General features: G+C 43.8%; 1 protein-coding gene across 4 annotated transcripts; it reads right to left on the reverse strand.

The window, feature by feature from the left end:
- Positions 1-641: 641 nt before the first annotated feature.
- On the reverse strand, positions 642-33,761 carry LOC122152379 (tripartite motif-containing protein 67-like). Of its 4 annotated transcripts, none has more exons than XM_042796131.1 (10): positions 32,643-33,761; positions 26,454-26,549; positions 22,358-22,480; positions 20,965-21,075; positions 19,273-19,426; positions 12,822-12,967; positions 9,762-9,900; positions 8,311-8,614; positions 2,372-2,534; positions 642-1,531 (listed from the first exon to the last, which is right to left on the reverse strand). In XM_042796131.1, exons 1-10 carry the CDS (start codon positions 33,573-33,575, stop codon positions 1,466-1,468), a joined length of 2,235 nt encoding a protein of 744 aa, XP_042652065.1. In that variant the 5' UTR covers positions 33,576-33,761; the 3' UTR covers positions 642-1,465. The 4 variants fall into 4 exon arrangements, with proteins under 4 accessions (XP_042652065.1, XP_042652063.1, XP_042652064.1 ...); XM_042796129.1 differs by having other exon boundaries at positions 12,822-12,979; XM_042796130.1 differs by having other exon boundaries at positions 19,267-19,426.
- Positions 33,762-57,744: the final 23,983 nt, after the last annotated feature.

Here is a 57,744-nt window from a genome sequence, read left to right on the forward strand (position 1 = left end):
GGAAAAAGTACATTAATGGGATTTAGGAGTTCATGCTTTTCTTGTTCGATAACACCACGCTTACGTAGGATTAGAGTGACAGAGTCTGAGATGTCATGGGCTCACAGAGTCTGCTGCATCTTGTCCTTACACATTGCTGCTACCTACACACACACTTGCATACATTAACTGGGTTCAGAGAAAAAGAAGCACACACACAAATCAATGTGTTTTCCCACAGCTACGGCACTGTCACCTGCGTGCTGTTGTTGGAAAAGTCCCCTGCCAGTCAGATTCCAGTTGTCATGGGCAACACCTGAAACGGCTGCTTGTTTTCATGGGAGATGCTAAACACAGGTAAGTCTTGCAAAAGATTTATGTCCCAATCCAGAAAAATTCTTAGGGACGGATTTCACATTAAAACACTATGAGTCACTCTCGCTCAAGTTCTTCATTAGGATCAAGACAATAATTAGCTCACACTAATCTAATAGAAAATTAAGGCTTCTGATCTCAAAGCTACATTGGAACTACAGCTGCCCAGGGCTTATCCAAACCAAAGCTGGAAAGCAGCATTTCTCTACATGGGATACTTTGTATGTGCCATATTTAAATAAGTCTTCTCTTCTCAGTTCAATTCAGAGGGATCTCCCCTGTGCCGTTTTTCAAGAGTTGTGCTGATAATCACAGTCAGATCTTCTGTATGTGATAGTCTCCACAATGACAACTAAGTAACAAACACTAAAATGTATCAAGGATATTTTTCTCTCTACTTCTGGTATCTGAATTCTGTGTGTATCATGGTGTTAGCTAAAATGAGCACAACTATTACATGGCAGTGTCTGGAAACCAATCTTATTCTCGTTGAAGATAATGAGATAAATTCTGCCACTGAATTCTAGGGGAACATCTTACTGCAGTCTAAAGCCAGAAGGAATAATTAATGGTCACTTGAGCCCCTGAATGTAATGGACAATCAGGAATTCTTGAGCACACAGCCTCCACTTCAGCTGTCAAAACATATGCTTTCTTGATTTAAGGACTTCAGGTGGCAAGGGAATCTAGTTCACCCACTGGTAAATTGCTCCAAAAGCCGTTGTCCCCCAGTCTTAGTCTTACCCATTTTTTCCATCATCCATAATATCTTTTAAGCAAAATTCTAGCCATGAGAGAGAAAATACACTCATTTTACCTTTTGCTTTACAAATGTACATGTATGTGTGCACATGTGTGTACATATGTATGAAGTGTATATATGTTCAGGTACCCATATGCAATTGACCGTCAGTTCAGTGGGTATGCTCACTATGGCTGTTAAATTAAAAATGGAGTGGGCTAGCTGTAACCAGCAGATTATTCAGTGAGCAACATACTGTACAATGGTTTAAGTCAGGGAAGAGACTGCTTTTTCACTGACTTACTGAAAAGTGCCAAATCACACTGAGAAAGCTTACAGAATCCAGCACAGGGTCAGGCAGAGGCTTCATCAGTTGTTGGGCAACTTGGGCTGTTTTACACACTGTGGCACCTCCAGTCCTGTGTGCAGGGTCACCTGCACAAAGAAGAAATAACATGTAGATTCAAAACTGGGACACCCTCAGCAGAAAGAATTCAGAAGGCCAGGAACAAGTAAATGGCAGGGGAAGGACTGTGCAACTAAGGTCCTGGTTTAAGTCATTAAGAATATCAATGGAATATTAATGGAGATGATACTGAGCCCCTGAAATAAACAAGTCTCCTTCCCCGTTACCCTTCCCAAACACCTTGGAGTCTGGATGCCAGGTGTCTGTATCTCTTCCCAAATCCAGCTGCCAGTTGTAGGTGTCCAGCAGTGCTGCTTGCTAGACACAAGGTGGATGGTGTCATTGTGTGGGGGACCCCGAGTACTTCAGGACAGGGATCACACAGTGGAGCCCATGTTTGAAATATAAGCAAATCCTTTTATCTTTGCTGTCCTGGCACAACAGAGCACAGGACATTTGAGTGCTCCTTCTATAACCTGACATTTCTATAAGGTTGGGGCTCCCTCACAGATGAACGAGAGCACCACTCAACAGCAAACATAAGCTTAGGCTCAGCTTAGTCAAACTGGCAGAGGAAGCCTTAGCACCTTTGCAAGGGGAGCACTGTAACAAAGTAAGTGTAGGAATTAGTGTGTAGAGGTACTTCTACTTGTTCTTACAGCTTTACTCTTCATATCTGTGAGGCAAGGCAGGTCAAATGCAGTTTTCCAAAAAGCGTTAGTAGCCTAGGTGTCAGTCTGAGAAGGAAAGAGCCCCTATCCATAGTGACTACCTACAGATGATGTTAGCAGCCCCAGCAGCAGTGGCTGGTAGCATACATTCTCCTTTAGCTGAGAAGTGTCAGTGCACTTGAAGTGCAGGAGACTTACCTGGACGTTTCGATTGAGGCTCAATGCAGGCATGAAGACACCCTCGACATTTTCAAACGCTGGAGGCCCTTGCTGCTGCCCATTTATGTAAAAGGTCAGGTTGTGCTTGTTCAGATCCAGGAGAACACCGACAGTGGCACCTTTAGAAACTCCTCCTTCGGTCCTAAGGTACAAAGGGACCACACTTGGCGAAGGCAGAGTGCTACACTGCCACTGCTCTCGCTAGGACAAGGCAGTCTTACTAAGCAAAGGGAGAGTGGAGCAGCACGGTGGAATGATTATCCCCACGGCATTCAGCAATGACTGATCCACACCTTTATTGGAAGCATCTGTATTGCATTCACGGGAGCTTAATGCGGGGAACCTAAAGAGAAATTAGGTCCATCTCCACTACAACTGCAGTCTAAGAGCTGAAAATGGGGTCCAGAGCTAACAGGTCCCCTCCGCTGATGAGAGACGGGGGGTGAGCAGGTCAGGTCAGTACTGAGCGTGTGGGACAGGAGAGACAGCTCTGCAGAGCATCCCTGCTATAGTGAAGTGATGCATAACAGAGAATGAAAAAGCAGAAAGCTGGTTTTCCTGGCGTTCATTTATAATTGTTATGCCTGCTAACAGCCTGAAACTCAGACTTCCAGTTTGAGCACTCACCTTGGCAACCCCTGAGGGGACCCAGCTTTCCAGAGATCAGGGTACCTGCACATGTACAACAGATAGTGGTTTGGGGGAGGAAGAGAAGGCGGGGCTGGTTAGGGATAAGCATAGCTCCCTGTCTGACAAGGTGCTCAGCTATAAGACTGCGAGTTGTTTCAAGTGTGCAGGCGCAGTTATTGATACCAGTGATAATTGGTTGTGTCAGGAGCAGCTGCTGAGAGCTACCGTGGTATCAGAGCTTGGCAGGACAGACTCAGCCAGCCATTACACGCTCGAGTGATTTGACATTAATGCACTTTGATTTGAGGGTTAGTCAAACCCTGTATTACTTTAAAGAGCACTGAGCAAAAAACCCTACTAGATATGCAGATTGGCCACAGGCACTGCTACTGTGCTAATATCATGGGGACTCCGCAATGGATTTACAGCCTGACACAATTTGCTCAGGGTAAATCAGATTTCAAATAATTTGCAGTAGGAAAGGAAGCAGCTGTCTTTTGTCCCATGCACTCCCCTCAGGCACACAACATTCACAAGATTAATGCAATTTTAACATAAAATTTACGACAATGGGTAGGCAAAACATCAAAAAGGCGGGGAGGAAGCATCAAAGCATGATTGGGAAGAATATAGTTCAGGGTAAGAAATTTTTATCTTGTCCACTAGGTGTCATAAATTGTTTTCCTTTAGACTACATGTGGCACATGGCGTTTCCTCTGAAGGAAAAGGGAGTTTTATCTGTGGCATAATAGTATAAAATACTACTGTGACTTCTCCATTTCAAGCTCTTCAAACAATAATAGTATAGCTGAGAATCATGAATTGGCTCTGAGATGTGTTAGATTTCAAACTTTACCGTTCTCACGTTCCTTTTATTCGCTTTCTGGTCCTGCAAGCATTAACAGGTTTCTCTTTGAGCTATTCTCCAAAACAATAAAGCAAACAGTTTTCCAAAAAAAGTTAACATGCTTACCTATCCTCAGTATCTCCGTATCTAGACTGCTTTTATTAAAAGCACTCAATCATAAAACTCATGATGAGATTGTGGGAAGCAACAGTACTATGATCTAGAACTATTTACAAATAGATTACATTATTTTTTTTCCTCTGTTTAGAAACAGCTTTGATTGTGGAGCATCATGATTTATATCCTGCAGTGTTTTAAAACAGATTTTATGACATCCTTTTAAATTACACTGATCCTCTCAGGGAAACAGAAACAGCAACTTTGCCTTTTTGAGATTATTATGCGCCTTCCTATGTGATAAGTTAATTTGCTTCTTGTGGGCTAATTAGCTGTGTGCTGCACAGTGACATTGAGTGACTTTTCTGCAGCCCCCAGGGACAGCCCCGCTGAAGAGGAGAGGGGTGCTGCCTGCAGAGCCCACCCGAGGCCCCTCCGGAGCCGCAGGGGCAGAGCAGAGGGATGGGGTCCCTCTCCCTCCCTGCCTGCCCCAAGTCGTGCAGGACTTCAGCAGGTAGATCGCCTCATTCCTTGGCCGCCACCTCCCCACAGTGAGCAACCAGCCCTGGCAGGACGAGGCCGGGGCAAAGGCAAGCAGGGGCAGGCTGGACTTTTCCTGAGGCTGAACAACTGCTCTTCCCGAGCATCCCATGATTTCCTTGGGAACAGCACTTTCAGGACTCTGGTGCTTTTTCTACTACTGTCATGGTCACTTCCTTCAGGAGAAAAGGTGGGAGAGTCAGAGTTTCATGAGCAAACTTATGCAAGACATTTCCTCACTCTTCTGTACATCACTTAGTATTACAAGATAGTTTTTCTAATATATGACTCAGTTGCAATAACAGAAGCCAGCTAGCTCAACAGACTCAAACTGATGTTGCTCTCTCCTGGTACGCTTCTGTGGTAGCATGTAAAAAAGCTGCTGCTTTACTATCATGTATTTTCAAAACTACTTAACGACACTTATACCATAGGCCCTTAGTAATCTGCAGGCCATGTAAAAGGAAAATATAAGTATTTGTTACAATGGTTCTTCAATAAATACTTAGCTGATAATCCAGTTTTGAAGATATGTACCACTCCTTCTTTATGTCAATTAAATCACACTTCACACACTTATTTTCTCACAGTCCTGCACCTTTTAATTTCTGTGTACAGCAGTAAGTCCTGAGTGTGGAATTGCTGTGAGGAAGCCTGGAAAGTCAGAGCACAGACAGGGGAATTTGGCTACCATGAAAAATGCCACTGCCTGTGGCAGTAAAGGCTGTTATTCTAAGATGCTTTCAGCAGCATCTTGGACAATGTGCAGAAAAGGACTATATGGATTGGCTTGAGGAATTAAGAACAATAATAAGTTTCACTATTATTGAAAATTAAAGCTCAAGATTTTATGAACACTTTAATAAACTGAAAGATGATTTTAACTCTCCATTAACAGTATTTTAGTCACGAGCTTTACAGTAATTTAACAACTTTACCATGTCTATTGTCAAGGACAGTATTTTTCAGTCAACTGTAACATTTTTGTATGATGAAAACCTGCTCTTAAGATCTCTGAAGTCAGTGAAGAGACACCCTTGATGGCAGGGAGCTATAAGACTACACTCCAAATTCTCTAGATTTTGACTTCCCACTGTCCTTCAGTATAAAACACTTCAGTGTGATTTCAGTCTCTTTTTTTATGTAACCACGTAGTGGCTAGAGTATCGCCTGCAGCACCAGGTACTCCTGCTCTTGGGAACTTTGCCAAGAAACAGATCTATTGCAACAAATGCCAATGCCTCTTAGCAACGGGCATACAGCATCTCTCGTATGAACTGATTATTTCTAGGAACAACGAGGCTGAAAGGTACCTCACAAAGCTATATCCCTGCTCTATAGTATTTTCTTAACCCATTTGCTCAACCTGTTCTCAAAGGTTCCCTCTGGTTTTCATAGCATTAGAGTCTTCTGTTCATGTCTCTTTTTCTAGCTTTACAGAAGTCATGATAGTTTTTAAGGATGTAGACAGGACCAATTTTGTATGCTATGAGTGAAAGGAACAGGAAAGTACTCTAAACATAAGAGGTCCCATGAATAGGTTTTTCAAGCTCCACCTCAGCTTATCCTTGAAGCCAGTCATGTATTTATTGCCCTAATTTATTCTCATGAAGATTATGAAGCATGAAATGATTACTAAGATGTAACGTCCATCACAATAACATCTGAGAGGCTAAAAGCTAACAATAAATTTCCTTTGGACTGTGATACTGTACTGTCATGCACTTGTTTCCAGTGGGGAAAAACAACTAGGCAGCAATAACTGTTTCCACAAGACTATTAAAGCTAATGAGTTAAAAAACTGACCCACTTGACTGTTATGGTTAAAAATATAATGCCTAGACCTAATTTCATTGAAGCGCATATGATTCCATAACTACATGCCCTTTACAAGTGTATTTCACTTGAACAGATACTCCATGAGTCTATCCATGCCTTGGATGTATCTGAAAGCCGTTGTGTTTTATCTAGTAAAACCTGGGAAACTATCACCAACAGAATGCACTTTGTTCTCCTGTTTAGGCAAAGTGTTTCCATTGTTTGTGCTTCCCAGAAAAAGAGCTTTTGCTTAGCTCATGTGTTGCTTGCCATAAAATAGGTTTCTGGGACAGTAGTACGCAGAATGGTTGCCAACTTTTTTCCAGAAAACATAAGCCGTTTCACAGAGCATTAAAATTAATACAGCTTACCACTACTTCCGTCCTAAATTGAATCAAGACGTTAAAGGGACAGAGAATGGATATATTTATTATAGTGATGTTATTTCACTCTACATGTCTTAGGACGTGATCTAAGGTCCATGGAAAATATTCCAGTTGACTTCAGATAGCTTTTGATCTAGCTACAAGGTTCTTCCACCTGTCTGTAATGAACTTCAAAATCAAACCATGCTTCAAACAAAAATTCCCAGCAATTGCAGTGTACTTACTTAAAATACAAGTATACTTTATAAATGATTATTCAGCAGGAGACATTACAGCCAGCTTTAGGATACAGTGCATGTTGGCATAAACTTATATCTTTAAGGATACCTGCATTTGAGCATTTTAAAAATCACTGCAAGCCTTTCTTTTAATTATTTGATATAACTGAAACAATATCGGAGCTAGTGAGTGTGGAAGACCCACTGGGACAGTCAGTAGAAAACTAAATGAAAATTGATTCCCGCTCTGCCACAGACCTGCTACGTATCCTTTGTCAGTCACTTTATTTTCACATCAGTCTCCCATCATGACAGAGTAGGTATGCAAATACACCATTTTCCAAAATAAGCAAGGAACTTAGGATCCTGAATCACACTCTTCAGAGGAGACCTTCTTCTGTAGTACCCAGCTGACCTTCAGCTAGGGCTGACCCTCTCACGGGACACAGAGAGAGAGCAGTGCAGCTCTGCTCTGGCCATACCCCAGGGAGCTTCAGGAGAAGCTGGCCACGTCTCCCCTACACAGTCCAGCATAATGCCAAGGAAATGCAGCCAGCACTAGAGAGAGGTAACTACCACGAGCGCTGAAAGCCATTCAACCGTGTCAGCACAACACTGGACCTATGCTGATAGACGTTGTCTCTGTGTGATCCATCTCTGGAGGTAGCTTCAGTTAGAACATGTCTCCTCACCTCTCTGTTGCACAGAGCACACAGAGCCTCCAAGTGGTGGGAGAAAGAGGGGTTTGGTAACAACGGGCCAGGGGCATTCTGAAATCCTCTTTTGTAAGTTGGTTGTACTAGCTGAGACACTTTTCAAAGCTCTTCAGTACAATGCCTCAGCTGGACAGAAGCTGTCACTTAGCCCTCACTGCCAAACAGCCCCTTGTGTCCAGATCACCTGAGGTGTGACCTACAGCATTACCTTTAATCAGCTTTCAGGACTGGCAGGCAATCACCAGTGCTTTGCCTAATTATTGTACAACCCTGTAGCCAAGATTCCTCCTAAGAAAGAGAATCAACCACCTTTCTCCTTGCCCTCCTCCAGCAATGAGAGAGTAATCCTGCATCCCAGTGCACTGTGCTCCTCTCTGATGATGCTGTGGGTGGGATGTGCATTAACAGGCTTAAATCACAGCAGGGGACATTTAGGCTAGATCTCAGGGAAAAGTTGCTAACAGTGAGGATAACAAACACCAACACAGATTGCTAAGGTACAGTTGCTGCCACTAGTTATTTTTAAGAAGGAATAAAATAACTACGTTTAGCAAGGACATGATTAGTGTCTTGCTGAAACACCTTGCTCTGATGCAAAGCAGAAAAAAACAATCAGTAATGAGAAAAGCATGCAAGAGGCACTTACCGATTGGTGTGAGAATTGCAGTGCATGAACCAGCTGCGGTTGTTGTCAACGTACATGGCCCATGCCTTGTCGTCCTTGCCGAGCATCATGTCCTTGACAACGTTAATCCTGGCAATGCCAAAGGCTGGATCTGGATGGTTGTCATACCGGTCCACATGCAGTTCCCAGTAATGCACGCCCTTGGAGAAGGCTGCTGTGCCAAGAACAACCCGGTCATCGTAGCTGTTGCAGGTGACAGTCTGGTTGTCATTTGACAGCACTATGTCTCTGTGAGCTGAGGAGGGGTCGAAGGTGAACCAGGCCACTGTGGAAGGGAAAAAGGAAAGCAGGATTACGGCAGAACAGGCTGTGTTCAAGTGTCATCTGCTTTACTTCAATTAGGAGAATGACATTCTGCCTTCCTAAAGACACTACTGCACTTTCAGGTAATAAAGACAATCTTTCCTCGTTACTGTAGGCAGCTACACGAAATAGCTTTGAGCCAGCACCCTGCTGCTTTTCAGCTCAGAAGTGCCTTATGTCATCTGTGCTTGTTCCTCTGAACCTAAGCTGCTAAGGGCAGTGACTTTCTGTTCCCACACAGTAACAACAAAGTCATTGATGAGACAAAGGCTACTCCGTGATACGGAAACTGCTCACATAGCTGAATTGGTTCAGAATCACCTTTAATGGAAATGGAGTTCCACTGCACCCATGCTGGTTAGGGCTGACTTCACTACTTTATCAGAGGGGAAAAAAAGAAATGGAAAAAAAACCCAAAAAAAACCAAAAAACAAAACCCAAACCAAAACAATAAACAAAAAAAAGACAAAACAAAAAAACAAACAAACAAAAAAACACCAAAAACACACAAAACCCAGAAAAAGCTCTTAAAGTATAAATATTGTATACTAGCCTATTTTGGCAACACAGCATAAAAGTGGAAGTGATAATAGCATGCACTTCTCGATTCATTACAGTATCATTAACAAAGACGAACTTCTTTTAATGCCTGTATGGATGTCAAGTATTATTACAGAGGAACAAGCATCAATTCCCATGTCTGTATTATCAAACCTTTCTGTGAAATTTAAACAGTAGTGAAGAAAAAGGCAAATGCCAAAGATACAGGGAGAAGTGGCGACAGAGTGGCACAAAAATATCCCATGTGTAGCATAACTGCTTATGTATGCTAGAGCAAGTAAGAATCTTCGTTAGATTCCAGACTTCTACAGGCAAATAAAATTGCATGATTTGTAACCTGAAGTGCTACTGATAATGGAAAATCCCCCAAAGTGCTAAGAAGAGAGCTCTGTCCCTGCGCACACTCAGTTCCTGGCCTCTGCACTCAGATGGTCCAAAATCTCCATGCCAGCAAGTGCCAAAGATACCACTGGGTATAAAGGGATGCAAGTGCCCTGCCACTGAGACCTGCAGCTTTTCACTTAGAAACCAGCAAAAACCCAACTCACCATCTGACGTCTGTAAAATAACTGTCTTGCTGTAAGGACCAACTCCCGATGCGTTGAAAGCTTTGACCCTTGCATTATAGGTACTGTTGAAATGAAGGCCATCGATGGTGCAGAGAGTCTCCTTGCCAACATATACTTCCTAAACATTCCACCCCCAAAAAATAAAGGAGAGAGAGAAAAAGGGACATAGTTTAAGTGTTTCTTTGTGCCTTGTGATCACGTTAAGACTTCTAAATGTAAGCTACAAGTTAACAGATTCTCGTTGCTTCCCAGGATGTAGAAATTATGCTGTTATAGCACGGACAGCCACAGCAGTGGAGACACCAAGGATGGTTAGCAGTGGAGACTTTACAGTGAAGATGAAGCTGGAAGGGTACAGCATAAAGAGCAACACAGAAAGATCTTAATTTTTATCCTCTTTTCTTAAACACCTACTCCAAAACACTATTTTGGATAGTAGTCCCAGTGTCTGACCCACTGTGGCCATCCTGATGGCCATTTATGTAGGACCAAAAAAGGGGGGCGTGGAAGAATAAAAAAAACCAAGTAAGCACAGTTTTATTCTGTTGGAAAGGTTGTCTCATGCCTGCGTTAAAATATAATTTTGAAACCTGCAAATATAGAGCCAGAAGAAACTAATCTCCTAAAGATTAGAATCACGTGCATCACATGATGAAACAGTAATTAGACAACAGAGACATCATAGAAGTCTGCAAAGATTTATTAAACAGCAAGCACTTGTGTAATGTGAAATATTTCAGGAGGATGAACATCTAGGCAGTCTAATGAAGAGGATCAGTCAGATTATACAGTATGATGAACTGAAAGAAGCCTAGAAACCTCGTGTTTGTTGGAAAACTGAATAGAAAATGACAGAAAAGATAAAAATCCTGACTTGGCAGCAGGTTGAAAACCAACATTCCTTTCCACCTCTGATTTCTCCAATTTTGTGAAATCCATAGTTTTACGGTAGCAAAGGCCCTAAAGAGCTTAAGGCTGTGACTAGGCAGACCACTCAGGCCCCAGTTCAGTTAAGACACATAAGTATATGCCTAAAGAGTAGTCTTGTTGATTAAATCTCTTTGATATGAACCTGAAATTAATTAAATATGTGATGAATAAGAAAGGGATTGCTTAAGTTTACAGCAGGTCCTGTGTTTGTCCACTTTTCTACCATGGAAGCTGCTACAATAACAAAATCTCTTCAGTCCTAAGTTAGCTGATCTTTCATGGAGAGAAAGAAGAGTTTTAATAGAATATTTTAATTTATCTCCATGTTATAACATATGCTGTCTGTGCAAAAAAATTGTATTTGTAGGACAACTCTCACATTTTCTAACCAATTTCATAATTTTACCACTGTTCACTGCTTGTGTTTATTCAGCTTGATGCTCTCTGCTATGATGGGAGACAAAAAACATTCTTTAAATCCACCCAATGGATACTGATAAAGTGCAGTGAGTGTCACTGCTTTCAGATACATAATCCTTCATGAAAAGGGTCAGCAAACTCTTACTGAAATGGCATTCCTGAGAAGACTGCAGTTTATCTTTCAATTAATAAAACTGAGGGTGTTTCTACCACAGCAAAGTGTTCCCTTGAGAAGTTGTCACCCTAGATTTTTAAGGATTGAGATGGTTTTGTACCTTTCTCAATCCAAAATCTTGATATGGCAGTGCTGGCAGTCCTAAAACCTTTGCCAGTTACAACTCCCCTCACACAAATGGGCTTGGACACATACCAGCCTGAAATTTTGTTTATTCACAAGTACTTATTTAGATGTGCACATTCTTTATGAAAGCACCTTGTTCCTAACTCTTCATTCATCACACACTTACAACACTCTTACCTACTAATATTAAATATATTGGCAGCTCCCAGAAGCTGTTCACAAAGGTACCTTTTCACACTTTCAATAGTGGAGACCAGCCTCTTCAAACCCATGCAAAATGATACCTGGACCCAGTAACTGAGGAGACCTTCCAGAAACACAGTGCCCTCTTCAAAATGCCCTGCCAATATTGCTGTCTCTTCTAATGAGGGGTACCCAAATCAGGTGCCTTTGCCAGCTATGGGTATAGCGGTTTGGCTCAAGGACACAGTTCCTCCAGGAAATGCCAGGCCACTTCCAGCTTGAGAAACCTTCAGGTTTCCGGTAAGAAGTCAGTTTGCAGCTCCTGAAGAAATGCCATCACTTGTTTTTGGCAACAATTCCCATTTGTGAAGACAGCAGCTGTACTCCACAGTGATCTCCAGACGCTTTCAAGGCACTAGACCCTAGGGAATGCACTGGGCCAGCTTGGTCCTGAAATAACAGGAGCATGAAACCTGCCCAAGGAGGAAGGGCCACAGCTTCCAGCAGGACATGGCTGGCAGAAAGCTGACTGACTTATTTCTACAGTTTGTTTATTGGGACGTGGCAAGGAGGGATGGGAGCTTGTAAGTACCCTGCACCTGCAGCCAGGAGCAATCAGTTGTGGCATCACCCTGCGGGTTTAGAAGGACAGCACTGGGGATGCCCTCCCATACTTACCAACCCCATCGCAGCGTGTCTGTGGAAAACTTCCATCAGCCTGGTCTCATCCACTCCCAGAGAAAAGATTTAGAAATCCCATATTTTTATGCAGAATCCCATTTTTACTCATAAAAACTGGAAAAATTGAGTTGCATTTCCGGACAAAGAATCTCAGCTGTTGAAACTGGGTGCTATGAACAGATGAGAGCAGGAGCTTCAAAGAAATCTCTGTTTTGTGGAATGAACCACCTTCAGCTCCTGTGGGCTAATATGGGATTTTCTGCTCTGGTATACTCCAGGAGGACCTCCAGGCCCTCTTTGCCAGAGTCCCAAGAATAACCTCAACCAAACTTCCTACCCAAGCTGGAGGTCCTTCTAAGAAGCAGCATCTGTACTACTTTCTACATCCACACGATGGAAGCAGGATGTTTTGACAACCTGTATCTTCCCTATGCTCTCTCCCCACCCTCAGACAGACACAAATCCGTATCTTGAGGAAACTCACATACAAAGAAACACAAATAAATGCTGAATGAAATTCTCACTCGGAATTGGCCACCATCTCCATCATCAAGTTCCAAGATATAACCCTCCACCAGGTTGTGGCTCAAAGGTGGCATCCTCCAGGCCAATGTCACACTGTTGTTTCTGGTGCAACACTTCTCCAGCTGCAGTAATGGGACGGGTGGCACTGTAACAGGAACTGGGTACAGATTAGTGTAACTCTGCCCTACCCCATTAGTCTGTGAGGTGAGCAGTGTGGGGACCACTCACTTCCCTCCCCTCACAGGAGAGTCAATATTCGTTAGGAAGAGGGTCCGTTCCCTTCCTTGAAACAAAAGGCAGTAAAAATGATATTACAAAATGTCATTACTCTGTTAGACAAATCATTTGGCTGAAATATGTAAACAGAAACCTATCTGGACATGCTTCTGGTGCCTCATAAGAGCTACAGTCTTGGTACCTCACGTTTGGTTTCTTTCTCAGGGGTCGCTGGCTGGAAGAGTTTTTTTCTCACACTGGAGCACTTTGCCCTCCCCAAAATGAGAGAGGGAACAGTGGTGGCAGGCGGTGTCTGGGGCTATGGAGCAGCATGGGAGACGCAGTGCTGCCAGGAAGCCCAGCTCATTGATGAAGAATTGGATTATTAACCTACAGAGTAGCCACTCCTCCCAGCACGGCGGCAAAATAGAGCCTGAACTCCACGGACAGCAGGAAAACAATTCTTCACAATAGGGTGCAGGTTTTTTTAAATCTAATGTAACACACCACCCCCCCTTTTTCATCAAAACCACCCTGGTTATGTTATATTTATGGCAGTCATACTTAAAAGAAACTGTTGAAGAAAACTGTTCCATCTGCAAATTTTATCTAAATCCCTTGGTTCGGGTAGCAAAAGGAACTCCTGCACTACAGCAGACTGCTTGTGGCTCTCTCCTCCCAGAAATCACAGGTGCAAAGTTATCTATCAACATGCCTTTTTAGTGATTCGCTCAGGAGAAACACCAAGAGACTGTTGACCAGACCAGCATCTTAAAAGTAAAAATAAACAGAGTAAAACATTCAGCCATGCCTCTGTGGGAGAGGCTTCCACCACACCTTCTCTATTAAACACAACTAAACTCTCACCATTTGCTCTTTGCTGGCAATTATAAAGTGAAAATTCAGTCTTCTGGAGAGATCTGTCATGTATCTTACACACTGTTGAAATCATACAGGTTAAGTAGGATGTAAGTGATGAATAAACCCTGTGTGGTCTTATGCCCAAGGCTGAATTTCACCATTCAGGATCATTTCTGCAGAGCTTGACTGTGTCTTACAAGGAGCTGAGTGCTCCGGTTATTCACTGACTTAGCTCTTAACGATGTCAGCTTGCTCTTCTTTTATCTACTCTGCTTTGAGCCTTTAGTTTATTTTACTCCCTCTGTCTGCGTGAGAGCTAAGCCCTTGAGCTGTTCCTTTCGTCCTGTTTTACCTCTCCGGATAAAAGAGGACTGTTCGAGTTTTGTGTACCAAGCAGTCTGTGGGAAAATGGATGCTACTGTGTGACGGGGCTAGGGCTTCACCCCCACTTTGGAAGCGACACGGAAGTCAACATCACACTTGTGATAAACAGTGCAGAAGGTACCATGGCTTTCCGCTGACATTATCCATCACTGCAGTGAACACAGATGGTTGGTAGCCCAGAAGAATGACTGTGGTCTAAAACAAAAGAGCTTTATAAATTAGCTCTTGAAGGTTTTTCTGTGAAAAGAGAAGAAGAAGCCTTGTTCCTATTCCTTGATATTTAAGGATGATTCAGAGGGTATTATAAATAAAAACTTGGTTGTTTATTCACATGGAAAGTTCAGACTTTTCTCTAGGAGACATTGTGTCTGGAGAAGTAACAGAAATGTGACAAGAGTCAAAAACCTCAAAACGAGGAATTCAGAGATATGGGATTTTTAAAGTGGTTTTGTGTGTTTGTTAGGCTGTGTATTTCTAGTGATTGATGAGCCCGGGAGAAGACAGGGCTGTATCAGCCATCCACACTCCTGCCACTTTAGCTAACCAGTTAACCCTCTCAGGAGGCATTTGCTGGGTCCTCCCCGCTTCTGAGACTCCCCCTTGAAAAACTGGATGAAAACCTAACTCCTGAAGTTTATAAAGTGGAAAATAGACAACATCCCCTCACCTCTGAATAAGCCACTAACCTCTCCAACCTCCTGCAAAAATCTCCCGGGAACACTGATGGGAGGCTTTCAGGGACTGTTCACATAATGCACAATGCTGAAAAAAAAGAGCAGAATTCTGGGGGGAGGGTAAGTACATTATAAGTCCCTTTTAATTATGTAGACAAGAATGTTGTCTGGGATTAGAATATGTTTTCATACGTTAAAGGGCTGTTGTTCCAACTTCCCAGGAGCAGTGTGAATCGTGGCGCTACGTGTGAGACTCACACATGCTATGAGGAAGTGCCTGGGCTTCTTTACCGTGTCACTGGACATTTAAGTTTTTGTGAGTAATCCTTATCATCCTCCTACTCCCTTTGGGCCAGCCTGTGGCCTGAACCACACAACCTACGGTAGCTGAAGGAGAAGTAAGAGGCTCCCAACAAGCAGCTGTGCAGCTTTGCTGGGTGACGCTCGTTGCGCCTGCCCTCCTGCCTCCTGCCCTGGATGCGGATGGGCAGACATCTGCCTTGATCTCAGATTCCCCCTGGGAGGAGAAAAGGTGAACACTTGTAAAAGTCATAGGAAAGTGCAAAGTGAATTGAACAATTGGGTCACTGGGATTACTTCATAGCAAAGAGCAATGTGACAGGACTAAGAAAAGAAAAATATAGACAAAGTGTCAGGAAAAAAAAGAAGACTCAGATGTTAAATTGAAGTGCTGTTCCAGTTCTTGTTCAACTTAAAGTCCTCTAGAGAGTTTTTAAAGGAAAAGATTAAAAATATAAAGGGAGAAATTATACTGCATTAGCACAGCAAGACCAACTAATGAGTCTGAATGATGTTCCGCTATTTTAAAAGTGCTTCATGCAGGTCACACTTAGCTGAAAAATGTGATACTGATGTCTCATGTCAACTCAGCAGTTTCAAAAACACCTTGCTCAATGCACCTCACAGCTGATCTCCTCTCAGGGTACACTAGGGCTGCTCTAAGATGCTGTCTCTTATTTGTCCTCTTGACAAACAAGTTATTCAATGATGCCCTCCACCTTCCCAGATTAATTTTTAAAGGACTAAATGCACTGAAAGAAGGGGACCCTCAGAAACATAAAAACTTTGACCTCCTCCAAAACTGCAGTATGGCCCTGTAACAGCCCAAGTCACTGCTGTAGCAAGTGCCCTACAGTCTTATCAAGAGAGAATGAAAGGCCACAAGCAAAGACCTGGGTCTGTGACACAGAGCAAACAGAACCAGGGATAAAGCCTTTAATGAAACAGTTACTCTTCCATTATCAGGGCTATGCAGCTCATGGCTGGAAAAGCAGAGAATTGTGGCAGAAGATGTGTCTGAGGAATCTTCATGGACTGGTTTGCAGAAGAGGGAAGGAGTCACTCCTGACAAGGAGAAGGGGCATATGAGTGAGTATTCAGAGGTGGTACAGAAAAGTAGAGAGTAGCTATAGTTTTTCCTATTTCGTACCTAGTCTCCATTTTATAACAAATCAAGATTGCATGACAGTTCCAGCTGTTTGTACAAAACAAACCTGGAACACATATTTGCCTGTGCCCATAGCCTGAACTGAGGAAATGTGATGTATGCATTGAGCTAGTCATCAAAGAGGACAGGAATTTTGTGCCGAGGGACTTAGAAAAAGCAATAGAGAGAAGAAAACATGGACAGAGGAAAGGGATCTGGAAAAGCTCAAAACACCAGCAATTACTAGAGCAGCGTGTGTGTCTCAGCAGTTCAGCTAGCCTAGGGAGCGTGGGACTCTTGCCAAAGGGCTATCAGCGAGACCCTTTGGTCAACATGACTGCTTAAGCATTACTTCTGCACCTATCACATTTCTGCACATTTAATTTTTTACCAAATTGCTTCTTCTTTCAGTAAAAAGAAAAAACACCCCCTGATCTTTATTTATTGAGATCAGCTTTAGATATGGGCTTATAGAGAGTCCACCAGTAGGGTACATGAACAAGTCATCAAAGCAAATATAATGTGATTTGTTCTCATTTGCATTCTTCTTTGTCTAACACAGTGAATCAATGTTTACTTACAAGCATGCTTTCACTCTAAATGACCCATGCAAGCTCATCAAGGTTGAATGAGGCCAGAGTTTGAAAAAAAATATAGAAATCCAGTCATGCACTAAGCATCGATAACAACAGTACAGCCCTTATATAGCAAAGCTTTTGGAACAAAACAACTTGCAGTTGGAAAAGTCATGCTGGCCCTTTTCTCCTAGGTTTCCCCAAAACTCTCTTTAAAGATCGTCTCTGATGACTTTAATGCATCTATGCTTCTCAGATCAACCAGTATAGCGACTTAATAACACTCCCCTCAATACTGACATTTGGCAAAGATTGATGACTTGATGGTGCACTGGGGTAGGCAGGACTGGAGAAAGAGGAGCAGATGTGAAGAGATACATAGATTTTTCTTCGTGAATATTAGCTTGGGACCAGTTAGTGGCTTGTTCTGCATGGGCACACAGCAGCACGAGGGGGAATAATGCCACCCCTTATGCACCTTCAGGAACAGTGGCCAAGTTAACGCCATTTCCACCATTCCTCGCATGGTGTGTACATGGTCATGCCAGCTGTGCTAGCCAACCTGATGGGACATGCAACAAGCAGTCCCTGGTCAAGGCTAAGACAGCTCAAGGAAGAGCCCTTCCTGAGGGCTAACTGTTAAGGTGCCTCTGGGGAGCAAAGCCCAAGGGTGTTTGTATGCTCTGCACAGGTTTGGGCAGAAGTGGTCCTGTCCTTTTCTCTGCTCCTCAGGCTGTGGTGAGCTCTAGCTCAGTACCAGAGCTTCACCGTGATTGCATGATAGATGAGAGTGTAGCACACAGGACTATCTTTCATAAAGCTCCAGTGAATCTGTCTCAATTAAAGTCTTGTAAGTCTTCAAGCTTAAAGCCAGATGGATGTTCAAAAGCCAAACACCTAAACTGCTCTCACCTCAGGTGACCTGTGGTTAATTAGCAATCTAAGTGGATGATTTAACTAAATTTTTTATATGTTTGGGAAGGAGAGTGGTGGAAGTTTAGTATTAAATATATTTAACAATAAATATGGCCAGCATTAAATATCAACTGATATAAAAAGACAAGTACAGACAGTATTTGGGGAAGTTTTTTCAGTGATACTGTTTCTCTCTTGGTTCTGCTTTCCTGGCTGTCAACATTTCTAATAAGCAGTTCACAGGTGTTTTTTCAGTGACTTTAACACAGCCCGATTATGCCAAGATGCTAACCATTCCTAGTGAGCTGACTCTGGCCTTTAACTGTTTATCCATTGTTTCTCCACACATTTATCTGCCAAATTATCCATCCTAATTATTTCATCTTGGGTCTCTTAGATTCAGAATTAGGCTCAGAAAGAACAGATAAACTGAACAGAAATCTTTATGCTTGCTTGGAGTCCAAAAAAAAGCACATCCGACATCACGACACAATTATCCTTAACTCATTCACTGACTTCTGGCAGCCTCTACCCTGTCACCCACATGTATAATTAAGGCTTGAATCACAAGGGAGGGAAGCTAATGGCATCATTCCCAGGGACCACAATGGCCTTCAAATCTAGCCAGTCTATGGATCTATCTAATTCTGATGCAGTTCTCATCCTGCTCCATATAAACCAAGCTCATTACAAGCGCATGATGCTAATTTATTTTTTTTTGCCAATGGCAACTACTGTTCATCAGCTTCTCCTTTTAAATACTTTTTTACCCTCCTTTCCCTTTAGTGTGTCCCTCGGAATCATTCAGATACTCAGGAACAAGAAAGAGTATAGCTGTGGAGCTCCTTTCCCCTTGTGAATCTCTGCCTCATGATTTTTTTTTAAGCTAGGCACTCTTCGCAGCACAGTCCAGATATTAGTCAAAAGGTTGTGCGTTTTTTCCCTATTGAAGCATAGGTGTGTGTGGAGGAAGATTTATTTTCTACTTCAGCTGCTCTTGACAAGATAGGGGTAATTGGTATTTTGTATTAACCATGTTAAATCTAGGAATGCTATAAAGTGGCATAAAGTTTCATGCAGCTAATGCATTTTTAATCTTCAAAGCTGATAGATAGACCTACTCTGAAGAATGTATCCTTTCAAATATTTAACTGCACCTGGTATCTCTGCCTGAGTTTGTTCAGGTCACTGCATGTGAGGTGATCACACCTTTCCAGGAAACACCCAGTAATCTGAATTTGCCTGAAAAACTTTTAGAACTATTCAGCAATTTCAAGTCATCCCTCTTTCCTCCCTCCGTTCCCCTGTCCATCCCAGCGCTGTTTCAACACATGCATGAAAAAACAGAAAAAAGAAAATCATAAAAGCTCACCCCTACATTTCATCTGAATAAAATCCAGCTGGTGAATCGACTGCAGTAAAGGTTCACTATCCAGAGTCAAGTCAAATTCAGCAGACACTTTTGGCTCCAAGGCTCCTTTGACCCACTGTTCCTGAGATACCTGAACACGCTTGATTAAAGCATCCGAAATCTGAAAGAGAGTATCAGGCTTATAATGAAGTGGCAGATGCACACACTGAAAATGACAGAATGCCTGTGAGATCCAGCAAAGAAAGCAGGAATGCGACAGCACAACAGCTGAGATGGGATCTGGTCATTTTGGGGTGAGGTCCATTTATGTTGTATCCTTTCATCTTGTCTTTTCAAAACAAATCTCATCTCAGGGTAGGAAAGTAAAAATTGCAAGCCTGTTATGTTATGTATCATGCCTCTGAATGCCACATATAATTCTGCACTCTGTTCTCTGATCTGCATCAGGCTAGTTTTGCTCTCCTGTTTAAAAAAGTTGCACAAAGAGAGGCTTAAATGTTAGAGGGTCTCTCCCTTCAACAGAGATGATTCAGTGGATGCAAGGTGAAAAGAATAAAAGAAGTCAAATGGGAAGGAAGGTGTATATTTCTCACAGTGAGGGTGCTAAATTGTCAGATTTTCGAAGTATTGATGGATTTTCTATGATTACATCAAAACTGAATTTAAATTTTAAATTTTTGCTCTAGATCAGCCCACAGACAATTAGGCCAAAAATCAGACTAAAATGACCACAGTGGACTCTTCTGGAAGTGAAATTCTGGCTCTGTCAAAATCAATGAACTCAACTGTCCAAGAGTTCAGTGAAGCTGCCATTTGGATATCTGGAGTCCCTCCCGGTAAGCTTCATGTAAATCACAAGGGGCAGAATTTTCTTCTGGATGGTTCAAAGAGAGTTTTTCTTTATTGCAGGAGTTCAGGTACCTTTCCTCATTACTGTTACTGGAAGACATTCCTGCCTGAGCCCCTGCATCAACAGCTCCTAATCAGTCTGTGCAGTAAGTGGAGGAGCATCTCATAGCCTTCTTACAACCTCAGAGTCACTTACTGGGATGCTGGATCCCTCAGCTGTGTTTCAATGTCCTGGCTGCAGGAGTAGTTGCTCTAAGTAACGCAGTGCCTCAGTGTTTGCTGGTTGCCTTGAAAGCACCATGAGATAAACCAGGAAAAGGTAAAAACAGAAGTATGTTTTTATAAAAGGTGACTGCAAGGAATGAAGCCACAAAGGTTACAGGAAAAGTAAACTGAAATGAAAACAAAGCATGTATCTAGCTAGCATGGAGATAAGACCTAAAGGTTTTATTTGTCATGCAGTATCCAACCAACAGCCTGCTAAAATCTGTGTAGTCTTGAGATTAACGTACGCCACATATTCCCCACTCTTGCTTGAGACCAGACGTGACAGTAGCAATCAATCTGAAGTGCTAATAGGTTTAAGTTCGCTAATTCTCATCCTGTATTTTAGGGATGCTGCGACAGCCCTGTGACGCTCATGCATTCATGTGTGCAGTGTGCCCTGTTCAGCTGACAGCCATATGCAGATTGTTTTGTTTGATGTGCCTTTCTTCTTAGGCAATTAATAGGACAACATAATGAACAGGGCAAAATAAAATAATTTTTTAAAATCATAGAACTAATTGGGCAAAATTTAACTTTAATGTCTTTTCTTTTTATTCCCCAGAACACTGGAAAGAAAAATACCTGTAAAAACCCAGAGGGATCATTTTCTTTGATAACTTCTAGGCAGTACTCCATGAGCCCTGTTGACTGGCGTAGCTTCAGTGTACAGTGATTTATCTGGTCCCAAACAACCTGGAAAATAAGCATCAATAGAGTTCTGGTGACTGCCTCATCTTACCATGAATTGTACAAAACTATTTCAGAAGAAACAACAAATGTAAGAGTGTGTTAAAGCTATGCTTAATTTAGCTGCCATATGTCCATTGCCATATCTCCATCAGCTACACTCACTTGCTCTGTATTGTAAATACCGATAATTAGCTTGGCAAAATGTACACAGGGAATCTCAATTTTCAGAGCAGATTAATTGCTCAAAGATCAGGCTTGCTCAAGGCAGAAAGAGCACAGAATATGTTTCTGCATTTGCACTATTCACATTTACAATCACACTTTCACTAAAAACTGAGCTTTTAAAAAGTGTTCACTTAAAAAGCAAATAATATAGAGGATAACTGCAGGAGTGGTTTCCTGCAGATTATGCTCTACCATTCTCTTCACAATTCACCATGGATCCTGCTCTGCTTAAGAAAATATTGCTGGGATTAAGAAATAAAAAGGCTGCATCTCGTTTTTCCAGATTTTGGACTTAATTCTGCTGCCACATAGCTGTAGAGTAGGCCTAATAGCACGGTGTTCAATAGCACAACTCCTGAAGTACAACAGCCTAACAGGAATAAACTCCCAGATTAGCTGTGATGTTAGCAGTGTGTCCTAAGTGCTGGTTCTTGGTAAATACGGGGATTTTTAAATGCTGATCTCAGGTAGAGTTTATTAGTTGTTTACCATGTTAGATATTTCACTTCAATTTTTCCTTGTCTTAGATACTATTAATGATACTGGCACTATAATACCTCGCAATCACATATGCAATTCAACATTTCAAGAAATGTGCCTATTTAAACATTTCTTGACTGCCACTTTGTTTAACCATTTATAGCTTTCTTCTCCCAACCCTCCTTTACTGCATTTCTTTAATATCTTTTGAGTGGTACATGGATTTCTGGAGGTGGCTTGCCTGAATTTCTAAGGTTTGAAGAGACACCAAAATCCTAACATTTTACTTGGACAGAAGGTTCCAGAATCTAAACCACACACCGGTTTCACCTCTCAAAAGATAGCCTCAAACCATCAGATAAAGAAAGACTGATGGCCTCATTCAACAAACTGCTGAAGTATATGCCTCATTTTAAGTCTATACGCACAGCTCCACTAAACTGCTGAACTGGAACCTGCTAAACGACTTTAGGATTTGGTCACTAGGAATTTGCATGGTGTAAAGGGCTGGGGACTTGACAAAATGCACAGTAACAGCAGGTATCGGCAGCCATGCTCAGCTGATAAGAGTTGTGCTCACCTTCAGCTTGTGCTCACGTTCTTTGGTCACCTTTGTGAGCAGTTTTGCCTTTTGTCGCGTTAACGCATCAACCAAGGCATCACACTGAGCGACAAGACAGGCTTCGTAATCCAACCCGTTCTCCTAGAAGAAGGTGAGAGTCATACTCATCAAAGAAAGCATGTTTTACGCGTTAAGCTATTGCTCATTCTTACCTGTTTTTCTATTCAGAAAAGAATTCTTTTCAAGACTTCGGCATTTCTGTAGCCTTTCTGATTTCATTATAGCTGTACTAGTAATAGCTGCATGCTATAAAACGAACAGTAAGACGCTATGCCACAAATGGGCTTATTTAAAACCTTGATTTACTGGCACTTTCCAGACGATAGATGTAGTACAACATAATGTAAAAGCTAAACCTAACATACATGGTGCATACATATACATAAGAGGATTCTGTCCCATTCTGTTTTAATTATCACACTGCAGCAACTTTGAAATCACTGGCTCTACACCATGGCAATTAGAACAGAATTATGGACCTGAATCTGGTCTACAGGCTTATTACAAGGAAATTAATCAGGTACACAGCCCTGAGATTTCTGTATTGCTTCAAGTCCTTTTGTAAAAATAGCTAGCCCTTGGCAGTGGAGACAGGTATTTGATTAGCTTTAAAAAAACAACAACAAAAAAATGCATGACAGTTTTTTATTCACATTGTGATAAACCTCCCTGCTACGCAGAGGCCAGCATCTAAGGTATACAACCCTGAGCCTTGAGTAGGGCCTGGTATCACATACCATTACATAAACCCCTGTGCTCTCAATGGGGAACAAACCATGCTACCACAGAGTACCATGCAGCAGTAGAAATCTGAGTAGATGGTACTACAAGGTCCTGAGCTGCCCCTCCTCCTGGGGATGGCTTTCTCTGGGCATGGAACTGATGCTGCAGCACTCACTCAAAGGGAGGCTGTCCCTCGCTTCCTCCGCTCGTGAGACTAGAAGAAGAAAGATTTCAAGCTCCTCTTTCGTTGTCCTATCAGCTTTCCTCCCAGATACACAAATGAAAAAAAAAAAAAAAGAAAAAAAGCAGCATTAAATGTGAAAAGATTTTAAACAGGTGCTGAAGGAGAAGCATCTCTGTGGTAAGACATCCCACACCCCTAACTCATTACTATCCCTTAGCTCTTTTGTTTATGTTTTTCTCTTCTTTTCTGTTCATTTGTTTTGTCTTCATTCTTTTGAGAGCAAAATTTTCAGCACTGCATTTCCTTCCCTCACTGCAATCCATGCATCCCGTTCCCCAGCTGAGAGATTCAGGGTCACTCTTCCCTGAGACGCCCCCGCCGCAGTCCTAGACCTGCCAGCAAGAAGGGTCGGGAGGGAGACACCAGACAGCTCAGTTACTGTTCACAGGTTTGTCTTAGACTCTTCCTGTTTGCCTCTCTCCCTCCTCGGCTTGTATCACACCCGACTCCCCCTTGAGCCCATTTCCATCCAGCTACTCTTGAAGTACTGGTTTGTGTACAGATTCTGAATCAGTCAATCGCTGTAGTGCATCGTTTATCTCCTCATTTGCTGTTCGCACATCAAACAGGGTGTTTGGCGATATGCCTCTTTCAAGTGAGAAAGGATGAAATTGATACAGCAGATGGGAAAATATGAAAATCAGATAATGACAGCAACAAGGAGGAGCAAGGAAGCAACAGGGGCAATGAGGAACAGGCAGTTTCTGAAAAGAAGAGACCAAGAGATTTAAAAGTGACCTCAGAAAGGAGAAGGGAAGGAAAAAACTAGGGGAAACAACAGATCTGCAAAACAGGGCAAAGAAAAGTAGATTATGAATTTGCAAACTGCTCCAGGCAAGATAAAAGCATAGCTCCTGGTAGCTCTGGCAAACTCAGAAAGGAGAGGAAGAATGCAAATGGCTGTCTGGTCTGTTGTGTATTGAGACAGGATAATAAAATGTACATATTGCTCATTCCTTTGTGTAAACATACATGTTAAAGACATTTTTGCTGAGGGGTAAATATCTGCATGTGTGCGTGGCAACCATCGTAAGCCTTCTATTAGAAATAACCTGCTCAGAGATATATGGTTCTGGGTGTAAATCTACGTATGAAGGCTACATCTACTCCCCTCCCAAGTAACAGTCCAAGAACTGTTTTTTTGGTCCATCTGCCAAACGGCACAGAGCAGCTCATGACACATCTAAACCCTTTCCCCTCAAACAGCATGGCTGTACCAAACCTGCCTACCAGGAATATTCCTTGGTATGTGCTATCATCAAATGCTGCTTGAGCATCACCCGGGAAGAGCAGTTTGTAATGGGAGAAAACCATGCGTGGGAGCTCATTAGTGGTTAAAGTGTGCGGGTGATGGTCTCAGAGCTGTGCCCCAGCCTTGTTTCACTTAGGAATACATACGCAGCTGATTAGCCCTGATGTTTTGGTTTGCTGAAATTTGATGTCTTCACTCAGACTCAGAATGGAGACTGGCTCAACACGTCAGGGTCGGATCCAGATATGCCTAAATGTTAGAGGGTGAGCTGCTGGATACAGTTTCCTCTTCTGAGTTCTCCTCTAGAATTTTAGGCAATGAGCAGCATTAAATAAATGGTTTGGTCTTGCAATCTAATTGTAGCAGCTCCCTTATGCAGAGTAATTTGTCAGTCATTTTATTAAAACAGATTGAAGGATTTTACAGCATAGTCATAAATAGTTGTAATAGGCCACCTTTACGTTTCAGGAGGGAAAAATACATTTTTAATGGATCTAGGTGACTCAAGAAAAGATTGGTGACAGATTACTGTTTTGGATGAGTTATCCCATCCTAAAATAGCTGTTCATACCTGTAAGAAGAACTGCTCTCTAGAGGTGCCTGTCCTTCTCCTTGAAAGAAAGAAAGAATAAAAGAAGCCTAAATGACTAGGTTAGATGAGCTGCATGACTTTTAAATAGGTAAAGGTAGCTGAGAGAAACCTCACACTGTGTCCAAAACATGGCATGTGACAGGTGCCAGTCGGGGCCTTCACACTGATTTCTTTCACTTAGATGTGACTTGTTTTACCAGTTTCTGTCTCGGTTTGTTTCCTTCCCCACATGGCCACAGAAGACTGAGGGTGGGTAGCTATGCTGCCTGAGAGCTTTGCAGCATTTGTGGTATGAATTCATCATCTGGAGTGTTAAGTGGAATATTTTAATGATTACATTCTAAACTAAATACAGATTTTTGAACTTCTGCTTTGGCTTTCTGTTACTAACAGGCACAGGATTTGATTGTTGATGGAAGATCAGCAAGCAGCAGAGCGGGCATACCATGGAGCAGATAATGCATATTCCACAGAAGACCCACCGCCGCAGAGCACCACAGCTGCAGGTAACAAGCGTCTCCTCCTGGGCACTGTGCAGCTCAAAGTACCGCGGCACATTTCCAGCCACGCTCTGCAGGGTAAGAAGGACCGTGAGGATCACCCGACCCCCAGCACTGGCGAGCCTAAATTTGGTTGAAAATAGGACTTGTTTCATTTTGGGTTTGTGTCCTCAATTACTGGACTCACCATGAGCCCTTTTCTGACTATTAAAGCTAGGCAATTACAGGCACGAAAATATCTTCTGCTTCAATAAATGACCACATTGATTTAGCAGCATTTGCTGCTGCTTCTTTTTTTTGACTTCCTACAAATACTCTAATAAACAGGTTGACTGGATTTTATCCAGAAACGAGTACATTTTTAGAAAATGTAAGATGAAAAACAAATAGTAAATTTTGAATGTGTTAAAATAAGAACTTATCCTAAATGCCCAATTCAAGCAATTGCAGTCAGGAAGGAGCCCAGAAGCATGACTGATGGATTCAATCAAATACTAATCAACACAGCTCAGATGTCCAGTGTTGAGTATCAGCTTCTTGCAATAAACAGATAACAACCTAGAAACTAAGAGGGGCTTGAAGGCATTATTGGATGAATAATTTTGCCTAGCAAATCCGTTCAAGAAAGGTTAGATGATTCCAGGAAAGATTAGAACAGCACAGGAGACAAAGTCCTCAAATAAATTATTCACTCAGTTCTATTGATTACTGTATTATCAAAACTGCTAATATTCTACAGTTACCTGGATCTGCTGCAGTAAATTTTTCAGCTGAACCAAAAATTCTTTAGCTTCCTTTGCTTTATCTGAAACACCATTTAAAGCCTGAGACAGCTGTGCCTGCAAGAAAAAAACGGAGGAAAAAAAAAAAAAAAGAAAAGTTAAGAGATAAAATGCAAATGTGTTTCTTACTAATCCTTGGGTTTGATGATTAATAATGTGCTAAAAGGCTTACTTGCTGTCGCATGTATTCTTACACGTACAGAGTGTTTGTGCTAGAAAAGAACAGTTAAGACTTTAATTGTAATAAGATTTAATAAAGGTGAAATATGCATGTGGGGGAAGTGAAGTATTGTGTCTGCACATTCCACTTCATTGCAGTGACTTGGTAAGTCAAAATATCTTTTTATAAGACAGCTACCCATATATATAAGGAGATAATTGTCTTACACTTACACAGTAGCATCTGTCATGCTGAAAAATCCCCAAGTGCTTTCCAAAATGGCACTTTTTTTTCATCAAAGCCTGAATTCTTTATAAATGTGGTAAATCCTACTAAACCTGAGATACACTAGGACTTCAAAGACAAGTCTGCATTTTCAGACTTCATAGTAATGTCCCTTCGGGGCTCTAGTTTCCCATGCTCCAACCCAATAAAAGAGTGACTATTTCTGGAAAAGTTCGAAAAACCCCTTCCTCTAGCTTTTGACTGGTGAGACCTATGGAATATGTCTGTTGTAAGATCACACTGAAGATTTAACCTCCCCTTTCCTCAGCTGGCACCTGAGATCTCTAAAGCAAACCAGAGGCCTTTTGATGGACTTCCAGGATGGGAAGGAAACGTCAGTTCTGCCCCCGGCAGACACGGAACCACCGTGGTCTGACCGGAGCAGCCCTGGCGCAGCTCCTCTGGAAGTCTGGCTGGGATTACAGAAAGTGTATTGCTCTGCTTGTCAGCCCATGGCAAGCCCAGGTCCAGCATTACTTCTCTGTGCAGATATAATACAGAGTGATCAGACAGGTCCCATCGTGAGTGTCCTGCAGGTTAGTCACTCTCCTCAGGCGGACTTGACAACTTCCAGATTGCCAATGCCCAGTTAATTATCCTCACCAGACGGACAGGACAACTGACATCAGGAAATGGAAGACTGAGTATCTTCACTAACATCAGGCTTTCAGAAGGTTGCCGTCTCTTATTTCCTTAGGACTACAGTGTGCCTTGAGACAGAGCCTTGTATGTTGGGAGGCACAAAGGTTATGAGCCTCTAAGAGCAGACCTAATTGAAATTCAGTAAGTCACCACCCATTCTCTGCTTCCCTTTTGCTCCTGGAGGGAAGTAAATTACTACATCCCCAAAAAAGGGCACAGCTCACTTCTTCAGGCTGCCCAAGGATTTGAGCTTACCTCCTGCCTACGTATCTCCTACTCATCCTCCCCATGCGCTTGCTCATTCGCGCAGGCCAGCAAAGAGCAGACCCTGTCAGCTCCCCGTGGGCACTCCACAGCCCGGCTCCGAGGCAGAGGCACTGCCAAACTCCACACGGACAGCTCTGCAGGAAGCGCATACAAACCCTGACTGGGAGCTGGGACTGAATTCAGAGAAAGAAGCCATCCTACCTTTTTTTCCCTCCTGTTCACACAAAGTTTTTCCTTTTAGCCCACTTGTAGGTATTACATTAGTGCTAAATTTGAAAATAAAATATGCTTTGCTATAACTCATTTGTAACAAATGTAACAGGAAGACACATTACTCTGTGTGTTTCTCAATATTTGAATGCTTAGTATTTTCTTACACAAAACCTTGTCACTGAACAAAAATTTAGAGCGATGATGTTTGATATGAATGCTACTTGCGGTCACAGATGCAAACTCCAGGTCCTTGAAAAGGTCCCTATTTTCTGCCAGATCAGACAATCAAGACGTCAGATCAGCTCTCCACAGGCTGATCATGGCTGACACAGTTTAAAGCCCACCCTTTTTGATTGCACTTTCTGCTCCATCCACAAGCCTTTGGTTTGTCAAGCTGATGCAGGACAAGGTGGAAACAGCATATATGACCAAGCGGCTGAGGAGGAATCGAGAAAGAAATAGGTGGCAAAAGCATGGTATCCTCTGCCACTGACTTGCCCTATCAAATTGTCCCAGGGAGGCAAGGGCTCCTTTCTTTCAAATCAAAACCAATGGTTGGTCCCAACAAAAGTAAAACTTCCACTGTTCCAACATCTGACCTAGCTCTCAAATCATCTCAAAGTGCATTTCACCAGAAAAGAAGAACCAAAAGCTATATGCAGGCATCATAGCAGCCACAGAAAACTTAATCACTGCAGACGAATTGTAACTGGCATATGTACCCATGGCAATTAGCACCGGCCCTGCCTGGCTCCCGGCACACTCCCATCGTGAAGAGCTGCAGCAGAAACTCAACAGCACTGTTGTTCAGAGGGCTTGTAAGTGAATTGCTGCGTTCATTAAAACCTGTGGTTGCATTAACGCAACTGCAGCGTGAAGCTGAAAAGACCAGATCTCCGTTTGTGAAACCCACTTAGAGATAATAGCCTTGTTTTTCCAAGCATTTGTAAAAGATACCTTACAAAGCAGTGGAGTTTAGTCATGCACTTCCCATTAAAACCAAATGGAGGTACGTGACTAAGCCCTCAGTAAACCAACCAAGCCATAAAAAATGCCCTGTACACTCAGAGCAATCCTTCATGATGCAGAAATATTTACTGGAAGTTAAACAGAAATGTTACAAGCTCCATTGACTGCAAGACTTAATAACTCCTGACAAACAATACTCTACCTGGAGTTATCTTTACTTTAGTACCTGGTCTTGCAACCAATGATGTGGATGCTGGAGATGGATACCAAGTTTCTACTTCAATCAAATACAGGAACAGGGAGATAACAAGGGTGAGTAATTAAACCCAGATAGGCATGGAAGACCGATGCTTCCTTTGATCTTAGAAAATGAACCAGATAATGCCCACGTCCTTTTCCAACCGAACAGTTCATGCTCATTTAACTTGTTTTCCCTCCAACTCTCTTTAGCAGCAGATTAACTATTGATTAGATATGCTTGTCCTGGCACTGAATTCTGAAAGACCCCACACGTTTTTGGGAACACAACTCTTTCGGCCAGCAAATAAAAGCAGGCATTTGGACTCCAACACTTGCCTTTGACCGCCTGACTCCCTGCCCTTCACAGTCCTATCCATCTGTGTTTTGGTATAGACATTTATAGAGACATATATAGATATATGCATATATACAATAATTTAGAAGGGGCAGAGCTGAAATTTGTTCACCATCATTCCTCATATTGGTAGGACATAGGCTTACCAACTGAAATCCGACAATGGTGTCGCTGTTCTTGCTATGAAGACATAAAAGAACTTAACTTCAGCAGAAGACTCACACAGTTTTACTTAATAACCTTAAACTGCTGGTCCAAATGCACTTCTCATGCAAGTGACTATAACAAAGTCTAGCTAAGTCAGTGGATTTTGACAGATTTACACCACTGGGGCCCTGTTGTTAATTTACACCATTTTCAATTTCTCTATAGGAGAAGTTGCATACGGCAGCACAATGGGGAACCTGCACCATTAACAGCGGCCAACCAGCCTAGTACAGCTTTCATCCCAGCAGTACAGCTGCAGGTAAATGCACATTTTAATGCATGGTCTGCAGCACTGTATGGATACAGTCTGTAACTTGCCACGATCACTATATAAGGCCCAGACAAAGGAGAAGTCAAACAGTTTGAACAAAAGGCTAATACAGAAATGGAATGGAAATGGATCCTGAAGCGGAAGGTGGGCAGGGCCTCTGGAAAAGTAGTTCTCTAGTCAGTAGAAAACATGTTTGAAGTTTACTGTTGTGGGATGAAACTGGGTCCTGAGAGGTGGGGAAATGGCTCTGGCGGCCCTTCTTAGGTCAAGAATACCTGCCACCGGCCTTAGAAGGGGATAAGCAGGTGCTTATCAGCTGATGGTGAACAGCTGTCCGTCTGCCAAATTTACTGTAACAGCTCTTACAGACAAGCCCTTCCAGCTGCGTCTACCAGCTACGCCTGGAGCACCTGGAGAGAACACATAATACTTGAATTACATTTGGCATACCACTCAAGGTAAGTAATCTTCGGTTTGGCCAAAGTAACTACAGGTGATAAACTTGTAGCAATTTCTGTATCTGAGAACTATTTCTAAGCAGAAGTATCTAATTCCAAAACATTTTATCTGAATGAATGTGAGCTGATGATTTAGCCTGTCTGGCTATATGGTTCCCTTATATTTACTTTCTGCCAAGCACTTTCTTCTGGGAAAAATAATGTTCACAAGAGCACAATTTTGGAGTTCCCACATTAGTTAAATTTGAGTATTTTGTTTCTTTCACTAGAATTTTCACACTGATTGAGGCTGTAAATCAAGTGAAAAATCACATTCTGCAATACTTTAGTCCTGGGAAAAAAATGCAGTAAAAATACAAACCACCAGGGTGTTGTTCATTCTTTTGACAGTATTTGACAGTAGGAAAGAGAGAAAATGACTGACTGAACTTTGATTACACCAGAGTTTATCACATTGTTCAAAAAGGCAACAGTGTTAACTCAAGGTACACCATAATACAGCACAAACTTGTCTCTCTCACTCTCAGACACACTTGGACAGTGAACTCCATCCTTGCTCATTAAAATAATTCTGCTCAGAAGTGGATTCTGACGTTGACATCAGCAGCAATAGCTTCAAGTTTGTAATCTGCTCCTTCTGGGCCAAGAGAACTTCTAGTCTGCACAAATACCCGTCATGGTAGGGAGGAGGTGGCTGAGCCCCTGGCAGAGCTTTCAAACTGAAACGTACTGAAGAAGTTCGTCTTTCTCAGATGGACAAACTATGCAGATCAATCACCCCAAGGGGCATCTTTTCTGAAGCTTAAAATCAAAAGTCCATTTTTTGCCTTGGCAAATGTCTTAGCCTAGCTTGTGCTCAACCGCATTATGGCTGAGGGATGATGAGACCAGTTTTGATTTTGTCTTCTCCTGCACTGTCTGAAAGGATCTCTCTGTGTTTCCTTTACTGATGACTGCAGCAGAGAGCGAGAAGGGAATCCTGTGGCCAGCAGAGCTAGCCAAAAGCTCTTTGCACAGCTGTGGGGGAAGTCCTTTCCCCCTGTACAGCGAGAAGCTCCAAAGGACTGCTCTCAGCACTCAGGTATTTAAAGTCCCCTCTGTACATTCATATGTATTAACTAATCATTTTTCCGGGGTCCGCCGTCTTAGCAAGAAAGAGCTAACTTCATACATTCTTTCAACTTCTAAGGTCATGTCTTGCTCTTTATTCAGAGGGTTGCAAAGTCTTGTTTTTAACAAGGACAGCATGGCCAAGTGACCCAGCAGCTCTCCCAGACCTCAGCAACCCCCCGGTGTGGCAAAGCGGCTGGCTCTGATGTCTCCCCAGGGGCCTCCAGGGAGGGCTAAGGCGCTCACCTTGCAGGGAAGCACGAATCAAACTGTGGCACTATATGAATCAGAAAAAGCTTTACTTGTCCCTAGACCCCATCTGTCCTACGACTCCTTAATCATCTTTGTGTCAGGAAGGTCCCTCCAGCCATTCCTCCTGGCCATCTTGGGAACTGAACGGGAGGGGAGACCTCTCTGAGGCCCAGGAGACGACATGATGTCGCATGACCCTCCTTATCACGGTTTCCTGTCTAAAACGTCCGGGTGGCCCTGGGCCACTCTCCCTCACTGACATGCAGTGGGAAATGGATGTGGCAGTTTGCACTGAGTCCCAGCTGAAAGGGAGGCGGTGAAAGGAAGGAATTGACCATCCCATCCCCTCACAGGCAGCTGCGGCCACCCACAAGAGGACGGGATGGCCAAGGATCCTGTGGAAGTCAAACAAGTTAGTGAGACGGGCTCGCCAGTCCCAGGTGTCTGCCCGAGGGCTGGTTGAGCCTGATATTTGCTGGCTAAGGTGAGGCCAACGTGGAAGGGAGTCTGTGGATCTTCTAACCCTGAGCGGAGGCTGTGGCGTCGCTGGGCTGTCTGGAAGGGCCAGGGAGCTCTGTGGCAAGGGGAAGAAAGGTCGGGAGGATGATGGACGTGAAGTCGCCTCACGTCCTGTAAACTGCAAGGCGATGTCAAGGCATCGGCACGAACGGTCCCCAGGGGCCGAGCATCGCCCCAGCTCCGGCCGGCCGGCGGGACTCACCTTGTGCTGCTTCCACATGGCGCCCAGGGCCTTCACCTCGTGCTTGCCGTGCTTGCCCTCCTCCAGGCACTGGTAGCAGACGGGGCTGCGGCAGCTCACGCAGTACATGCTGTAGTTCTCCAGGTCGTGCTCGGCGCACGTCGGCAGCTTGCAGCCGCCGCCCGCCCCCTTCCCGCCGCCGCCGCCGCCGTCGGGGGCGCCCGGGTGTGCGGGCGGCGGCGCCAGGCGGTGCTTGGCGAAGGGCCCGCGGGCCGGGTGGCAGCGGAGCTGGCAGGCGCTGCAGTACAGCACCTCGCACTGCTCGCACAGCACCGCGGCCGGCTCGGGCGGGCTGCGGTCGCAGAGCTGGCACTTGGCGGCGGCGGCGGCGCGGCCCTGCTGGTAGCGCTGCACGATGGCCTCCAGCAACCGGTTGCGCTGGAAGCCGCGCAGGCCGCGCTGGTCCAGCGAGGCGCTCCGGTGGCACTGCGGGCAGGTGAGGGAGGAGCTGGCGGGGCCGGTGCCCCGCGGAGCCGCCGCCGCCGCTGCTCCCGGGGGCGCCGGCACCAGCGGCAGCACCCGCACGCCGTTGGGGGACTTCAGGCTGGGCGTGTAGGAGCCGTAGCCGCTGTCGGTCTCGCTGTGCAGGCTCAGCTTGTCCGCGTGGTCCCCCCCGCCGCCGCCGCCGCCGCCGCCGCCGCCGCCCGCCGCGCACTCCGAGTCCAGGCAGGCGGCGGAGCCCGCGGTCGCCCCCGGCCCCGGCCCCGGCGCCGCGGCGGCGGGCGGCGGCGCAGGGCCCCGCGGGTGGAGCAGGGGCGGCAGGTGCTGCTCGCTCTCCGGGGTCTGAACGGCGATGGTGCGGGCGCAGGGCAGGCAGACATTGTGCGAGCAGGGCAGGATGATGGGCTCCCGGAAGAGCGAGCCGCACACCGGGCACTTCAGCTCCTCTTCCATGGCCGCGGCGCGGCTTTGTGCGCGGGGCTCGGGCGGGCTCAGGCGGGCGGCGCGGGGTGGCCGCCCGCTCCCCCCATCCCCCCGCGGCGCCCTTCGCCGCCCACCTCGCCTCCGGGCGCCGGGGAGAGGCCGGGGGGGCTCCGGGCCCCGCTCCCGCCCCGGCGGTTCAGCACCCGCCGGGGACAGACAGCGCCGGGCGGCGGGGGCCGCGGCCGGAGGAGCCGGGCGGCGGCTGGAGGCTGCCTGGGGCGAGGGAAAGGCTCCCTCCCGCCCCGCGGCTCGGGCAGGGAGCGCGGTGGGGCTGTTTTAACGTTAGTGGCATAGAGTAATAATATATGGGGAAGGGAGGCGGGCGGAGGAGGGAGGGCAGGAGTAGGAGGGGGCGGGAGGAGCCCTTTCCAGCAAATAAGTGGTCGCTCTGTCTACGGCTGGGGACGGCGAAAACAGTTTTTAAAGGATCTCTGTGCAGCGATGTCTCTATATGTTTAAATAAAGCCATTGTTTGGGTAGCGGATTGAACGCAGGCGGGGTCCCGTTATCCCTAGCAGCCCTTTCTCCCCTCCCCGAGGAAAGGAGGGTGCTTCCCAACAAATTACGAGCCTGCCTCTCCTGCGTACAGCTCTCACCGGCCTGGAGCACGACCGAGATGCTCAAAACGTCAGGCACCGTTCGAGGGATGAATGAAAAGGGGGTTGGAAGAGGAGCGCGAACCCCGGCTCCAGGTGCTGTGGCTGGGGAGGGCAGAGTGCGGGGCGCGGGGAGAGGTGCCGCCTCGGCCAGGCCCCTAGCCGTGTGGCCCCAACAGGAATCTGATGCGAAGATAAATCAGGGATGACAGCTGAGAGTTTGTGAACTGAAAATAACCATCCTTAGAAGAAAGAAACCAGCAGTGGGAAATCCCCCATCTGTTTTGTTTACTCTACATACGCTTAGCGTGGATGTAGCAGTGGTTTATTTTCATAGTGAAGAGATTATATGTAAGAGTGATTTCACGGCTTTTTTATTATTATTCATCAATCTTGTTTAAAAGCCACATCTGTATTAACTTCCATTCCATAAGCAGATCCTAATTTTTCGTTTGTTTTAAAATGAGAGCTGGATGTTTCGGAGCAGCTGTTTATAAAATGCAACACTAACCGGTGTCAAATGAAAAAAGGAACAGAGAGAACGGATTAAATGCATCCCCTCTCATCATAATATTTCTTAGGAAATGATGCTCATTTTGTGACAGTGGGTAGGAATGGATTTTCTAGTTTCGGGTTTTGCTTTTGCCAGATTATTAAAACTGTTGATGCATAAAAGGGGAGGAATGGGGACAGAGAGAATGAATATAGGAAAGGTTCCATTTTTTTCAGTCTTTCTTTGCTCTGCCATTTTCTTTCTTGTGTCATGCCTAGCCATTCTCATGTCAAGCTGAGGGGAGAAAAAAGTCCCAAGGGGTTTAAAGATTTGGAATTCCCCAGTTCAAGGTAGAAAGGGGCAGGTTTGTCATCTGGCGCATAAAAGAAAGAGCCCTGACCCACATAAACCTGCCTGTCTTCTGTCTAGATATCTTTTTCTCTCATGTGACCTCTGTGCTGAGATTGAGAGTTTATTGACTGACTGCGTTTGGGCTACCTCCAGCCAGAAACCTCAGCAGTGCAAGGCGTGTTCTGAAACACCACTGATTTCACAGCTACATTATGCTACTATATCACAAGAAAAAAGCTGTGGGTGAAACGCTTTTATTTGCTTAGTCTCTGTTCTCTGCTCTACCATCTGTCAGCAGCAGGAGTAGAGGGATGCTAAAGATTTCTTGCAGATCTATAGGTGAATCCACGGCACAGATTTAAAGTCTGTGCTGGAAGCTATAATCCTAAAGGTAATTAGGAAGGCACAGTAGCTTTTTCCCTGGACTTTTGCTTCCCTTCTTTACCTGTGCTGTGTGTAAGGTGACAGTGATCGTAACGTGTAATGGTTGTACTGGGTCTGAGACATCTAAGCAAAACTGGGCATAACAGACAAGAAGTGGTAGAAAAAATGAAAGGGTTTGAACACCAAACCCAACCAGCTCCCCTTTATAACTGCTTTTTATCCAGGGCTTACAACTTCCACAGTTCTGATACATTTCCATTTTGACCATTACTCTAGAGTTTATGGAAAATCCTAGGATTGTTTGCGCTTGACTACAGAGGGAAATGTCAAGAAAGAAACCACCTCTGAAGTACAACCACTCTCTTTCAAACTAGACTTTACTTTTCCTCTCCACAAACCTGATCTGGCCTCAGAGCATATTTCCATAAGAGATGACATTTGCAGTGGCGGTGAAAAAATGATCTGGTCTTTTCCGTACTGTAGTGTGGCTTGTAATTCATTGAACATCTTTTTCCACCTACTTTGGAAGTTTGTCTGAAGCGTTTATGCCCAGGAATGCTACGGCTTTGAGGGAAGGGGGAGCTGCTTGGCCCGGTGCACCCATTTACCTATCCTGCTGATCACAGAACAGCTCCTGTTTCCAAGAACTTGTGGAGTTTGAATACAGAAAATTTCATGCCCATGGCACCAGAGGCTGCTGATAGAACTAGCACCTACTGTAACGGTACTCAATGCTCTGATGGGTTTAGGTTGCAGAGCACAGATTTTCCTCCTTATGACAAATACTTATCTATATAACTGTGAGTGCGCTCTTGACGATGGAGATGAATAGTCAAAACACCACTGTCATCCTTACTGCTTCAGGGGCCAGAACAGAAGCTGATCTGGGCACTGAAAAATGCCACTGAGCTTAAGCTGGCTGACCTTGGGCACCCCGACTCTTGCTGAGGAACAGATCACACCGAGTCGATCCCACTAATTTTCATGAAGCTATTCATAAAGCACTGTTCGGTCTGAGCCTGATAGAATCAGGCCTTTACTATGTTTTGTAATCAAGCCAGTTTCATAGTGGAGATGATCCCTATGATTTTTCATCTTTTTATGTTCAGATGAGCCTTTAATCTATTAGAGCTGTAACGGTGTATGGATAACCTAGAAACCCTGTTCTGGCAGTCCTGGCTTTGATCTTTATTTTCAGTATCACTAGTATCATCCCCTAAAACTATTTACCCTCTGTAAGAACTTATTAACATCTTTTATATCCCTCCCAACAGGAAAAAAAGCTAATGAAGTTTATTTATAAATTTATATAAAAAAGAGATAAGGCAGGCTGCAGTACAACTCCTCAGTAAGGAGAGAGATTTGGTTCATCTTTTTGCTTCTCTTGTTTTATTGCTTATGGCTTCTCCTGCTCATTGTTCCTTTTTGGGAGGTTTTTTGGTTGTTTTCCCATTCCTTTTCTTGTACCTTTCTGTATTTTATATTACCCTCACACATTAACCCCTTTCCAATTAGTTTTCCCTCTTTCTTTTCTCATTTTATTCCTGTAGCTGTCCACTGAAGTCACTTCACTTTTCTTCAGTTTTCTTCTTTTACCACTGCTGCTTCCCCACAGGGAACTTTTTGGTTCCAGTATTCCAGTGTCAGTGTCACTAACAGGCATCACTCCAAGCGCACATCCTCTCGTTTGAAGGGAACAGAGGTAAAAAAAAAGGGATCTTATCTCCACAGTGGTTATTCCATTGCCAAAAGGAGAACAGAGGGAGAGCTCACAAGAGCAGAGAAGACAAAATGTACCTGGGCTAATGCCAGCAGTGTGTGTGGTGGTGTAAGGCGGAGTCTCGCTGGCTCACTGTGGGACACGGGGTGCTCAGTTAGCAGCAGAGGATGCCCTCAGCAACTGCTGCGGACAACGCAGCTGCAGCTGCTGGTCATCTCTGAATTTTAGGCTGGAGTACTACCCAGTGGCCGAGTGTTTTGGTACACACAGCCCCCCCAACACGCACCTTGGTACTGCTCTTACGCATAACAGACACCACACCACACTGTAATTTCTCCTCTCTGCTTGTTCTTCATCACTTTCTTCTTTACCCAGACTCTTCTTCCCAACATTACCAGCTCCAGTTGATGCTGGTGTTGCATGTTGTTTGAGGGATGATGTAGCAAAGAGGCATTGGAGGGAAGGCTTCCACCCTGGCTTAGTGGAAAAGCTGATGTATATGGTCTGTGGGGAAGGGCAGCTTTGGATATGGTAGCTATGTGCTACCCCTTTCCCTTCTTTCCTTGGTTTTGTAGATTTGCATTAGGTATATTATGCAGGCGTAACAGGTTTGAAATCGGCTTGGTGGGGTTTTGGTTTTTTTTTTGAGCGTGCATTCAAGTAGCCATTATGTTATTTAGGGTTCTCAAATGTTTGCACATTGATCTGTTCATGAAAGGAACGAAGGCAGAGCTTGGCAGGAGCCCAGAAGAGTGCCACGGAAGCATGGCTGCTGATAAAAAGCTTATCTGTTGGCTAGCAGAAGACTGTATCTGTAATGGAAATGCAGTTACTTATTGAATTTTCTCTGTCAGAGGAGTAAATCTGCCATAAAAAATATAATTCACAGCAGAGGACAATTCTACAGAATGGAATTTTATTCAGACTGTCTGCTGAGTATATGCTTGTTATGATGGTTAAATGGCAAAAAAATAATGCTTGATCCTAAACATTGCTTGAAAAATACTCACACTTCTAAATCTATTTCAGCAATCTATGAATGAAATTCGATGCAGAGGAAAATACTGCTTTAAACATATATGCCAAGAAAAAGTGGTAGATTGGCACAGACAAATTTCAGTAAGAGGTCAGTTTCAACACTTCTTAACAAATTTGTACTGAAAAGAAAGCACAAAAGGCACTAGCCTACAGTCAGGACTCTTGAAAAATAAGATCTCATGTTTCTGTGATGTTGTAAAAATACCTTGGCCTTAGAGCCACTGGAATTACTCCAGGGATGTCTTGGCTTTTCTGCTGTGCGAAGAGCCTGGTCTTTGTTGCTGCTCCCACAGCGGAGTGAGATCCTTTCCTTTGCTGCTGCAGTTCAGCCTGCAGGCAGCATCCTCAGAAGACTGCTCGCTCTTTTGAGAGGCGAGAGGCCAAGAGCACTGGACCCTGAGCAGCTGCATGTAAAGGAGAGCAGGAAATGGCACCCTGCTTTGGACTCGTTTCAGAACACCATGGGCAATGGGATCATGGTCAGCATCTTCACAGTACGATTATTATAGAGAACTCTTGTCGCGTTAGCTGCCCTTTTTTTAAAGTATGTGTGTAAACTTCTCACAAAGTTAATTTGATTTCAGTGGTATTATGGCAGAGATTGAGTTACGGCTCCTCATTTTGTTCCCTGTGCCCACCTGCAGAGAGGGCTGTAGGAAGCTGTCCTGAGCGTGGACTTGCAGTCTGTCTCAACCCCCTGCAGCCATCCTGCTGCCGTTCCCTGCTCTCCCCTGCTGTCTCCATGGACATCCCATTCATGCCTGTAAGGAAAATAAGTTTATCTGTTTTTTTAAGAAACTACCCGAGGATTGTATAAAATCCAGACCTGTCCAAATATTCTCTTTTGGCGGAAAGACTGGAAGGAGGTAAGAAAAAGTAATGGCATGCTAAGTATTAGAGGGATGGGAAGGAACTGAGTAGAGGGACAAACACCCCCAGCAAAAACAAAGGAAGAGCAAGTAATCTTAACACGGAAGTGCCAGTGTTACTTAGGAGCACAGAATGGGCTGAAAGAAAACAGACATCTGGAAAATAAGCTAGACTGGGTTAGGTACTTGTATATACAATTGTAAAGTGGAAGTAAATTGCCACCATGTGGCAATCTCTCCACACGTAAAGAAAACCCTTACATGAAGGGAGTAGTGAATTTTTGTCCTTGAAAGGGCAGGCAGTATTCTGTGAACTGGGCTAGGGAGCTGATCCATTTACGACTCACTGAGAAAGGTCTTTTATCAAGGGAGGCCCAAGTAGCTTTTCTACAGCTTTACTACACATGCGAAAAGATAAAAAGTGCTATTGTTCTTTAGCAAAAGACAACTAGTGACAAATTTTCCCTGAGCCATGAAGGATCTATAAATTCCCTAAGAAATGGGCTTTGTTTTTCTATTTTGTAAGCAGCTCGAGATCAGAACCTCCCACAGGGTCTCCAGAAACCATGCCCTGAATGCACATTTGAAAGATCAGGACACCTGTGAAACCAGCCTTGGCTGTAGCTACTGGGACAAAATTTACATGGAGTTCTAGTGGGTTTGACCAAAGCCTCCTCTATGTATTGATTGCAGTGTCGCCCAGGAGCATTGAAAATCAAGAGACTTGGAAGCTGCATGGAGAAACAAGAGGTAGAAGCCAAGAAAACGGGATCACTGGGGAGAAGTGTAGAAGTTGATAATTGCGAGTGAGGCCAGATTGACAAGTTGCAGAAACGGGGGCTGCCTTGCGCTTCCTCTTCTCTTTTCAGCTTGGTTTCTGTTTAGTAAACAAGAACTCCTACATGGCTATGCACCAGAGAATCGAGGCAGGAGAGGCCTCTTAGGAGCATGGGGGCTCGTGTCCTGCCAGTTAGCAATGAGACAAGCACTGTAATCTGGCATAGATCTGTGTCACCGCTGTAAAGGGAGGTCATTCCTGCTACCACCCCTAGCTGCCCATTCTCATCTCTGCTCCTGCGCTCACGGAAGCTTTCACACAGCCACAAGACTTAATGCAGCCCAGGACAGTTAGTTTTCAGCATCAGCATCTTGATTCAGAGATGCCCGTGCCTACACAAGGACAGGAGTGGGGAGGAGTGGCCCCTTGCAGCGCCACTGGGAATTTGTACCAGATCCAAAGAGCAACGTCCGTGGCCTGAGACATCACCATCAGTCAGGAGGGGAGGAAAGTCCACAAGATGCCAAGCTTTATATACCTTTTTTCATCAACCTCACCTACCCTAGATTTATGCGTCTCTCTCCAGCAGTTCATTGAGCTGCCCAGTAGGAGGGATAAAACAGACGTCAGCCATATCAATCACACTTGTACCAGCAATGTATTTTATTGCTTCGTTTAGCATTACATTTTCTGATTTGAAAAACAATTTATTTCTGCCTTTGTCCTCTCTTTCCCTTTGAAACATTTTTCTTTCATCTATGCTAGTGTCTTTTTGTATTCTTTTTAAGTACAGAAATTCTGCTTCCCTCTTCCTTATGTTGCTTTCCCTTATTACTCTTCACTCCCTCCTTGTTGCAGAGAAACTCCCTTGCTCCTACACCCTCCCCTCCTGACACCCACCACAGCCTTTCTGCCCTTCTCCCACCACTGGTCTCACAGACAGACTCCTCCTCCTTCCAATACTCCACCTGTTCCTCACCTCACACCGAGCCCAGCCCCAGGTGCACCTTTGTCTCCTGCGTGGACAAGAGGGAAGTGGTCTGAAGAACGTTTCCTACACAAAGAGGTGGGGTTTATCCTGTCAGTCCTCTGTACTGGATATAGCAAGAAACCCTCATTCAGGAGAAGATTTGCTTGCCCGTCCCTTGGGCACTGAAGGATCACGCTTTTCCTTCCCTCCCTGCAGGGAAAGGACCATCCAGCTGCTGGGGTACAGTGGTGACCATGAGGTTTTCTTTTTCACATCGCTGTGATACAAGAGGCAGAGGATCCTCCCTGTGGAGAACCCCTCATGTAAGAGATTTTATTCATCAGTGTGAATTGCCTAATGCCAGCCCCCAAACAGAAGCACGGCAGAGACGTTTACATGAAGAAAGCAGCATCACGAGACTCCTGTGTGTCTCCGGCAATCTAGGTCATGGAGGGACATGGGAAGCTGACACCACTTAGCCTACTGGGAAGTACGAACCTAGAAGAAATGCAAGGCCCTTTCTGGTCCAGAGTCAGAAGGTACAGAGACAACTATGAGTCCTACAAAGCACGCCAGACAGTCTGGTCCATCAGCTTCAAATTCTTGTTTACGTTGATTCTGCACCATTATAATGCCTGATTTCTACAGCCTGAGCTGGTTCTCACCATAGTGTGTACATACCATGAAGTATGCATGGAATCAAGTATATTCACTGACTAGTTTCTCTTTATGCTTCCACTATAATCCTGTAGGAATGGCTAATCCACTTTCAGGCCTCCTATTCATTCCTCAAGTTTCATCCTTTCCCAGTGCACACCACATGGGAAACCAGAATTCCAGAAATCCCACTTGTCCAAAAAACCCCCATCCATTACCGATGCGATTTCAGTTTTCTTCTTATAATTGCTTTGATACCCACAAAGGCAAATGAAATGGCAATATTTGTGAAATACCCGATCTACTGCATGCATATTTAAAACTGAACCTGTCAGCACCCCAGCAGCAGAGCGATTAGTCAGAATCTCCCCCCTCAACTTTCCCCTCCTAAGTCTCTTGCTGGGCTCTTGCCTCTGAGTTGATTCCACTTTTAATTTTATGTTTCCATCAATAGCAGAGAAGTAAAACAGCTGACGGGGACAGATAAGGGACTTAGCCCACTGCAACCACCATCCAACTCCAAATTGGATTGACTGGCTGAGTGCCCCCAAATCCTCCATGGATATGCAATTTAATAGAAAGAAAAAACTCCACACACAAAGAAAAATACACAGAAAATAATAAGGCCACTTTATGAAACATAACAGTTTCAGCAATGTGTATATGATTCTAGCCTTCATTCAAACGAAATGTAACATACATGCTCTTACGTTGCCCAAGTAAAAAAGAACCCCAGATGATTATTTAATTTATTCTTTTAGTAAATGATTTCATTTATAGCAAGCCATTACCCAAGGAAGAACTACAAAAAAAGGCCATGCCACATCAGCCTAACGACGAACCTGGTCCACCTTGTCTTTGACAGCAGCCAGTAATGGATACTGAGGGAAGACTACAAAACGGGAGTGCAACAGAACAGATGGGAAAAAAGTGCTAGGGAGAATTTGTGGAAGAGGAAAAATAGGTTAAGGCGGGTGGAGCAACTAAAATAATTCCCTTAGTTTTGTAGACAGCTGTCTATGTACCGTATCAGTGCACGCAGGGCTTTACTCCCATGAATGAGTGCACATGGATTTCTGGAGAGGCAGCTCCAAGCAGGAGCGGTGCTTGCAGGGAGCAGCGCTCTGGGTTGTGCCTGAGTGCTGCCTCACCTGACAGCAGCCGTGCTGATCAGCAGAGCAGCAGGGATTTGGCTGACCATTCATTTTTAACTTTTCATTTTATTTTAACTTGAGATATTGCTCCTAAGACTCAACCAGTTTTAACTGCAAGCAGAAATTTAGTATCTTCAGAGTATGTGTTAGCATCTTCTGTCATTGTTCAGTTAATGTAAAGATTAAGATTATAACACTCCTACTGAACTCCTTTGTCCCAGACCAGGCAGATCTCTGCCCTAGTAGTATGCTCTGCTGTCCTAATCTCTCCCTTGCCTTCTTTTAAATCAATCCATTTGACTTCACAACTTGCTTTCCCTCGATCTCCTAATAGGATGGTGACCCCATGATCCCTTTCCATGATCTCTGCCTGCAACCTAACCTTTCCAGACTGTCAAAGTTTCATTTGCTCCTCACTTCTCTCCCGCTGTGCCAATGGTGTCATCAGTCCCTTTCTACATCTCAAGCTTTCCATTTTCTTTCATTATTATTCTGCTAGGAAAACTCAGTTTAGTCTATTCACTGCTGAACCACCGCAGTAGTTGCTGAGTAACAAAAAATCAGTGGAACATTACAACAATTGCAGTGGCTCATTTAGCAGCACCACAAACGTTTTGCACAAGGAGAGTGCAGTGATTTCCGTTCGCTTCTAATAATTGGAATATCTCTGATTTCAATGCTGCTGGGTTGGATTTTTTTTTTCTTTCTGATTTCATAGAACTGAGTTCCCGTTCGTGATCTGCGCACAGCTCAGGTCTGCAAGCGAGAGGTGGAGGTTGGGATCCGTTTCACCCCGAGAACGTGGCGCATCCCACTGCGGGGACCAGCCACCCACCGCTTGGCCTGTGCGGCTCCGGGCAGCTGCCGAGGTCAGACCCGACACCCACCCTGCAGGTGGGTCAGGCTGGATGAGGGAAATGGTGTCTCGGGGGACTTTGCCTGCTAAAGCGACAGCAGCACCCCCAGCTAGGGGCTGGAGAGGTACTGCAGGAGCGAACGCTGGAGGAGACGGGGGCATCATTCTTTTGGCAAAACGTACAGCGGGTCCCCACTCTACTGACCGTCTGCCTGCTTCTGGGCATCAGGTTATTTCTGGCCTTGCTGACAGCCGTTTCTGTTCATACTGTGGGTAGCAATGCTAGCTCTGACATTCAGACTTAATTGACCCTCATCCCTCAAGGACACAGCGCAGAACAAAGAAAGGCTACGCTATAAATACACTGAAATAGGCCACACACCCTTGTCTGGGGAGCCCTTCATCTCTTCTGTCATCATCTTGCCTGGGGGTTCAGTGAGACTGTGGGGTCTCTGTGGGGCCTCTCCCAGGCGCGTGGCCAGGAGCAGCCACGGGGCTGTGCACCCTTCTTTGGCCCATGTTGCTGGTCCAGCCCCAGCCCCAGCGAGGGCTCTGGTCCCCCCTGCTACCTCTTGTGTGCTGAAGGATATTCCCCTGGTCTTCCTTGTCTTCTCAAAAATGGTTAGGAATCCCAGGTGGCTCACTTCGTGGCTTGTCGGGCAGGACAATGTGTTCGACCATTTCTTCAGCAGAAGCCATAATTGTATTTCAATCTAATGTGCAACTGCCACCAACAAAGATCTGCTCAGGCAAGAGACATTCTAAGCTAAAACTTGGGTGATATGCAGGTTGGACCCACATGTGGTGGCATCATTGGTGAAGTCATTCAAGACAACAGAGATCTCAAAATAGTAGTAGAATTTTTTTACATGCATATAAACCTGTTTATGTGAGTGTATCTACATAAGACATATCTGTTGATCAGCTCGGAGTAATCTGAGCCTGCTTTTCTGTAGCTCCACCACAACCCAGAGAAGGTGGATGGGAATCAGGGGTGAATAAGGTCTGCAGGAATTCTGGAAGAGGCTGCTGAAGTGACTCCAGTGAGACCAGAAGGGCACGCACCTTCCAATTGCTTCTTCCTCTTTAATATTTAAAATTTAAAATATTTTTACCAAGCCATTTGTCAGTCCACTACTAATAATTACAATGAAAATCACAAGATCACTGTAAGTATTAAAGTGTGCTTTTGTGACGTTCTAAGACACTCAGTGGAACAATACTATATAATAAGAAATTCAAGCTATTTTTCCTGTGGTTTTTTGTTTGTTTTTTTTTTTTTTTTTTTTACATCTCTATTTAGAAAGTACCATACCTTCAACCTGGAATATAAAAAAGCGGCTGCGTTCACATTCTAGCAATACAAATACAGCATGACAAACTCTACACATCTGTACACACACACACGCACCCCACACACACCCCAGCCTGAACTGTTAATAAATATGTATTTTACGTTTAGCCAGTAATGGCTGTTTAAGGTTTCTTTCCAGATGCTCAGGGACGAGTTAAACATCACTTTGATTACAGGGTAATGCATTCCCCATATCAAAAGCTAGCAAAAGGAGCTCCTTTGGTAGCAAAAGAGACAGCCAGTGGTGATTAAAACAGGCAACCGTCCTGGGGAAGTGTTTGAAGTGAACTGCAGACCCTGATCAAAGCACAGCTAATGTAAGCAACACAAGGCTAGTAGGAAGAAATTCTGTCTTTTATTAGACCAGCACACACTATTAGAGAAAACTGGCAACTTCTGATACAAAGGCCTTTCTTCAAGTCTATAATTTGGTCTAATAAAAAGCATCTTGTCTCCCTACCTATGTTGCTTCTCTTGCATTCGCAGACCACTGCTGAGCCAATACTCCTGCTGCTATGGCAGAGGTAAGGCTTGCTGACAGACACGATTGATGCCACACTGTCTAACAGTTTAGGGAATTAATCTCAGATCTCACTTATTCCAGTACAGAAATGCATCTCCCAAGGAGAATTTATTTGAATTATTGAAAGAGAGCTCTGTTAGAGGAAGAAGAAACAAGCAGTTGAAAGACATGTTTGTCAAAACCTAACACTACTGTTACAACAATGGCAAAAACCTGTTTTCCAACATTATGAAGGTTACTGTAGAACAAAGCTGCCTGAAGTCTCTGTCTCTACAATCACTCTCTGGATTTGTGCAACTTCATTCCAGTGACTTCAGATATTTGTTTCTTAATCTCTATCTACGCACCCCTCTGCCCTACATGATTGTCTGGTTGCCTGCCAAATTGAGACCAAAAAAGCCTTTCTGCCACTTTCTCCCAAGAAGCACAAGAAGCACATCTGCGAGCAAGCAGAGAGCTGAGAAGAGCACTCTCCAGCTCACATTTGCAAGGGGTTCACTGTTTCTTGGCTCTTCCTCATCTCTCAGCAGCAGCTTCCTCCACCCAAAGGACTTGTGACCTCTGCGGGGAAGGAGGCTAAGCTGACGATAAGAACCTCAGCCACATGTGGTACTGCAGAGAGTAGGACAGGGAGGGAGAAGGGAAAGGTGATTAACTGGGATGAGAATTTCCGCAAAGGCAGCATTTGACAGAGGTGGGCAACAACTTGGAGAAGAGTGAGCCTTGAGTTTGTGTTTGGGCTATATAAGGACATAAAAAAGATTTTGGAATTGGAATTTATTTATCCTGAACAGCAGTTGGATGCCTTGGAAAACTGTGGGATGGGACTGAACTGGGGGGAGGCAAGTACAAGTCCTGGGAGGGGAGTGTGGCTCTTCTGTGAGAAACTTGTTTGAAACTGCCTTCCCTTCATGGGGGTGTGCGTGAGGTTCCCCCAGGGGAACGAGCAAGACAAGCATGGGAGGGGCAAAACATTAAGCCAAGCCTTTATTTTTTTGTGATACTAAAGTGAATCCTTTAGTGAAGCATTTCAATTGAAGGTAATGTTGAGGCATGCTCCACTTGTAGGTCTGCCAGTTTGCTTCCAAACCGTCTGTTGATCAGGGGAACATTTTCACCAGCCTGCTCCACTGCCAAACAGGCAGACAAGCAGGAGTGAGACAGAGTGGCTGACTAATTTCCAAACGTCAAGGCTTGCTGTTAACTCCCTCTCTCCCCCCGGTTTTACAGAGGCAGGCTGCTCATTTGTGATGGCAGTGCCTTGGGCAAGAGGACTGTTAGTGCCTTGGGACGCTGGTTACTGATGCTGCATACTGCTCCTGAAGTCTCCTCACACCGTAATCTCCGAGGAACGCATCTTCATCTGTTTCTTCAGGAACTGTTTTTTTTTCTCAGCCAATGTAACACTGTGTGAGAATGCACAAATGTCACTTACACTTTCCTTCTCAGTGAAGAGCTGAGCCCCTGTTACACATCCCAGCTTTGTATCAGCAGGTACCTGTTTATTCCTCTTGCAGACAGATATAGTACATTGCATACAAGACTTTCAGAGAGCACACGTGGTTTAACAATAACACATTGACAAATGTATTCCCTCTCAAAGACAGAAGAGACAGTATTTCCCACAATGAACCCATCTCCCACCTATCCAGTTCCCCCCTATTCCTGCAGACAAAGACTTGGGGAAAGAGAGGAAATGGTAACCTTTCCCTGAAAGCCACTCCACAGTCCTTGCTGACTAGGACATGGCACAGAGGAGGTTTTCACTGGGAATGTTGCATAGCCGTGGCACGTTAGACCTAGGCACATGGCTTGTAAACCCCCAACAACTCTTCGTGAAAGAACTGACTCTTTAGCAGTCAAAAATCAAATCTTGAGGTATATTCAGAAGTAAACAAGAAACTCCTGCAATTGCTGAGAAATGGTGTGTCAGAAATGTCCATCCGTTACTGCCCATCAGGTTGCTCACACTGCAAACCATCAGACGGTTTTGACAGCTGTGTTCTGCTGAGGCTGTAACTTCTCTGAAAACTCTTGGGGGTGATGCAAAATGGGGTGACCCTGTCTGTAAGTCACATATATATGGGTAGACATAGAAAAGCTACGTGCAGAGGTGCAGAGATGTGAATAGAAGAATAAGTGCTCTTCACTATGTACATTAACAAATCTGAGAAGAAATTGAAGAATCGGAGCCCCCTCTCCCCTGCAGGCATTTCAGTATAGCTGTTACTGTTTTTTTCCTTTTCCCCTTCATTTGGCTGCTTCTTTCTGTCTTGCTGACCGTTTAAATAACTGTTTTAAGGGTACTATTTTTCTCAGCACTGTTTCCAGCAGTCTTTTCTTCCATTTTACCACGTTCCTTATAACTTACTTCTTTACTATCTCACCGGTCACACACCTCACCCTACTGCTGGGGTGATATCCCTCAAACGAGCACTTCAGATTTGCTTATTGCTCTCCATTATCTTTGCTCCAGCCAAAGCCCCAATGATCTTTGAATTTAGGTCCTGATTCCCTGCAGAGGTCTTAACCTCACAAGAGGCTCTTCTCTCTTTACCTTTTTCTTATTCCGCTGATTCTTCTTCAATGTCATTATCTCGCTTTTCCACCACCAACACAAACACCTCAAAGCTGTCCCTCCGTTTCTTGTCTTTCAACCTCTCCTGAGACTCTCCTCATTGAATTTCCCATAAGGATCCCTGCAAAGATCACAAGACCCATAGACACCGCTGCCAAAGTGATGAAATATGCATCGGCTCTACCTGTGCTGATAGCAGTAGTCCTTTCAAGCCTCCCTTGTCAATCATGAACTCTGCTGTTCACATGGTATCCTGCAAAGACGATAAACTAAGCACAGATTCCTGCAGAGAAAATAAAAGCCAGAAGGGCTCCCCTGGTGCTTCACATTACACTGAAGCTTCAGAAAGGTAGGAATAAATATACTCAACCCTTGCAATACAAGGAAGCACAGCAAAATGTTGCAGAATGACTCATTTAAAGGAGTTTCAGAAATGTGAAGGAAATACACAGTTAAGATGAAAGGGTGATACAGAGCAGAGTGGTACAAAACGTAGGAAACTTCATAGGAAAAAAATGAGATCTGGGGGAATTAGAGCCTGGCAATTAAAAGTTAAGCTAACCCAACTGTTGCATATATAGGCAATCAGGACCAAGCTGGCTTAGAAAGATTGCTGCCCCGGGCTCTCTAATAGTCAGTGTTTGTCCCTAGATTATAAAGTATTTGACACCCTAAACTCTCTGTAGGTTTATCAGTTCTTTGGCCCATATTGCCATCATCTTAAACTAGGTCTAGCACAATTTAAATTGCAGAGGACACACATAAGGGAATATCCTTGCACACAGGACTGTAGTCTTTTTGAAAATCATAAAAGCTTAAAGCAGTGAGCAATTTCCCAACCGCTGACATTAATAAATTATATGAGGAAAGCAGGTTGGAAATTAACTGAATATTTGGATGAAGTAGGAGAGGACAAAAAGGGCAGGCACTGCTGCTGTCTTATCAGACCAAGGACAGAAGAGAAGACTGTCATGTTCTTGTTGCCCTTTAGGCAGGTTCTTAGGTACAGCCATAGTTTGCTCTGGGACAAGGGTGCTGAACAGACTTGAACTCTTCCTCCTTTTAGCAGGAGGCAGCCTGAACAAGCAGCACTTCCAGCCGGATCACGGGTGCCTCCCTCCTTTACCAACTAGCTGACCCAGGACTTGAAAACCCACGACACCACCACTGACACTCATTTATGCAATTCATTCCGTATGCATACATAACAAATTCTGCAGATGAAGCTTTTTCCCAAAACCAGTGGAGTCTGATTCAACTGTCTTAAAATGTAGCTTGTTTTCTCTAAAGGTCCATTGCAACAGACAGCTTTAACTTGACTTTTCCACTGCTTTTATATAACCACGTACTTCTACACCAGAGAACAGATGATGCCAGCTAAAGACAAATTTATGCCAGTATGACTTTAATGACTTCAGTGGAGTTGAATTAAGTGATGTGTTTAGCCTCGCTTGGTAGTGTTCCCTTTTTTCTGCTTTCAATAAATTAACCAGTTGTGATCATGGTTTTTTAATAAACTAACAAGGCCTAATTTCTTCTTACAGCTGTGGGGTCCCTACCTGATGAGCATAAACCAACACTTACTACTATTTTTAGTCATCTTTTAACCTACATTGTTCTTGTTTATATTTCACTTGAGTGTTTAATTTTTTATCTATACATTATTTTATTTTTTGCCTAAATACCAGTAGAAATGAAGCAAAGCATGGTGATTGAGAAAAATTACCATACAAGCACTGTTTAAAAGTATGTATTTGTACAATGCTGTAAACTGGGAGGAGAGGAAGAGCCAGAGGGGAATAAGCCTTTGTTCAGGCTAGGCTGCCTCTGTCATCTGAGAGGACAAAATTAAGACAGTAGGGCATTGCCAGGCTGCACTTCCACTGCCATCTGAAACGTGCCCAAGGGGAGTTATGCTTTGCTAGCTGAAGCTATTTCCCTTCCCATCTGCTCAAGTTGATTTAGAGAAGTGCATTATGCAACCTGACTGCTCTGCTGTAGTCCTGCTATGTTGAGGTTCAAATGGATGTGGCAGAGCACTTAGCACTTAGAGGAGAAGTTCTGAGGAAAAGGGGTGATTATATCAAACCAGACTTTTCAGTCTGCAATGGTAATGGTATTGCTATAATGGCTATTAAAAAAAAAAAAAAAAAGAAAAAATAATAAAATAAAAAAAAGACTTGGGGAAACATGAAGATTAGAACTGGGAAAGGATGAAGTACACTCAATTATATCAATGAGAAGGAGCAATAGCATGAAAAACAATCAGGACAAGACTAAAGACACACTACCTGCACAGCTTGGCTATTTGGCAGCGAAACAGTGATGCTATCGCACACCAACAGTCCAGGGCACAGTCACCTGCAGTCCTTCAGATCGTCTCATATCACTGCCAGTATGGGAAGTAGCATTTGTAAATCACACATTTTAAGTGCTTGCCCTCAGCTAAAAAAAATAAACATTTTAGTGGCTGTTTGTGAAATGTGATAAAACATCCCTATTAATATTTAGTTTAATGAAATCCTTCTTCAGATTCCCTATGTTTTCTATCTGATGGTGTCCTTTACACAGGCTAGTATTATAAATGACACTACCTTTCTTGATCCTTGTTTATGTGTCCCTTACGCACCTCCAAGCTCTATTTGGTAAATCAGTGTTGCTCTAAGGTCCTAGCTCCCCTAGCAAAAGGGTAAGAGCAAGTTTGTTCACCAGCTCTTTTCTGAAACATTCAACATTCAGACACCACAGACATCCAGTCACTTTTTAAGAGCAAGGAGAAGTGGCTGGTCACAGTGATCTGTAGTGACCAACGTTTCCAGCTCAATCTACCCCTTGTTTCTTCCAGAGGCGAACAAGAAACCCTGAACACCATCACTGCACTGATTCAGGAGGGCTATACAAACCTGCCTCAGGCTCTTGCATCACAGGTTTGCACCAGTCCCAAAAAGCCCACCTTCCCCAAGAACTGTCCAAGCTGTAGTTCAGGAAGGTGGGGACGTACAGCATGAAAAGCTAGAGAGACCGCACCTTCCTTGACAATACAGTTGCATCTGGTGCTGGCTTCAAAAATCCCCCATACGCATTGATTCAGCTCTATGCTGTGCTGTGTTTGTGTAGTACGAACTGCTGTAAGGGTCATCGCTGCTGCTGGGATGCTTTTGACAGCCAGGCTGCTGCCTCCACCAAAAACTGACATAAGCTTGTCTTTGAGGTTGAGTACCGCTTATTCAGGGAGCAGGACATACACAGGCCCTCGATATGGAGCTTATTTTGGTCCTAGGACCTAACCCAATTCCCTCTGCAGCTGCAGTCAGTGGACAGACTGTCACTGGCTTCCATGAGATTTGGATCAGGCTTCGTGGGGCTTGTCTTACGAATGTCAGAGATCTCCAGAACATACTAAGAAAAATCTTCCTATGAAAATCTTGGAAACTATCGTAAATTGCACACTCCTCGCAGTTTTAACTAGCTAGGGCTTTGCTGATATTTCATTAAATGAATGAGAATTAAAAGTAATTAATTTTCAGAATCAAGTCTAGAGCAGAGACAGCAAAGTATTTAAGTTCTGAAATGATTAAAAAATCACGGTATTTTAAAGTTATTACTTATTTATCTTCTAATGTATGACAGTTCACCGAAGTGATATAAAATTATCATCTTGCCCCTCTCTCTCTGCCTCAAAGCAATATCAGAGCAAAGAATGACGCAACAATAAAGCTGGTAAATATAAATGGCTTCATCAAAAGAGCGAGTGCCACAGGACGCAAGTAACCCGTTTTCAGAGCACTGACAGAATTAAGTCGATTCTATTCTAAAAATTTTCATAATCATTGAGACATAAAAGAGCTGGTTCTTGTTATTTTTTGCTTACAGTAGAAAATCAACAAGAATTGTGAGAGACCTTAAAGTTATTTCAGGTCACTGATATTCCAAAAAGTTCTGAAAACTCATAATTAATTAAAAAGCAATTGTAATGCAGAAATTACCAGGTAAAAATGCTAAGTTGAACTCAAAGCATGCATTCCTTGCACTCCAAATCTTATTTCTCACACTTTAGGGGCTTTGTGGCCTTGTATATTTATACAACATGAAACAATGAACTCCTACAATGTCACGCTATCAAAATTTCATTTTCACAATAAGTATTGGACTTGTTAGCAATCGTATTTTTGATGGTTCCTGTTCAGGCAGTCTCCGTAGGCTTCCATCTTCTTTGGCCAATTAATCAAAGAAAGACAAAAAATCCTTTTGCATTTGCGTAGGCAGAATGATTCTTATTTTTCCAGACTTGCCAAAAATACATCAGAAATCCCTGTTCTTTCCTTCTAACTCATTTGTATACCTGTTTGTTCCTGTTAGTGACTGATTACAGCTACAGTGATCGGCTTGATCTGATCTCCTTTCCAGAACAGATGTTTGGTTTTTGCAGCTTCCCCTCGTTGTGGATATTTGTTATCGCATTTCCCCCTGCAGGAATTTTAGTCTTTTGTTTGGATTTATGTTAGTTTTTGTTCCCTTTTGCAACTGTAACAGACACCGCAGATTGCTTTTTGGTTTAGGCTCTGTCTGTGCTATGCTCCAGACGGCACCGAGTTGCAAAATGGCAAAGAAATGATCATATTATCATATGGTTTGATCCTGCCACATGTGTGAGTGTCTCCAACGATACAAGGTGTGCGCAGGAATCGTTGCACTCCAGCGCAATTACAGCTCTTCCCCGACAGCTCTGCCAAGGAAGAACAACCCTGAAAAGCCAGAGGGACTTCAGGGAGGGAAGAACTGAGCCCCCGCGCTCTGGATGTGCCCTCTCGGTCCATGCCTCTGCCTGGGACAACGATGTCTGGCTGCCATAACCCGAGAGGGGTATTTCCGCCGTGAAGCACACAAGAGCTCAGCACGTGTTGAGAGGGAGCATCCTCCCTCTTGGCAGGCACAGCTACAGTTCTTGCTTGGGTAGGAGCCAGGGAAACCACCACTCAGTTTGCAGGACCTGAGAGGGGCATTTCTAATAGAAAAGGAGGGAAAGAAGATAGGTAAATTGTTTTTGCATTACTGCTTTGACAGCGTTTCTCTGACAGGTTCATGTCAGGTAAAAATCTGGTATCTTAAGTACATACACCAAGAAGTTATTTTCAAGTGTTACATTTGCTGCATGAAATCTTTTTTATTTTGAAATCCTAATGGTATTTTAAGGTTATTCCTTTGCCTATACCATTATAAAAGATGATTGCTCATACTAAGAAAGGCTCAGTCTTGCTGCTGTTTGGGTGCCACATGCTACAATGCTGCAAGAAACAATGATAATACTTCAGCTAGCAGAACATCTGCCTCTAAGTCAGTAATTACCGAGTGCCCCTGCATTGAATTTAGGGGTCACTGGGCTGCTGAACGTGCTGTTCTTGTATGAAATATGAAACAAAAATTCTAATCACTTGTTGGCCATTAAATAACTGATGACAGCTTTCATCAGAGACTCACAATAGCTTTGTTCCTCTAACTGTGCCAGGTAATTACATCCTCTCCACCTAAATGAACTTTCAATCACAGAGAGTACTTTTCTCCTCTAAACTGTTTAGAAATAATGTTATGCGCTGTTAAATTACTGCCCTTGTCCCACCTCAGAGGCGGCTCGCTTTCAGCACAAGACAAAGCGATCCGGGCCCATGCAGGGATGCCCTACACGAGCTTTGGCCCGGCCTCAATCCTTCCCCTGGGTGCTGCACTCTCAGGCATCGCAGCAGCCTCACGCATCCTGCCCACCCTAACCCTAACCCGCCGGAGAGCTTGCAGAGGAGCACAGGCTGTTGGCACCAGCAGCGCTCCAGCAGCGCTCCAGCACAGGCAGAGGGCAGTGTGGGAGCATGGCATTTGGCCCAGGTGAGCTGAAGGGCATCAACTGGTTTTTATATGGCCTCGGTTTTGCATTTGATTTTGCAGCAATTCAGTTCAGGCACGAATCTGTCTACTTGCATTATGGAAGAAGCAGGTCATTTTTCAAGAACACGGGGACATGTGAATATAAAATTATGCCCCCCTCCCCAGCAGGCATTATAGCTGTTCACTACTGAAGAGAAGTCTTTATCTCCTGAGCAGTGTAATCTACATCTATCGTGTGGAAATATGTTAACTAACAGATTTCCATATTCAGCCTGGAAAAAAACCTCCTATATACATTTACTAAGGGACAATGCAGAAGAAAGAAGCAAGAAATAGGATCTCTTTATTAACATTAGTTGAACATAATGGTATATAGAAACTTCCATGTTTGCTTACAACTGACCATTTTGCAGAGTAATAGATAATTGTTTTAAAAAAATGATTGACTACTCCTCACTCAAAAATGCTTCAAGGCAGATACCAAACTGCTAGAGAATAGGCAGTATTCTGCACTCTGCAAGCACAAATCCTTCTTACTTCTTCTGCACACTCGCAGCCATCCCTGTTCAGCAGTGCTTGCTTTCTGCTGTGCAGTTTTGCCAGCAGATTTAGAACTCCTGTCATTTTTACCTCAGACGACCTCGGCCCAGCTTAGACAGCATCCTCCAGATTTGACCCCGATGCAGAGCTCACTAAAGGAAAGGGTCTGCTCAGTGACACTAGGATAATAAGACAAATACCCTTAAAGCCTGTAGCTCTGATCCTCTGGCTATCTGCTTTCAGTAATCAGATTCTGGAAAGCTGTCACTGTAAGTCAAGTTGGTACTGTTAAGAGTAAGAAGTGTGGTGCTGTGTGTGAGGCTAACAAACTGAACTCATGGCAGAGTAGCGGTAATAAATGCCCCCTCAAGCCATCTTTTTGAAGAGGCAAATGCTTATCAGAACTACATGGAACTCGTAGGAAAGGGGGGAAAAATTTCAAAAGGCACTTTGAAGTCCTTTTCTTTTGTATTTTTGACACAACAAAAGGAGATGAAGGGGAGATGTTCAGAGCCACTAAGAGCTGTGGGCATGAGGCTAGTTTCTTACATAATTAACTCACAAAACTCTGCTGGGTTCTTTCATGGCTATGAATTTTCATGTAATACTGAAATTATTAATTCCTACAGCCTACTGTTGTTTCTCATTTCATTTTAGGGAATAAGCTTTTCCCAGCTGATACAAAATACTAACATGGCTTGCTTTCCTAATTAGAACAGAAATCCTGAAGACAAGGAAACACTGAAGGAATATGAATTTGGTGTGGCCTAAATGACAACTCTTTTTTTCTGCTAGAGTTCACATAATGAGGAAGACTCTATGAGACTGGAGAGGTAGGAAAAAAAAGACTGATAACACTACATCTAATTTAATAAAGTGAGAGGACAGCAAGGAGATTTTAAAGCCAATGTTGCAGAGCACTGAGTGATGTACTGTGGAAAAGATTTATAGTTTGATCTAAGGTTAAACAGAGATGTGAACAAGACAGATTTTAGCATCATCAGGAAAATAAATGATTGGTTACCTTAACCGTAAATCCAATCAACTTTACTATCAGATCAAGTCCTTATTTCTCCTTCATATAATCCTGACCCAGAATTTCTGATATGAAGGTACAAACTTTGATTTTTTTTTCCCCCTTCACAACACAAACCAGCAACACTTGGTAACTGATTGAAAAAAAAAAAAAAAAACCAAACCAAAAAAAAACACCAAGAGAGAGGAGTTAGACCCCTTGTCATTGCAGAAATGTAACTGCCTATTTGCCACGTGCACATGCTTTTCAGATTTCCATACTGCTTCTCACTGCTTTATACTGGGCCTAAATTAGTTCAAAAATCCATACCATCCTCATTGTGAAAAGGAGAGAGGAAACAGAGCTCTGCTTTGAGCTGCTGCCACTTGCAGACAAAAGGGGGGAAAACATAACCCTACATGCACATTACTGCTGTCTGGAAGATGCTTTCAGTGGTGAAGCTGAGTCACACACACTTACAGATCTCTACAGACCAGTCCCTCCGTGTAACCTCTGAGAGAAAGTGGCATGCTCTCAGGGGGCATTATAACCACAAGAATACATTTCATCAAGAACTTTAAACTGAAGCCTGGATGCCCAAATCTCTGCATTTCGGCGTTTCTAGCAGTTAGTTCTGAACACCGCAGAGAAAAGCGGAGGTGTTCTTCTCGGGTATCTATGTGCTAGCAGACCTATAAAAAGGTGACAGTCCACTTTTGCTCCTGTGTGCTCAGGTAGCTTAAATATGAGGATCTCTGCTCTAGATCTAAGGACACCACTTTGCTAGGGACCTAACTGGAAGCCACTTTGGTACTCCACATGTCAGAATATACTTGGGTTTTCACCTTTTAGGCATAGATATGGAAATATACCTGGAAAAAAAAGTGTCAAAAGTAGGACTTGACCATTTTTATTTAAAACCACTTCTCTGGTGAAAAATGATGCCTAAGAACTGAACAATCTTTAGCTGAAAATCTAATTTCTGTTTGGATTCGCCACTATGTGGCATCATGTATCAGGTGCCAATTATACCCAGCATCTTCTAAATTCTCCTTAGCCAAAGAACCAAATTTCACGTCATTCCCAGAGCAAGACAGAATAGCATGAAATCTGTTCCTCCACATTAGTGGTAAAACCACAGGCCTCATGAGAAACAGAGTATGTTCAGGCACTCTGACTACAGGAGCAAATGGAAGAGTAAAGCACGTGTCACTAATTATTAATTTGTCTTGCATATGCCCAGTTTGTGATATCTGGATCTTGACCTGTCCTTGAGAAGCAATTCTGACTGCAAGTTAACCCAATGAGAGACATCATGAAAACAGAAAAAGGAGTTAAAAAAGGCTGATGACACTGATGGATAAGCTCTGGTATATCTTGATTGGCAAGTTTTAAGATACCCCTGCTGCACAGCAGACAAAATGTGACATTAGCCACATCACTACAAAATCTGGAGTCTTTAAATCTCTAATAAAGGTGGCTTTGAGCAAAGGCGCTGCTCTGCACAGGGTTGCTTGAAACAGGCACACGAACTTCTGTCAGTTCTGTCGGGTGGAAAATCACCCCTCGGAATCACAAACCAGGCACTTAAAATTAGTAGATCTTTTTACCTTTAGCTGCCCGTGTCTTTGTTCTAGTGTGGATAACAATACCACCTTCTATCACAGGGTTGCCATAAAGATAAATTCATTAACATTTGTAGATAAGTCAGTTATTAGAGAGAAAAGCACCACAGAAAAGGCTGTGGGTAACTGTCTTAATATATCAATTCAAGATGCACTGTAATACATATAGATCATATTTGGAAAGAGGAATGTTAGTAAATGATGTACAAATGATACACAGGCATTGTGTATCCTCCTAATGAATGAGGAAAGGAAAAACCATTCACGTATGAAAATGTAAATTAAAAATATACCATAATGCAAGGAAATTGTATGTGACACCTCTCTTCTGGCACTTCCTAATTCCTTATGACATAAACAACATGTATTTTTAATGTGAGTTTTTTTATGTGACATCCTTAGCAAAGGACAGTTGAGATGAGTAACACGTTTCTGTAGTTCAATTCTAGAAACCAACAAAGACAGCTGGCATAATTTATACAGCTAACGAAAGCTTACTCCAAAACCATGACATAACTGCAAAAGACTCTAGTTTCCATTATCACCACGTTATAACTAGGTCAGACTAAATAAAGCAGTAGATTTAGATTTTAAAGGATAGTTATGAATTTAATATGAATGAAGGCTAAATAAGGTTGCCAACTGAAAGGTCACCGAGAAGCCAAAAAGTAGATTTTTTTTTTTTATTTTTCAGATGACAAAGTTGAGCAGTAAGCCAGCATAAAGATTTTTTCAACAGCAAAGATATGGCAACAAGGTGC

The sequence above is a fragment of the Tyto alba genome, unplaced genomic scaffold (genome assembly GCF_018691265.1).
Source record: "Tyto alba isolate M040663 unplaced genomic scaffold, T.alba_DEE_v4.0 Super-Scaffold_22, whole genome shotgun sequence".
Classification (NCBI taxonomy): Eukaryota; Metazoa; Chordata; class Aves; order Strigiformes; family Tytonidae; genus Tyto; species Tyto alba.

Excerpts from the sequence above, each read along its gene's own strand:
- LOC122152379 (XM_042796129.1), bottom strand. The coding sequence starts at position 33,575 with ATGGAAGAGGAGCTGAAGTGCCCGGTGTGCGGCTCGCTCTTCCGGGAG. Across the intron at positions 19,427-20,964 it reads ATCCCTCTGGGTTTTTACAG|ATTTCGGATGCTTTAATCAA; the intron begins GTATTTTTCTTT and ends ACTCTCTTTCAG. Across the intron at positions 8,615-9,761 it reads TATTTTACAGACGTCAGATG|TGGCCTGGTTCACCTTCGAC; the intron begins GTGAGTTGGGTT and ends TCCCTTCCACAG.